This window comes from Dermacentor silvarum, chromosome 5 (genome assembly GCF_013339745.2).
Source record: "Dermacentor silvarum isolate Dsil-2018 chromosome 5, BIME_Dsil_1.4, whole genome shotgun sequence".
NCBI lineage: Eukaryota > Metazoa > Arthropoda > Arachnida > Ixodida > Ixodidae > Dermacentor > Dermacentor silvarum.
In genome coordinates, this window is record NC_051158.1 from 34,638,873 (window position 1) to 34,710,961 (window position 72,089).

Genomic DNA, 72,089 nt, shown 5'->3' on the forward strand with positions numbered 1-72,089 from the left:
CTCAAAGTCATGCAGCCCAGACATCGTAAAAAAAAAAAAAAGAAAGAAAAAAAACGTAACGCTCGACACGAAACGTATTCGCCACTCCCAGCTCACCGGTACAGCTAGAGACCACAACGAAGTGGCAGCAAGCACGCGGCCACGCCAACAAGCAACGCTGTGAAAATAAAGGGGCAACTTCGACTGAGTTCGGCGCAGCGCGATTTACGCGGCTGCGCCCTCCCGACTGAAAAGCGCCCGGAACTGACGCTACACAGTAAAAGTTTTTACACCCAAAAGGGTGTAAATAGGCTTGTCGCAGAGACGACACCCTAAGGGTGTAAGTTAGCACCTATTTTACAAGGTGCCTTTTCGGCACACCCTAAAACAAGGGTGCCCATGTAAAGAAACTGTAGGGTGTTGTGAAAACACCCCAACCGAAGGGTGGCAGCTACACCCTTCATTTATTTTTCCGTATTTAACACCCACTGTGGAGGGTGCCAGATGGGTGTACAGCCCCTGCACCAGATGTCAAATAGCTTGAACCGAACTTTAAAGTGGAACACTTTATAGATGAATGAGACCTATGGTATTTGCTTACAGTTGCCTGAACTTAAATGTTTTTTAAAGTTAAATTATAGTTAATCAATATATATGTATAATGCATGTGGAGATTTACAATATTATTCCATGCATGAGCCGTGCTTTGAAAAGTGCATGTTGTCTCATGCAGGAGTTCAATATGCATCATGGTCTCAGTCATCGGAGATGTATCACTTTTTTTTAAAATCTGCTCAAGCTATACAACTCAAACACAAGTTATACGTAACGTACACATGCACTATACACACACAAAAACATCACATTTAGCATCTCTTAGATCTCTGGCTAATATGTATTCTGCTTCACTCCATGGACATGCAAAAGAAGTCACTGCTGCATTTGTACAAAAATGCAAAGCTTAATTAAATGGTGAAGCACATATATGAGACCTATATGTAACGATTTGAAAAGAAAAAGTGAATGAACTTTATTGTATTTCATACAAGGAGCAATAAAATACAAACATTATTTGTAAAGTATCACTGCAGTTAACAATATAGTTTGCAACTGATCACAGTAATTCACATGGATCACAGTATATCTGTGGTATAATATACGTGTATACTGAGTACAAGTGAGAGAGTACGAGTGAGTAAAAGCAGAGCAGCCATTTGCAAAAAAAACTGTGTGGTAGCCTTCATACAAAAAAATTATAGTACATTAACAGAGATGACAAGTATATATCTGCGCTTCATCTGTGCATGTTTCACCTGAGTACACAATAAGATTTGTTCAACAGTAATATCACACAACTCTGTAAGGGTGTTTCTACAAACACATTGCTGATATGTAAAAACAGCCGTTCTGAAATGAAACAACGGTTCCTTGGAGACATGCCACCAGCAGTGTCGACCACGAGGTTATGGGTGATACATGGCAATTAGTTGCTAAATAACAAAAATAAAATACCTTTTATTTTTAGTTTGAGTGGACTCATTGTAATCAGGAAATTGATGCAAGCTCTCTGCACAACACATATAGACTTTAGAATCTAGAAAAAATGCAATTACCCACACAACTGTAGCACGATGAACTTTGGCTATCACAGCACACGAAACTGTACCCGAGGCTGCAATGAGTACAAAGACGCACCCTTCGAGGGGACGTTCTGCTCACATCACCGAACAGTGGGCAGCAATAGGGATTCGTGCAGTGTGCTGGTAGCCCGCTGCTGGGCGACGTAAGCAAAAAATTGCCTTGAGTTTCATCAGCATCTCAGTTTCAGTTTCGCGTGCTCAGACAGCCTAAATTCATCACGCCACAGTTCTGCGGGTAATTGTATTTTTCCAGATCCAAAAGTTCACGTCTTGTGCGGAGAGCTTGCTTTAATTTCCTAGTTACAATGAGTCTGCTGAAACTAAAAGTAAGATATATTAGATTGTTAATTAGCAACTAATTACCAGATATCACCCATCCACCCATGGTAGGCACCACTGACAGCATGTCTTCTAACGAGCCATCCTTGTACTTCAGAATGGCTATTTTTAAATATCACATAAATTCTTTGTAGAAACACCAGTATATGTAGTATATAAGCGACTAGCTTTCACTCGGATGAGGCATTGGCAACACATGTACAAAAAATAAACGAGCTAAAGATACTACAGCCTGCCAGCAGATTCATAAAAGTTAAGCAAAGGCTGCCGGTATTCATGACAATGTAACAGTACTTCAGCCTGATATTTGTTCCACGCAACATTTTTACAATCCAAAACTTGTAAAAACCTTGTAAAACCTTATAAAAATTGGATACTCTGTTGCGTTTTGACTAGTATGTCAGGCCTCAGCTGCTAAGTTATACATAATAAACATAAAACATAGTTCATAAAAGGACAGTCAAACCACAAAAACTTTCACTTGTATTGGGTAGGTTACACTATGCAACACATGCGCAAAATATAAAATATTGACCAAGCAGCATGTTACGAAAAGTTGAGCACTGGCTGCCAGTGTTGATGTGCCCTATAAGGGAATACAAACGTTAACAGTTGTATCATGCAGTACTTATAAGCTGGGACATTGTTCCCTGGCTGGCAAATAGGTTTCATAAACAAACTATGTTAAGGAAGAGCAAGCAAGCTATAATCTTTGTACAAGACTGCTGACAATTGTTTCACACACATTAATGTTAAGGCAGACCTAATAAGAACTAGACGTATTGTAATCTTCTTTTCAGCACATAGCAACACCCAGCAACGTTTTCGATAAATACGTGCAGACTACAGTACACCACGTTTGTTTTTCGCTGACCTACACTTGGGCACTATTACATTGTCTGTCAAGTCATCAGAACAAAAAAAGGTGCAGTCTTAGATAATGTGGTTGGCACAGAGGCAGCGGAAGAAGTTATTGGATCATGCTATTATCGTGATCAAAAAGAAAGAAAATGATACATTAAAAATTGCACAAAACAATTGCTTAAGCTATTGCACAAAATTGTCAGGCTAGCATTCATATGGTAATGTACATGAACCTCAGTGTCTCATTGCCTGCACAACTCTGTTCACAAACTTTGTAACAACCACTTGGCATTGTTACATTCAAACCAACAAACAATCGTTCCAGTACTGCACTGGTGTTGAAGTATTTAGGCCCATATACTATGTTCAATACAAAAAATGCACTCATGATTGCGATGAACCCTTCCTCCGCATTTTTGACCATGAACAGCCGCTCCTTGTCGACACAGAGGTGGAGAAACTCTGCCTGTTCCAGGTTGTGGCCAGAAAACACCACACAGGGGGTGAGTGGAACCCTCTCGTCCTGCAATGACAACAAAGAAAGCTTACTGATCATGAAAGTATATTAATGCTTTTGTGCAAGCACAATATAAAGGGGTTGCTATGCTTGTCATGGAGCGGCATATTTTCGAGAGATTTCGAGTGGTTTTGACGCCAAATAATGGCCGCCAAAAAAAGAAAACGTCGTGTCCTCACTGTGCGGCGTATAATTTCGAGAAGGCGACAGGCCGATTAACGGCCGTCAAAAACGTCGTGGCCCCACGGGGTGGCATCTCGTTTCGAGACATTGACACGCCAATTAACGGACCTAGAGGTGTGCGTCCGTGTGGCGCATGCAGTGCCGGGGCTCGACCTTGGAGAGAGGGCAATCTACCATCCTTCGTCCATGCTGAAAGGGGCACGGCCAAGACTTTTGGGAGGAGTCATGAATTAATTAGGTGAACTCTGCATACCGGCAGTTCCCCTACATAGGCAACTAGAGAAAGGAGAGGCTATTTAAGCGCACGTTTTGGTCCCAGCTAATTAGTCTAGAAGCTGAACCTATGTGCTACTGAGAAGCCATCAGGGGGCTAGTGCCGTCCAGTATCTCCTGGGCCGCCTGGCCACGTCGGAATTCCGAGGAACTAGTCGACGTACGAGACTACAAACCAACGTCTGCAACGAAGCTCACGGTAGATCGCCTTAAGTTAGCTCAACCTGCTTGAGAGAAGACGTCAAATCTAGACTTCCGGGAAATCCAGTCCAGCAATTGCAGCCACCTCAGCAAGATCGGCCTGCCAGCATTCTTCGGGAAAGCTTCGCGCGCCGACTTCACGGTTTATGGTCTTGCTGCTGCTGCCCGGCCACGCGTATGACATCGTTGGTTTCTTTTGAACATTATTTTAGTGAAATGCTCTTAGGTGTTATTCTTGTATGTTTGATCTGCGCCCTGTTTCATATGTATATGTATTGTTAATTGCTCATCACATTTCTCCGTCATCATTGTGTTTCAGGGGCGCTATAACGTAAAAAGATTCCAAACTGTTTTGATTCCAATTTCTGCAATCAGCCTCCACGATTGGTCAAAACATTTTCGAGCCACTCCTAACTTCGCCTGTCTGTCACGTGACGTCACGAAAACCGCGACAGCTCCCCATCCGATATAACAAGTACACACTGATTATGCATGATTAAACCGCACAAAAGAAAAATAATCATTCCTAATTCGACGCCTTTTCACCATTAGCCCTCTGCTATTATCCAATGTTTTCTGGATACGCCCACTTCGCCTATATGTCACGCGACCTCACAAAACTGCGAAAACTCACCACGTCAAAGTGACGTGTATGCGAAAAAAAAGCATTATTATGCCGAATAAAACTGAAAATTTCCCTTAATAGCCACAGACTGCCCCGTTCCGAAAGGAATAAAAAATGGCTGCCTGCGGATCACTCAGGCTCTCGCTACTCGTACCTGCCGGGGAGCATGTAATTATTTGCGCATGATAAACATTTTTGTGTACCAGTAAAACGTTACCGAGCCTTGTTGCCATGCATACAACATCGCTCTGCCAACTCTTCCTTGCTGAGGACCCCTTTTAGCGGCATTCTTATTCTTCCGTTGCACGCCGCCGCGATTTTCGACCAGCCACCGCAAGCTACGTAAGGCGAAGCGGACCAATCGGAGAAGCCGGCACCACCCTCTTCATGCGGTTATCTATTTTCACTGTGCTGGCTCGGCCCCATCGAAACCCTCTCCACTAGAGCGTGCTCCTCTTGTCAGCCAATTAGATAAGAAAAAACCGCTGAGTATAAGCAATGTTATTGGTTTTGAAAGCGAACAAAGGTGACCTATAAACGAGGAGAGTGCTTGATTGAGTTGTTCAGACAACGCCGCGGGTCACCGCCCGATGCTTGCGTCGGTGGTTACGCAAGTTTGACGTCAGGAGTTTGCAATCAAAACTGTTTGGAATCATTTTACGTTATAGCGCCCCAGGTGTGTTTGTATTATGTCTTTTTTGTTATTTTATTTCATTGATCGTGTATACTTATCTGGCGATAAATATCTGTTTTTTTTTGTTTACTCCCGACTCTGACTCTTTTCACTTGAGTACGGAACGACCAACCGGCTTGTATACCCCGTCGATTGACTTCGCGCCGACGATGAACGGGTGACAGCTATGACACTTATGCAAGCAAGTATAATGTCATGCAGCCTTAACTGCAAACAATGTAGGCTGTAGAGAAGCTTAACACAACCCGGCATTATTCGAATAACCTGTGTAATCCAAGCAAGGTCATTTGTGCCGCATAGATGCTCCTCACAACGAGTGCAAGACCAGTTCTAAATTGTTCGTATGTTCATCCTTACGTTTTGTATATTTACTTATGATTTAATTACTGTTTTTTATTATTTATACATGTCTTGTTGTTCTTCCTAATATGTACAGCACTTATTAATGATTGTATCGCCCCCCCCCCCCTATGTAATACACTCCCTGTGAGGGCCTTTACGGGTAGCATGAATAAATAAAAATGAATAAATAACTGGTGAAATTCGGTAGCATGTCAGTTCACATTTAAAAAAAAAGCATCTGGATCTTTATACAGTTGCCAAACTGTTTCTACGATTGAAGCCATTTGAGGAATTACAGCATTGTTTAGATCCGATTTCATTAACAAAAATGTGAAGGAACTTACGTCCTCATGTACAAATAGCGCTGGCACTGCTGGTTGTTCCTTCCCATTTGAAGCAATTATCCTCAGAGTTGCAACAGCAAGGAGGTCTGTAAACAGATGACAATTCGTGTTAGCTTCAATGGTCACACGGACATGTGCAATACAATAGACCGATCCCACCGACCAATCTGCGCATGCGCCGGTTTTCCGGAAGTAGCACTGACACCATCTTGGTTGTAGTCAACTAGTCAACCACACCACCGCAGTCCGCGCTCGTTGAGTACTGCGCACGAGCTTCCCAGACATATCTGCGACTCCACCTCTTTCCTTTCGGTTGTTACCCGCTTATAACGCGTTGAGTATCGTTATTTTTTCGAGCTTTGTATGTAGTACATGTTGATGTACGGTCGTTTTGAGTTACTATTTTTGCGCACGTGCATCTCGGTGACTGCAACGTTATGTTTGCTTAGCAACGGACATAATAGGATTTGTACACCTGTTGGAGACAGGTTTGAAATGCGGCGCCAAAGCCTTCGTTCCCTACTTACCTACATGGGTTTCGCGCACGACTTGCAGACTTCGGTAACAGCGATATCTAGAAGTTTAGAAGTTCTTAAGTAAGCTAGGCGGCGTCTTTAACATAAAAACGCCGATAGCCAATCATCACCAAATCATCGATAGCCAATCAATAGCTAATCGATAATTAATCAATATTCAATAAATTCCGGAAAATTCTGGGGATGACTTGGTAGTGCTTAGCCTAGCCCAAATACGTAGCCAATACCTTGCGATAGTCAATCGATAGCCAATCAATGGCTGATCGCTAATCGATCAATAATCAATAAATTCCGGAAAATGCTGGACATAACTTGGTAGTGCTTAGCCTAGCCCAAATACGTGGCTAATACCTTACGATGACCAATCAACAGCTAATCAATAATCGAGCAATAATCAATAAATTCCAGAAAATGCTGGGGATGACTTGGTAGTGCTTAGCCTAGCCCAATTACGTGGCCAATACCTTACGATAGCCAATCAATAGCTAATCGATAATTTATCAATAATCAATAAATTCCGGAAAATGCTGGGCATGGCTTGGTAGTGCTTAGCCTAGCCCAAATACGTGGCCAATAACTTGCGATAGCTAATCGATCAATAATCAATAAATTCCAGGAAATGCTGGAGATGACTTGGTAGTTCTTGGCCTAGCCCAAATACGTGGCTAGTACCTTGCGATAGCCAATCAATAGCTAATCGATAATCGACAAATAATCTATAAATTCCGGGAAATTAGAGTACACGGGTGTTTTCGCATTTTGCCCCGATCGAAATGCGGCCGCTATTCGTCCCCGTATTCTCACGGTGTGTATTACCAGTACCACCTATTAATCCGTTGGATCCACGTCTCTCGCCTCACACTCCCCTCACACTCCCTGTGAGGGCCTTTACCGGTAGCATGAATAAATAAAAATGAATAAATAGCTGGTGAAATTCGGTAGCATGTCAGTTCACATTTAAAAAAAAAGCATCTGGATCTTCATACCGTTGCCAAACTGTTTCTACGATTGAAGCCATTTGAGGAATTACAGCATTGTTTAGATCCGATTTCATTAACAAAAATGTGAAGGAACTTACGTCCTCATGTACAAATAGCGCTGGCAGTGCTGGTTGTTCCTTCCCATTTGAAGCAATTATCCTCAGAGTTGCAACAGCAAGGAGGTCTGTGAACAGATGATAATTCGTGTTAGCTTCAATGATCACACAGACATGTGCAATACAATTGCACAAAATTCTTGTTTTTTTACTTGTAAAACCTCTGTTTACCTTTGATTCAACAATATATTTGTTTTATAAAAGTGCTGAATATAGCAATGACAAAGCAAGAGGTTTTAATCGTCACAGAGAAAATTTCGATCGCGATCGAGGGGACCGCACTACCATGTAGATCAAACGTGGTAAATTCCTCGTTGGCGTAACCTATTCTCCGCGCACAGGCGCGGTATTTCGGACAGCCATTCCCGCGCCTGCGGGTCAGCCATGCCAGATTATACCTTTCTCACGCCTTACGGCGTTCTACCTTCAAAATACCATCACTGATTTTCCCGCGGGAGCAGTTTAGGCATTTTCGTTGAGTTAATATGTTTTGAAAAGTCACGGAGAGCATACGGAACGACCAACCGGCTTGTATACCCCGTCGATTGACTTCGCGCCGACGACGAACGGGTGACAGCTGTGACACTTATGCAAGCAAGTATAATGTCATGCAGCGTTAACTGCAAACAATTTAGGTTGCAGAGAAGCTTAACACATACGAAAAGGCTGGCATGAGCGAAAATACTGCTCCAAGACAGTAGCCCCGGTCTCCACTACGGCCCCTACTGCTCCCCCGGGAAAATCAGTGATGTTATTTTGAAGGTAGAGGCGCGAGAAAGCTATATAATCCGGCATGATTGATACAGCACGAGCGCCGCAGGCGTGAGTATGTCCATCCGACGTAACGCGCCCGTGCGAGAATAGGTGACGCCAACGAGTAATCTACCCCGAACGTAATCCTTTTCCCCATTCACGCGTCCTTTTTGACGCTGTTTACTGGCATTTTCTAAACAATATTTCTGATCGCGACGCCGGCTTACCACATACCACAAACAAACAAGATGACAACGGGCTTACCTCGTGAGCAAGTTACGAGCCCGTAGACTGTTGAACATCCGTTGAGGGAGTAGCGCTCAGCCAACACGGCTGAGCTCAGCGCTACCGTTGAGGGCAGGCTTTCCGCATCCAAGCATGCACATACGTGCACCTGAACACACGACTTCTTCGATGCCATTGCGTGCAGAGTTTTGTAGACGAAGTGAAACACATTCAGCACAAATATCCCCGCGCTATGACGGCACATCACGAGCACACACGCGCACGTCACACAGCGACAAATTCGGAACTTCGCCATTTTGAACATGCCGAGAGTCAACCAGCGTAACCATCCATCGCTTCTGTTCTTCGCTCCCGTTGCGTCAATCTCTGTTCCTTGAGGCCTTGCTCCACTCTTGAGTACAAATCAAGACATATTTACGGTGAACTAACAATCTGCACAACATAAAACGATAAAAGCCGACTGACTACACATTCGCAGCTACATCAACCGCTTGTTAGATCCTTCGAGACCGGAGGCGCAGCGCACGGTGCCACCTGGTGCCGTGCTCTGTGAGCACGGAGAACAAATCAGATTCGGTTTCGTTTTCCAGTTTATGCTGTAGTTGCTGGAACAGTAAAATTATTGCTCGAAAAATAATTTAACTCTGAAAGAGAATAGCGCTTCCTCTTCGACAAGGTAGTGCAGTTTGTTCAAAGAGATAGAAAAAGCAAGGAGAGGAAAGGCAAGCAGGTCAACCAGACAAGCGTCCGATTTCCTACTGGGGATGGCAAACCCCAGTGCCCCTGTGTTGCAATGCAGTGCACTGCAATCTGTCTAGTGTAGTGCAATTTGGGGTGGTTGGTGCATGTAATGAACGGGTAAATAATGAGTTGTGTCATAACTTTTTATAAATGTTAAAACGTATATTTTACGAGGACTGATATCCATAAAACTACTTTTTCATTAATATTTTGATAGGGCATATTGTTATTTCAATATTGAAGCGAGACAATATGTGAAGTTCAGCAATGCTGTCAGCGGCACCAGCCTCGCAAAATATACACCTGAATAGTGTCGCATAATGCACTGGTGTTCCACATATATGCACCTAAAAGCTTTTCTCGAAAAATAGAAAGGAGAACGTCATGCAAGCTCTTTTAGAAGGAATATCTTAAAAACTTGATTCGCTCACCAAGTTCGCATTTACTGGGCACATTTTGCGTACATGCTGACTTGAATTTTGTAATTACCGCATGCTCTTTAAATTGAAAATGAAAGCTAGCCGATTGCAATAAGTGCATATGGAGCTTAATACTTTACGATAGATACACTTAACATGAATTGCTTTGAATATTGTGTTACCGAATAAAGCGCCTTTATTATCACCAATGCTCTGGGCATGTTATATATAGCCTTTGTCGAAGACGCATGCGTACACATGTGTGTACGCATACATATTTGTCCGTCACTTACACCCTTCTTGACAATAAAGAAACACCCTTGGTGCCAATCGGAGGGTGCAAAAGATGCACGCACCCTACATATAGGGTGTAGTATTGTAAAATAATGACAAAAGGGTGTGAGAGGGTGTAAGCAAGGGTGTTAAAATTAAAATACACCCTTTTTACACCCTTTTGGGTGTAAAAACTTTTACTGTGTACGACGCTTTACCGTTGCCTATAGTCGGGTACAACTTTAGAAGACAGGAGGAGGCCCCGCCCAGTTGACCGAAGCGCAGCAGCCAATTCCTCCGCGACTAAAGAAATAGTCCCACTCAAAAAATGTGACTGCTTCTAAAACACGTATTTGTCGGTATAAATAAGATTTGTGTATCTTGACGAGTGGTTTGGTAAAACTCTCATGATGGAAATGCTACCGCACTTGCCGGATCGCGAGAGAAAAATAACTCCGTGCCTTCTACAACGCTGTGCGTCGTCTGCTACAGAGCAAGATCGACGGCACCGGGCGTAGCAGTCGCTGGCTTAATTGCATAAGATTCATATATACTTCTTGTGTGTTTGCACAACCTTATTTTTTTAATGTGTTGGGCTTATTTTTAATTAATATTTTTTTTCTTTTTTTCGCGGTTGCGAACCTGCGATCTCGTGAGTTCGCGAACGATCGCGCGCGGCATTCCGTGCCAGTTTTCCGCCATGGAGCCCAGCGAGGTGACATCGGAACGCGATCCTTTGTTGCCGAACGAGCCTTGTGTCGCCTCGATGACCACAGCACCAAGGAGCCTCGGCAAGAACAAGAGCGGCCACATCCTTAACAGCGATTCACGCAACATGATCTTCCACTGCTACACGTTTTGGCGTAACAGGCAGCCTGAACGCAGCGTGGAGGACACGAGCAAGTTTGTCGCCGACATGCTTGGTGTAAGCGAAAGGACTGTGTTCAGGGTGAGGCAGGAAGTTAAAGCTTCGCATTTTTCGGGTGGCAAACTGACGACGCCCTCGCGAAAGCGCCCACGCAATGCGGAGAAGAGGAGACGCAGCGCGAAGTTTGACAGCTTCACGTTGTGCGCGCTGAGATCATGTGTGCACGATTTCTTTCGCCGCAACGAGATACCGACGGTCGAGAAGGTAACTACCGAGTTCTCGGAGCGTATGGAACTACCATCACTAAAGCGGTGTACTGTGCGTCGCCTGCTTGCCGAGATCGGCTTCAAGCACGAAAAGAGAAGCCGCAACTCGCTGCTTATCGACCGGGATGACATCACCGATTGGCGGAATCGCTACCTCCGTGACGTGGAGCGCTACCGGGCGGAAGGCCGAAAGATCTTCTACCTGGACGAGACATGGGTGACGGCAGGACACACTCGGTCGATCGTGTGGACAGACACCGTGGTGCAGAAGCGCGGACGCCTGTTCGCTCGAGCAAATGGCCTGACGACGGGTCTAAAACAACCTTCTGGGAAAGGTCAGCGCCTGATCGTGACGCACATCGGCAGCGAGGATGGTTTCGTCGACGGCTGCTTGGATATATTCCGAGGCCAAAAGACAGGCGACTACCACGAGGAAATGGACGGCAATCGCTTTGAGGGCTGGTTCAATGACGTTCTGCAGAAGTTGCCAGCTGGTAGCGTCATTGTTTTAGACAATGCACCTTACCATAGCCGGCGAGAAGAGAAATTGCCGACGACAGCCTGGAAGAAGGAAAAGATACAGGAGTGGCTCACAAGCAAGAACATCACCTACGGTGAAAGGATGATAAAGAAGCAGCTGCTTGAGCTGGTGGCATCTGTAAAGTCACGCTTTCTGAGCTACATCGTAGACAACACAGCTGTAAAGGCCGGTTGCATTGTACTCAGGCTCCCGCCGTACCACTGCGAATTTAATCCCATTGAGCTTGTGTGGGCCAAGGTCAAAAATGGCATCGCTGCGGACAACAGAGACTTCAAGCTGTCCACGGTCGACGTCATCTTGAGGGAGAAAATCAAGCAGGTAACGGCGGAAGACTGGAGGAAGAGCATTCAGCATGTGATGGACTTGGAGGCAAAGTTCAGACTTGACACGTCTGGGAGTGAGCACATTCAACCCATCATCATCCAGCTGGGTGAAGATGACACTGAAGAAAGCGACTCCGACTGCGAGCTGTCTGGCATTGAGCCACTCGACGAAGCATAAACGCTTCTTATTAACAAAAGAACAGCCCTTATTAGGGCTACCAAAATTTTGCCGGTGGGTTCGCAACAGCCAACCATCCATTCCGTGACCTCTCAAATAAATAAGCAGTTCCATTTATGGCATATTGCTTATAATAGAAGCTCAATTCTGATAAGCAACGTCCTGCACACATTGTGCTCGATTTAAGAAGTGGCATAGAAACACATTTAAATGCTGGCATATCTGAATTGAAACACTATTGTTAACCCTGATTATCGTTGGCGGGCTCAAAATGCTCATTCGGGCAGCCATTCATGTGGTTGCATTGTTTATTTTGTTATCTGGCTCACACAAGTAATGCGATTAAGAGAACAAATATAAAACATCACTAGCTTAGAGAGGCCCAAAATGCTCATTCAGGCAGCCACCGTCGAGTTTGACGCGCCCCATAGTGAAATAGCAGATGTCAGAGCACGCTTTATGGTTATGTTAGCAGCCTGCACTAGAAATCGCAGTCATGCCATAGCGAGTGGTGGTGAAATAGCAGCAGACAACACGAAACTGAGACTGTCAGCAGCTTGAATGCCAAAGCACATTCATGTGGTTGCATTGTTTATTTTGTTATCTGGCTCACACAAGTAATGCGATTAAGAGAACAAATATAAAACATCATTAGCTTAGAGAGGCCCAAAATGCTCATTCAGGCAGCCACCGTCGAGTTTGACGTGCCCCATAGTGAAATAGCAGAAGTCAGAGCACGCTTTATGGTTATGTTAGAAGTCTGCACTGGAAATCGCAGTCATGCCATAGCGAGTGGTGGTGAAATAGCAGCAGACAACACCACACTGCCACTGTCAGCAGCTTGAATGCCAAAGCACATTCATGTGGTTGCATTGTTTATTTTGTTATCTGGCTCACACAAGTAATGCGATTAAGAGAACAAATATAAAACATCATTAGCTTAGAGAGGCCCGAAATGCTCATTCAGGCAGCCACCGTCGAGTTTGACGTGCCCCATAGTGAAATAGCAGAAGTCAGAGCACGCTTTATGGTTCTGTTAGCAGTCTGCACTGTAAATCACAGTCATGTCATAGCAAGTGGTGGTGAAATAGCAGCAGACAACACCACACTGCCACTGTCAGCAGCTTGAATGCCAAAGCACATTCATGTGGTTGCATTGTTTATTTTGTTATCTGGCTCACACAAGTAATGCGATTAAGAGAACAAATATAAAACATCATTAGCTTAGAGAGGCCCAAAATGCTCATTCAGGCAGCCACCGTCGAGTTTGACGTGCCCCATAGTGAAATAGCAGAAGTCAGAGCACGCTTTATGGTTCTGTTAGCAGTCTGCACTGTAAATCACAGTCATGTCATAGCGAGTGGTGGTGAAATAGCAGCAGACAACACCACACTGCCACTGTCAGCAGCTTGAATGCCAAAGCACATTCATGTGGTTGCATTGTTTATTTTGTTATCTGGCTCACACAAGTAATGCGATTAAGAGAACAAATATAAAACATCATTAGCTTAGAGAGGCCCAAAATGCTCATTCAGGCAGCCACCGTCGAGTTTGACGCGCCCCATAGTGAAATAGCAGCAGTCAGAGCACGCTTGATGGTTCTGTTAGCAGTCTGCACTGTAAATCACAGTCATGTCATAGCGAGTGGTGGTGAAATAGCAGCAGACAACACCACACTGCCACTGTCAGCAGCTTGAATGCCAAAGCACATTCATGTGCTTGCATTGTTTATTTTGTTATCTGGCTCACACAAGTAATGCGATTAAGAGAACAAATATAAAACATCATTAGCTTAGAGAGGCCCAAAATGCTCATTCAGGCAGCCACCGTCGAGTTTGACGTGCCCCATAGTGAAATAGCAGAAGTCAGAGCACGCTTTATGGTTCTGTTAGCAGTCTGCACTGTAAATCACAGTCATGTCATAGCAAGTGGTGGTGAAATAGCAGCAGACAACACCACACTGCCACTGTCAGCAGCTTGAATGCCAAAGCACATTCATGTGGTTGCATTGTTTATTTTGTTATCTGGCTCACACAAGTAATGCGATTAAGAGAACAAATATAAAACATCATTAGCTTAGAGAGGCCCAAAATGCTCATTCAGGCAGCCACCGTCGAGTTTGACGTGCCCCATAGTGAAATAGCAGAAGTCAGAGCACGCTTTATGGTTATGTTAGCAGTCTGCACTGGAAATCGCAGTCATGCCATAGCGAGTGGTGGTGAAATAGCAGCAGACAACACCACACTGCCACTGTCAGCAGCTTGAATGCCAAAGCACATTCATGTGGTTGCATTGTTTATTTTGTTATCTGGCTCACACAAGTAATGCGATTAAGAGAACAAATATAAAACATCATTAGCTTAGAGAGGCCCAAACTGCTCATTCAGGCAGCCACCGTCGAGTTTGACGCACCCCATAGTGAAATTAGTCTGAGCACGCTTTATGGCTCCGTTAGCAGTCTGCACTGAAAATTGAAGTGTTGTCATAGCCAATTTTCAATTTATTAATCTGACTCGAGCAAGTAATGCGAATGCAACCACAATTATTAATGTGATTAACTTTGCTAGCATTTTTTTGTCATATTTACGTACCGGAAAAAAGTTGAACGTGTTTTAGTGAGTCACTTTGTTCATTACAAGCCGTAGGCAAAGTGACGGACAGATTCAAACAGTGATAATGGGGAATAAATGGTGAAAGTTGCAAAAGCTCTCACAGCACTGCTTCGCTGGACTCCATTCACTAGAAAACTGCATTTGTAATAATGAAAGCGTCATGACAGGAAATGATACCACACTGCACAATGTTATATATGTGTACCACTACATGTGACGGGCAGCAAAACCATCTGTTTATAAAGACTGAATGCAACAACATAGCAAGGTGCTGTTTCACAATATGGCACCTTTTCATGTGCACTTCTGGTAAGCTACCGTATGCACTGATGCATAAACACATTAACAGGGGAAAGAGACGAAGTAACTGTGGAAGCCACGTGATGCTTTTAACATTTTGTATCTGTCAATGTTTCTGTTGTAACAGCTGATAGAACTTTCTTTGGTGCAAGTTGATTAATCACGTTGCAGCAACAGCACAAGAAGCAAGGTCAGAATAGGAGAAAACAAAGCAAGGTGGCAGACTGAGGAGGCAAGGTAGACAAGAGAGAATAGCTTTAATGACATCAAAGAGACCAGCCCGGCTATTCACAGGACTTGGTGCTTTGAATGAGACGAGTTAATGGAATTGTCGAAAGTCGTGGCTGCAGCATGCTTACAAGAACAAATGCAAAAATAAAAGGATAGAAATAGGAACAAATACATACACGCACGGAAGAACTCACATATTCACACACATGAACACAAACGCGAAAACTAAGATCTAAAATACAAAAAAGGGCAAAATAACAAATATACACAAACACACAAGAAAACACGCACACACATTTAACGCAGACACGAGTAGAACTATTAGGAGTCAGTTCACAAGCAGCTGTGCCTACTTTGTCGTACTTCTTTTTAATGTACATATTGGCTCTGTTGCCTTCACTGTCATGGGAATTTTTTAGTAGCGACATATCACGACAAATCGCAAAGCTGTGTTGTCGGAAAGCAAGTCGAGCGCTGACAGCACAACTTATGCGCGATTGTGTCACAGCAGGCTTTCTACAGCTGGCGCGTGCAGTGAGCGAAGAGTTCTAAGCCACACAGCGACGCGAATTCATGCCAAGCTCCCTTGCAACGGCACCAGTGTATCAGTCATAATTTTAAATTAGCATTCAGGCTGACATTAAGGAAACAAACACTGCTTCCAAACGCCTGACCGTTAACAATCCAATGGCATTCACTCAAGCTGCGCGTGTTAGTCACTGATTGTTAGCATTGGTGGAAAGCAATCAATCGACGGTGCTACACAACACTCGAACGACGCCGCTAGACGCTCGGCTATCTTATCACACTGCTGCCAACGATCGGTCGTTTGCACGCTGAGCTGGCAGCAACGAATCTTTGCGTTGGAGGTTGCTTTCACAAATCTTTTCTGTTTAGAAACTCGCAGGTTGGTTTCATCCGCGCACGCTTCTCATTTATCCTGATAATCGTTTTGCTCCATCACTTCACCACGTCCGACGAGAAACGCAGGGGCACAGTACACAAACACACCCGCCGCTCACAGTAGGTACCAGACTTTGGCGAACTCTCCTCGTCGTAACTTCACTTAGGAGCAAAACAAAACACCACGGAACAAACACGTACGATGTTTGTTTGCAGCGGTATGCCGCCGCGGGATCTTGTTTCCACACGAAGCGCAGGGCAGCGCCATCGATGTTCGCTGCAATCTTTCTTCGCCGGCTCAAGGCTCAGAACAAACGCACGCGGCACAAATTGTGCATCGTAAGCTCACAATAATATTTCCGGCATGACAGACCACCACAAACAATTCGAATTCACTCTGACGAAGGGAGACGCACAGAGCTGACGCGACTCGGCCCAGTTCGAAGCGAGGGCGGCCATGTTAGGCATGTTCTCCGTCGGTGGGGACACCGGCCGTCCGGCTCATGACGTCACCTAAAGTGCGCGCCTATTGGTGCCGGCTCGTGTCCATCCGCCTTTGAGGGTCAAATGCCGCTGTCTTCTAAAGTTGTATCCGACTATAGACAACCCGGCGCGCGGCAGGGTGGGAAGGCGGAAGCTGCTACGTCACCTCATTGGCTCTTGCTTCCAAAGATGCGTTGTCTCTGTTTTGTCTGTGTCCGCGTCTCGCGCTCTGGGAAATAATTTTAAACGTGTGATTGGTTTTATGTGCGGTCTAATCAGAGACGTGGTCCGTGCGTTGTGTATTAACCGTGCCCCACCTCAACTCAAAGCCTTGGCACGCGCTGGAAGATGGATCCACGGAGCAGATACGAGCAGTTGCAACGTGCCCGGTGTCGGCGGTCGGTATACTACTGTCAGTATGGAGAGTTTCAGGCAAGTGTCCGTTCATTTGGTGTTTCTTTATTTGATTACGTGTTATTGTTGGCTTTAGAAGTATCTCATTGTGATCCGATAGCATATTTCACTAATGTAAGCGCAAAAGCAGTTGCACGCAGTACTACGGCAAGATGGCTACCTCGATTGCCCCCGTGTGACTAGCAAGATTGCTACCTCGATTGCCCCCGTGTGACTAACGTTTCTGTGGCCACGTCGGGCGTGGTGCGCCTGTATAATCGCCGCTTTGTTTCTGAGCGCTTGAACTATCGTAAATGTGGTCTTCTTGCGAGTTCAGCGCGGCTTATAACATGGTCGTTCGTTTTGCGTCGAGTAGAAAAAAGTTGTCACAGTTTCACCTGAAAGGCGAAGCATCAATTGCGATAGCAAATTTGTAGAGAGCTATACGGAGTAAGGATAGTAGTTTTATCAGCTGTATAAATTTGGACATGCAGCAGCACCAGCAACGCGCAGAACTGTTGTCGACGCCGTCGGCGTTTTGCCCGCGTTCGCACAAAATGCGTGCGGCGTTGGTGACTGTTGCCGGAACCTCTGATATAAATAGGCACTTGGTGCCGCAGCTAAACGTCGCCTCCCTTCCCTCCCCCTACCCCCCCTCCCTCTACGGCCTTTCGCGCGTCGGAAGAAGGCACGTTTGCTCTACATATATGGTGATTGTAAAGGAGGAAAGAGACGCCTACTTCTGCAGCCCTTAAGGGAGCAAGGCGCAGAACGCACGTTTGTTCTCCGCCGTGGGTTCACTCCCCGTGAAAGCGCGCGTCCCTCGCGCCCTTTCACGCGCACATATAGCATTCGGCGCGCGGCGACGATTTCATCTCCATTGACCTCATACGGAACCTCACGGCGACGGCGACGGCGACGCCGACGGCAGAAATCTGCTTTTGAGTGTCCATATAATTGCTATCGCAATAAAAGAAGTGACGACTGGCTTCGCCTTTCGAAACTACCGGCGCAATATTGGCTCTCCCTCGCGCGCCCGCGTACTGCTGCTGCTTGCCGGACGCCTTCTTCAGCGTGTTTTGGGCTATCTTTCTCTCTCCGTTTGTGTGTGTGTGTGGTGTGTGTTAGCGCGCGCGTACCTGTTTTGTAAGCGCTTTACGTGTGCGTGCGTGCGTCCATGGGTTTTTTCTGAGCGTTGTGTACGTGCGTTCGTGCATGTTTTTTGAGTGTTTTGTATGTGTGCGTGCGCGCGCGCGCGTGCTTGTATGCGGGTCTCTATGTGCTTGCGCGTGCGTGCGTTCGTGCGTGTTTTGTGAGCGCTTTGTATGTGCGCGCGCGCCTGTTGTGTGAGTGCTTTGCATGTGTGCGTGCGCGCACGCGCGTTGCTGCTTTGCGAGCGTTTTGCTTGTGCGCGCGTGCTTGTATGTGGGTCTCTATGTGCTTGCGCGTGCGTGCGTTCGTGCGTGTTTTGTGAGTACTTAGCGTGTGTGCGTGCGCGCGCGCGTACGTGTTTTGTGAGCGCTTTGCGAGTGCGCATGCTTGTATGCGGGTCTCTATGTGCTTGCGCGCGTACGTGTTTTGTGAGTTTTCTGCGAGGGCGCGCGTGTTTGTGTGTGTGTGTGTGTGTGTGTGTGTGTGTGTGTGTGTGTGTGTGTGTGTGTGTGTGTGTGTGTGTGTGTGTGTGTGTGTGTGTGTGTGTGTGTGTGTATTGAATAAAGTCGGTAGTTTTACACGCAATAAACCTCTTCAAAATTGGTGCAGCGGCTGTCCCCGCCCTGAAAACCGAGTTTGGTGTCGAGCCACTCTGGAATATATGGAGGCGCCGGAGGACCAGTGGAAGGTGTAAGTTTCCTTCTTTTTCCCCCCTCTACCCTGATGAATCCACTTCCTTGATTGTTATTGTGAAATAAACGTTTCATCAACAGCATAAATACATGAATCAGAAATCCGGAAAGTGCGTTTCACGATTACACTAATTTCGATCGTGAAACGTGTACCTTGGGTTAGCCCACATTTCCTTGAAGTAGGCAACTGCTTATGAGGCTGCGGCGGGCGAAATGCTGCCGCCCTTTTCGCCCGCACAAAAAATGTTTTGCCTACAAATGCAAAAACGCCCGTGTCTCGTGCATTGGGGGTACGTTGAAAAACCCCTAGGGGTCAGGATCAATCCAGAGTCACCCGCTATCCCGTGCCCCTTAATCAAATTGTCGTTTTGACACGTAACACTCCCGAATTCAAGGAGACAACTGCTTAAATTGTGAATAGCTGGTTATTTGCGATATTCCGCATATATCAATTGGTTTAAGCAGCTTTTACTGAAGATATGAAGTGCTAAGATTTAGGTCTCTCTGGGGTGGTTCTCATGCCCTTCGAAAATTGTCCTCTATAGCCCAATTATAATTCGTAAAAATGGAATTTATAAGGCATGACCTCGGACTCGAGAATGTGTTTGATTGAGCTGTAGGTTTAATTGAGAAGGTTGCAGTGAGTCCAATAAATTTTTTAATGCTTTCTCAGTAGGAGTGTCAAAGTGTAAAAAAAGCGTATGTGTGTGTGTAAATTGTTGAAAGCGAATCATGTGGTGCAGGTGTGCGTGTGTGTGTGTAAGACTTCGCTCCTCGAAAGGGCAGGACTTGTGTAAAGTGACTTGTTGAACAACACTTTGCAAATGTGGTGAACATGGTTTAAATAATGGATTTGAGACCTGCAAGGAGTTGCGACATTCTAACGCATTCCTCTTGCATTTACCACGGATTTGCCACAGAATTGTACAACTCTCTGGTGCTGTTTGGCCAGAAAAGGCAAGGAAACAATAATTAATCAAATTTGCTTCATTGACACTATTTATAGCCAACATAGTAGCCCAAGTCACTAGTGTGATCGAGTATATATTTGCGATGTGGCACTAAGATTACTCATTACATTAAACTTAGCCGCTTTCATAGCTGGTAATAAACTTAGTGAGCACTAAAAGAAATATTAAACAATAGAAATACCGCTGGCACAGCACTGGCAACAGTGTATGAGCAGGCAAACGTATATGTGTGTGGAAATTTCAATGCAATGAACTTTCACTACAACATCTGTGGTATGAGGCTTTTTTTTCTCAGTAAGCTGTACCGAGTCCATACTTTTATTTTTCTCTTGCCAACCAAAATCACCTTTATTGCCAGTGATCTTGTCTCTCGTTCTGGTAGCATTTGTTTATGTGGAACTAAAAATGTCATTTCTTGCAGGTCATCCAGATGACAGCCTCACAATTCGCAGCCTTTGTGCTCTCCATCAGAAACCCATCAGGGGCAAGCCACTTATGTTTGCCTTCAGACAAGACAACATTGTAAGTAGATATAGGCGTGTAGTCAAATATTCTCAAACAAGTTTCCATTTAATACTGTGGGGCTCCTTTGATAGCCTTAGGTTCATATTTTGTGCAGTTGTGTGTATGCAGTTTTTAGATATTGCCAATGGCACAGTGCACATTGCAGATATAACGACTATGAAGTATATACTTGCAATTTCATCATTCCCTTTCATAATGAAGTTTTTCTTTTGTGCAAGGATATTCAGAGATTGGGGCATTTCAGCATCATATTCTGTATTGTGCATTCACTGCTCCATTTCAAGTTACCCTCCTACCAATTTATTTGCGGGAAAAGAGTATTTGTTTAACCTCTGCAATGCGATTCTTATTTGCTCATTGCGTCAAACTCCTCTACCTTTAATTATCACATAATTATCACAACCTCAAAATTTCGGCTGTTATTGTTTTGAAAACAGTATCAAAATCAAAATGTGCTAGATCGCTATCAAGACTGCAAGGGAATTGAAGAAATTGCAAGAAACCGTGGCTTCTTACGGTAGTTGAAAACCTCTTTTCAGCAAACCATGTGCCTATTTCGTTTACTGAGCTGCTCATGAAATTCGCAAGCATGTTAGATTTAACACAGTCGTTACAGGCGAAGAGAAAAAAAAGATTAACAGGAGCACTTTTCATGAGGATGCAATGCTTTTGGATATTCTCCAGGTGGCAAAATGTACATTTAGGAGAGAGAGTGACCTGGAATCGGAGAGGGTGGGGCAGGGAGCCAATTTGCAGCCATTGTGACTCATGCATGTAGTGGCAACTAAGGATGAGAAATAGTCGTGGCACTGCGGTATAGTAAATAGGTCAGCACTTACATAAACTCCCCCACAGTGAGGGGGAAACGTAGGATATGTTGTCCAATTAAGATGGTGCTTTTAGGAGACAGCAGGAAATTTTAGGCTCTAGTTGAGCAGCTACAATATGAAGGACCACGTAAATTGTAGGAAGCCAACATAAACTGAGTAGAAGGACATACGTCACTGTTCAGAGCATGAAGTAGAAATTCGGAGCATCAGGAAGGATTGTAAGTATAAATAAGGGAATAGTACTTGTCAGCGTATTGCCTAGCTAACAAGGGCAAAAAATAGTTGGCAGGACGTTCTATATTTTCCAGGCAAATGTGCTGAAACACTGATTCTTACTCAATCAGTAAAGAAATATACAACAATAAATAAAAATAACTACGTATACAGAAAAGGCCTTATAGACTGCAGTGGAGAGTTGGACATTGTTGAGCTAGATGCAAGTACTGCTTCGCTACTGTAATGCAGGGCAGGTGAGAATGCAGTTGGGGGTTTCGTCATTTTCGTCTGTTGTGCACTCTCTCTGTACAATAGTGCTCTTCGTCTCGGAGTGTATAAATGTTGCATTCAAAACAATTCTCATGCCTTGAGCACAGCAGTCTTATTGTGTCTTCTCCCATGAAGTCTTCTGCTGCAGTGCTTCTGAAGTGTAATGCACAACTACATTGCAGATTTTATATTGTGAGTTTTATATTGCGGTCACATCCATGCTCCTGGAGAAATGCCCATTGCTAAGAGATGTCGTTGGTAGAGTCTACATTTTATGCTCTTATTTTCCATAGTGAAAACGCTACTGTATATTCATTTTTGCTTCTACGCCATTTTGTATTCACGATGACTTAGTGATTGCAGTTTCTAAATTTGAAAACTGGAACTTTTGCCCAATTGAGCTGTGCCTTGTGTTCGGTCACAATAATTAGGGGTGTTGTTTTCAGAAGCTTGTTGTCTTATCAAATTCCCCGCAGTGTATAGGATCGTAATGAAATGTAGAGTCAACTCTCATGATTCTGTTATTTTGCTAATGCAGGAAGCAGGATTCCAGCACAGCCATCTCCTGCACTTATGGTCAAGATGTTCAGACAATGGAGTCCCTGTTCCTTGTGGTTAACCGTGAACAGTATTCTCGCTTTTATGAAAGCTAAAGGTGATTTCCTGCATAAATTAGAATTTTGCAGCTCAAATGTATACACTTTATTCTAATTTGAAGCAACTAATATATGCTGTTTAATACTTTTATACTGTTTGATACAATCATTTCTTGTTGGAAAATATTAAGCATGATGTTTAACATTTATTTATGCATTACTGGCTGATCCATGATGGCCTGTGTTTAAAAAATGTGAACTCACACATTTGAAGCTTCATTCAGTAACTAGAGTATGGCTGATTTAATAAACATTATTTGCTCAGTTATGTACAAGCCCTAATCTTCCATTATCGCGCCAAGTACAAATAATTTAGAAATTGGCAATGTATAATCCGCATGTGGCCAGTAGAGTACCTTAATGAACAGTGGTTTGTTTTTATAAGGCCGCCATTGATACGGAACTTCGCACCTAAACAGTAATAAATCTGGCATATTTAGGCTGTCTTGCAGTAGAAAAAAAAAACATTTTCAAGCAACAAATTTTATAACAGACCATGCATTACCTTCGCATTACAAAATTTAAGGAAACCAGAATTGTAATTGGAAAATCTGCTACACAGCATTTTTAGCTCAGAGAACTGTATTTACATTTGAAAAAAAAATGATTCAGGTGAAAAAATTTCTTGCTCAAGGAATCTTGTTGAGGAGCGAAAATTCATCTTGATGCTCCTGGATCAAACCTTATTTAAAGCAAGTTCATGTGTGAAACATACGGTGTTTCAGTATATCAAATATGTGTGCCAGTCAAGCTTTATATCAACTTTCCAAATCAGCTTTTCACAACGATTTGCCATGACATTGGTGTACAAAATAACAGGGTGTGTTTCTTCTCTGCTTGCTCTACTTCCCTAATTGACCTTTGCAATATATATATTTTTTCAAGGCCACCAAAACTAGAATTTTTGTACCTGAAATTTAATATTGAAAATTTATTCCTTTAGGTGGCACCAAACAGGCTGTTTTAGGGTTACCATATATACAGGTTGTTTCAGTTAACTTAAGCTAAACATTAAATAAATGCAAATGCTACATAGCTGGACAGAACCAAGGTAATGTTGTTCGCCGTCGCTTGGAGATACTCAGACTATTTTTTGTACTCGGCCTAATTCGATAATTAGACCTAATTATTTATTCAACTTCTTAATTATTATAATTAGATGAAAAGTGTCAATGAGTAAATTGTAGAGCAACATGAGAAACTCCCAATACAGCTTTCTGTTGCTCAATACGTGCAACATAAAATGGTTTTTCCGAGCGTGAAAGAAGCCCGTGAATATACGCAAAATTATCGTCCGACTGGCCGCTTGAGGCACTTTATGTGTATTCGCGGGCATCTTTCACGCTCGGAAAAACACTTTTGTGTTGCACGTATTGAGCAACAGAAAGCTGTATCGGGAGTTTCTCATGTTGCTCTGTACAATCTTCTAACTGACACTTGTCATTTAATTATAATAGTTGAGAAGTTGAATAAATAATTAAGTTTAATTAGGCGGAGTACAAAAAATAGTCTGAGTATCCCCAAGCGACGGCAAACAATATTACTTTAGTTCTGTCCACCTACGGAGCATTTGCATATTTTTAAAGTTTGTCCCAAGGTAAATGAAACACCCTGTATATAGGACAGATTTGATCAGTTATATTAAAAAAAACATTTTTGTAGGAAATGTAAATTTTGATGTACTTACAAATGTATTTGGTGATTGCACATTTTAGGTTATGTATGTATTATGTAGTTATGTATTCTAGCATGGAATAAATATATTTACTTTCCTTGAAAATGCAGTATCATATATGTCTTGCTGATTCGTATTACATTTTATATGGATATGTAAAGCGTAATAACCATTGATGTAGATATACACGCTCAGAAGTTATAGTTTGCTAGGTTGCATTTGTGCAGTGAAGACAGGTTTGGCCCTGAATTACTAATATTTATTGTCATCCACACGTATAAATGTTGTGTATGCCTATCGAAACTTCAAGCTTGGCTATCGGATGCCGTGCTTTGTAGCTGAACTTGAACCTTCTGGCACACACGAGTTATGCCTGGATCGCTCTATATAGTCATAATTCAAGGTATGTACAGCTGAGCCTGCCTTCCCTATACTGTAGAAATAAAGGGTGTACACCCTTTCAACACCTATGAAAATGGGTGTTAATGAGGACTAACACCCTAACACCCTTCATAATTTTTGCTGGACACCCTTCCTCTAGGGTGCTATAATAGCACCCCAACTGTAGGGTGTAGGAAACAGCACCCTTAGGGTGTCCGTCTGGTGACAAACTGATTTACACCCTTAAGGGTGTTAAAATGTTTAGTGTGCACCCACAACCAAACGAGAGCGTCAGGCGAAAACTGGGTGTGAGGGCGCCCGTCGTCATGACGAAATTTCTGTAGCGCTTGCTCTTGCGTTGTAAGGAAGCGAGCTAGTTGCCAACATTCTTCTGCAAAGCGGGAGGCTTCGGAAACCGGTGTACCCTGTGATAAGTCGGGACGGTAAGTAAGAATAGTGTCAATGGGAAATGACGGTTTTCGGCCATATAGAGAAAGAAGGGCGAAAAGCCCGTCGTTGCCTGGGGTGCCTGATTGTAGACGTACGTAAACCTAGGGAAGGATGAGGTCCCAGTTGGTGTGGTTGGAGGCGACATACATCGAAAGCATGTCGCCAAGAGATCGGTTAAAGCGCTCTGTCAACCCATTTGTTTGTGGGTGATAAACGGTGGTACAGCGATAAATAATGCGGCATTCAGTGAGAATTTCTTGAATGACATCGGCGAGAAAGATTCGGCCTCGGTGGCTCAGGAGTTCGCGGGGAGCGCCGCGACGTAGAACGAAGCGTTGAAGCAGGAAGGAGGCAACGTCACGAGCCGTCGCGGCTGGTAGAGTGCCGTTTCTGCATACCTCGTGAGGTGCTCTATAGCTACAATGACCCAGCCATTGCCAGAAGCTGTGTATGGCAGAGGCCCGTATAGGTCTATTCCAACCCGGTCAAAGGGTCGCGAAAGGCACGACAAAGGTTGCATTGGTCCAGAAGAGCGGCAAGGATCAGGCTCGCGGAGTTGACATTCCATGCAAGAGCGAATGTACTTTTGCACAAATGTGTACATACCGCGCCAATAAAACCTATGACGTAGTCTGATGTAAGTCTTGAAGAGACCAGCGTGTGCACACTGAGGGTCGGCGTAGAAAGCGGCGCATACATCAGTGCGGAGCTGCCGGGGTATTACAAGCAGCCATTTGCGGCCGTCTGAACTGTAGTTACGGCGATAGACGATTCCGTCCCGGATGGCGAAGTGGGAAGCTTGTCGGCGTAGCGCTCGGGATGGTGGGCGTTCAGGTGAATCAGATGTAATCTATCAAAGATGAAATCCAGGAGTCCTAGCGCTGCTCCAAAGCCATGTCGACAGAAGCGAATGGGGGTAGTGGGTCGCCTAGGACGGAGACACTGATAATGTCGGCGTGGACAGGCGAGCGCGAAAGAGCATCTGCATCGGCGTGTTTCTTGCCTGAGCGGTAGACAACCCGGATGTCATACTCTTGGAGCCTCAGTGCCCACCGGGCTATATATATAGGCGGCCGCAGGGATCCTTGAGGGACGATAACCAGCACAGTGCGTGGTGATCGGTAACGACATCGAAGGACCAGCCGTACAGGTATGGACGAAACTTTGTAATGGCCCAGATGATCGCTAGACATTATTTTTCCGTGACTGAATAATTCACTTCAGCTTTCGTGAGAGTGCGGCTCGCACAAGCAACAACATATTCTTGGTAGCCGGGCTTATGACAAGGAAGTCTGGCACGGCTGTGGACGACACGAAGGACGCCGACAGGAAGACAACAGCGTAGGTTTAGCCAGGCGCACCAGGAACAGCGTCGAGCCCGAGCCCCACTTCAGGAGCGCTGGCGATCCGGCTGCGGAGCTCTGCACGGCGCACTTCTTCCTTACAAATGGATCACAGAGCTGCCTTGAAAGGGCAGCACTCTCTTCAATTTATCCCTACATTGCACAGAGTGCAAAAGTCAAGTAGCACTGGATTACTTTGCTAGGAAAATATAACCAGATTAAGCAAAGTTTCCAACACAACCGACAAGGGTTTATCTTTCCAAAGGTGGTCGCGCCAGGTATAATGCGACAATTTCAAGAGCGATGTTAAGTATGTAATAGAGAAACGCATTCGTGATCCTTACCATCTGCTTTTACACGCACTTGCACTGACAGCTTGAGCGAAAAAAAAAAAAACGTACGAATCCCACTCACTGCGGGAATCGTCGTAAGCGATGCTTTCTATGCTTTTTGCTTTCACTGACGATAATTAGCGGTGATGTTGACGGTGAGTGTGTAATTTCTTGAGCGTTTAGTACAATGCGAGAGTGCTAAATTGATGTTAAACGTTACCTTGCGCGCACCACTGCTGTTTGTCTCCGTAGTACACGGAACACACAGGGAGGCGTGTTTGCTTGAGGCGTGTTTGTGCGCCATCGTTCATAAATCTCCGAGAGGGATGACCCTTATCATTGCCTCACATGGCACATCGCATCGTGGCAGAAGTGTCAAACTTTAATCGAATTATGGGGCTGTACGTGCCAAAACCGCGATCGGGTAGATTATGAGGCACGCCATAGTGGCGGACTCTGCATTACTTTTCGCACACTGGTGTTCTTTAACGCGTACCTAAATTCTAAGTGCACTAGTGTTTTTGTATATCGCTCGCGTCGAAATGCGGCTGCCACGGTCGCCAATGAACCCGCCACCTCGCGGAATGATATAGCCGCGAAGCTACCGCGGCGGCCAAAGAAGCGTTGATTTGACGTGCGACCGCTTCCGTATGTCCCCTAGAGTCTTACTGCAGCGCTTACCTGTCTACTAACGTGCAAGTCCAGAGGGGACGTAGGTACAACTGTAGACAGCAGGGGGGAGAGGAGGCAGAGAATGGGCAGAACCGACGGAGTCGCCAAACCAGTAAACAACTGCCTTGCCGCTCTCGCAGTTCCCGTACAGGGGGAGAGGGCGGTAGAGGCAAAATATGACGCGGGAAAGCTGACCGACCGTGGCAGCCCCATTTCGACGGGAGCGATATACAAAAAGCGCTACTGCAATTAGATTCAGGTACACGTTAAAAAAAGACACCAGGGTGTCAAAATTAATCCAGAGTCCGCCACTATGCTGCTTGGCGCCTGCATGCCGTCCGTCCGTTGTCCGCTTGACAGATTTGCACAGTGTTCTTTTTTTTTTTCAGAAATAGCAGAAGCGTACCGTACCGCAACCACTGTGTCCTTGTCCTCCCACGCCATTTTCCCCCTCTTCCGCCATATCTCCCTGTACGGGAAAAGCGAGAGCGGCAAGGCTGTTTTTCGCTCAGTTTGGCGACTCTGCCGTTTCTACCCATTCTCTGCCACCTCCTCTCTACAGTTGTACCGTACCGCAACACTCCTGAACAAGCTGTGAACATGAACAAGCTTCAACTAGCTCTCTCAAGCCGTGCACATCAAGTTTAAACCAATGTTGGTCCTGTTCGGCGAACGTTAGGGCTGGTGCCGTTGAGATTTTGCACCCGCTAGCGGCGGACCTGAATTGAAAAGTAAGCAGTCAGGACGAAGAAAACTGCTTTCATAGTTCAGTTCTGGCTTGAGCGATTTGAAATGAACTACTCGTCACTTCGCACGGCGCGTACACGCGTCACGCGGCGGCACAGCGCTTTGCCAACCAACACCTGTACGTCACCGTAGCCGTAGGGTTGCCGGTGGCAGGGGCTACGTAGATGGGTGGGACTGTACGTGTTGTTCATGGTGACGCATTTCTTAATTAAAGAGATGCACTGTTTACTTCCTCCGTCAAACGTGAAACAGGATACGGTTCATTCGGTACAGCTTCCTCTTTCTGGGGTTTTACGTGCCACAGCCAGTTCTGATTATGAGGCACGCCGTAGTGGAGGGCTCCGGATTAATTTTTTACCACCTGGGGTTCTTTAACGTGGACTTCAACGCCAGCACCCGGGTGGTTTCGCATTTCGCCTCCATCGGAATGCGGCTGCGGCGGCCGGGATTCGATCCCGCGATCTCGTGCTCAGCAGCGAAACGCCTTAAGCTGAGCACGAGATCGCGGGATCGAATCCCGGCGGCATATACAACCGCCCCGCTCAGTTATCAACGGTGACAGCGATGGCATCCGAGTTTTTCGCGAGAGCAACACTGCCTACAAATGAGCGATTATGCGAACAATTTTCTCAAATAATGCCTTATCACGCGCGCAAACTAAGTGTGCTGAAGTTAAAGAAAAGCGAGAATTAGTAATAAATTAACAGCCAGTAATATATATACCTGGATCGCAGGTGTCGTTGTTAAAGCAGCCCGGCCACTCATATTGATTCCTCAGGGTGAAACAACGAGGCTCATACACGCAGTTATACATGTTTTGTTACTTGGTAGCATTATTTCACATCAGCGATGTACCTTTCCCCGAATATTTGACGCCAACAGCGATCTGTGGCTGTATATCTCGATGTATACAAGTGCACCGGTCGCTTTGGTAAATCCGACGCGGATGGCTGCGCTCGAAGACTTCTTGAATATGTGAAATTTGTGAAGAACGTTTAAACAGAATACAAACAGCGAGGTGCAAGTACAGAAGTGAGGGGAAAAAACTCCAAGGCCAGTCGCGTCCGCAGACTAAACTCAGCGTGCCTTCATCCGCGGCACTCTTAGCACAACAGCGCACTCAGGCCTGCTCACCGATGCAGTGGTCGGCGAGTGCTGCACGGCTTCCAGGGAACTACATGCTGCCCCGGAATATCCATCAATAATTATTCGCGATACACAAAGCTCGCAACCGACGCGCACTCAACGTCGGCGCAGCTACACAAATCAACCGGCGAAAGCCCCGGCACCATTTCAAAACATTTCCATCCACGTGCGGCAGAGGGCAGCACATGGAAATGAAAACGGCAGATTTTTGCTTCGAATCGCACTAACACCCCAAATTATGTAGATCTTTCAAGCGTAATGTTCAACGTGTTCCAACGAAGAAAAATCCGGACAGTCGTTCTGGCTAGCAAACATATTTCTACTGACAGCGCCAGAAAAATGGCCCGAATCCTAGGGCGACTATCGTTGTCTGGAATGTTGGAACACAGTGGCAGCAGGGCGTGTTAAAAGGAAGTGCATTCGAGATTGTTGCTCTAGGCCACACTCACGTTTACGGGTTGGTCCTGTGTACGGTTTTTTGGTCGGCGCTGTGGTAGCTGCACAGAAGAAGAGCGGACACGGACAGTATAAGACATGGACATCGCAGACGCATTAAACAAGAAAGATTCACGGGTACATCCAGTCACCACAGCCACAGTCATCCGAAGAACAGCGCAGGATTTAGCTCTCTTCCACTCACTATTACAGCACTAAAAGAGGCTCAAATATGCGGCGCCTCATAATTACAGAAAATTAACAAGAAACCACGCTCCAAGCTGCAACGAACTCCACAACACGCAACGCTGCTACCATATGGCGCCGAGCCTAAACGCACTGTCTTGGTGAAACACGATCGACTACATGCCCGGAAAATATGACTCCCGTAAATGGACACCCGGCGGTGGATACCTGAATACACCCCCATACACTGTTTGACTGTCCAGGTACTGCACGCACTCAACCTAAACGTCACACCCGGCGGTGGATACCTCAGTACACCCCATAAACTGTTTGATTGTCTAGGCACTGCACACACTCCAACCTAGACGTAAGACACCACTGAGTGACCGAACACAAGCCAATGCGGCCGCGTTCGCGAGGTTTACCACGCCCCTTCGGTTCATCGTGCTAAAGTAACGGAGCAGTACTAAACAAGAGGTGACGTCATAGACGTCGCAGCCTCATCCCACTCACCCCTAGTGACCTAGGAAGGGGCTGAATTCTAACGTCCATCCATCGATCCATCAATTAATCAATCAATAAATCCACATACCCATTTAGTTACGTGTCTTGTCTTTGTTGAATCAAGCCCGTACGTTTCTGGCGAAATTCCTAATCTCCGCTCTCTCAATAATCATCTGCCGTCCTTGATTTCGTTGATCGTCGTTTAGACCATAAGCATGGGAGCGCTTAACGATCGGTTCAAGCGCACCAAATAGGCGTGACGCTAGTGCATTCGTAGAGCACTCAATGTTGGGTCATTGATGTCACTCACCCATCATGTGCTACACTCTACTGACAGACCGCAAATCAATGCGCAGGCACCCAGGGCAGTGTTCAGGGTCACTTCCAGAAGCCATGCGGCAGTGACAGTAGCAGACGGCGCACAAGCGCGAAGAGCGAGTGCAACAGCATATTTTACGGGCTTTCTCAAAGGCTTGGAACATTACGGCATGCAGAACTCATCTCACGATCACTCTCTACGGTAATGCGATTAGCATTCGGCTAATCGAGCAAGGTAGCGACGCATCGCACTTTTAAAACCATGTTATGTAAGCTCTGTAATGGTCATTCTGAGACTTCCGTTGCTTTGGCTATATGCGATATACTCCCGTATCGTCGCACTTCGCACATTGCACTCGCTTGCCAAGGTCGTCCATGAGCATGCCGACAAGACGACGACCGTATAACGCTGACGCAGTGACGACGATATATATTGACGAAGTAACGACCTCGATGGCAGGGGAAAAAAAAAGGTGGCACGACGCCAATGGCATGACCACAATGAGGTGATGACTTTCAAATGCTGACAGTGGTAAACGACGACAGTGTGTTACGTCATGACGATAACGGGATTACGACGAGTGTACAACGATGATGGCGTCACGAAGACGTCATCACGGGAACCGGATGACAATGCTGGAATGACGACGGTCACGACGACAACCGCAAGACGATGACGCTATGACAACGAATTCACCCGCCGCGGTGGCTCAGTTAGCTAAGGTGTTTCGCTGCTGAGCACGAGGTCGCGGGATCGAATCCCGGCCGCGGCGGCCGCATTTCGATGGAGGCGATATCCAAAAGCGCCCGTGTACTTGCGTTGTAGTGCAGGTTAAAGAAACCCTGGTGGTCAAACCTCTTAATCCGGAGCCCTCCACTACAGCGTTGCCTCATAATCGGAACTGGTTTTGGCAAGGAAAACCGCAGAAAGACGAAGACAACGAATTCATGACGACAAATGTATGACAAAAGTCAGATCACGAACCTGGAATGACGACGATAGAACGACCACGACATCATCACAACCACGACGCCGAAGCTGGTAGACAAATTGGGCATTTGGTCGGCGTAGGAGGATAGATAGATAGATAGATAGATAGATAGATAGATAGATAGATAGATAGATAGATAGATAGATAGATAGATAGATAGATAGATAGATAGATAGATAGATAGATAGATAGATAGATAGATAGATAGATAGATAGATAGATAGATAGATAGATAGATAGATAGATAGGCGAAATACGGTCGAAGTGGGCAAAAATACTAATCGCCTAAAAATCTCTTATGTAGCACGTATTGAGAAACGGATAGCTGGATCAGGACTTTTCCAGGGTTGTCGACAATTTTCTCATTCACAACTTAGTTCTGAACATAATGTTTGAGTCTTTAACTTGTAGTAACTAATTATGTAATTAGGCGAAATAGAAAAACCGTCTACCTTACCCCAAGCGACGGCAAACAACATTACCTTAGTTCCTTCCAGCTACTTGCATACTTAAATTTTGGGACAAGTTACGTGGCACTGCCCGTACTTGCACACACATTAATTTTATAATCGCGAAAGAAAATAGATGTAAAAATGGGAGATAAAGAAAAAAAAAGTCCCAGGTGTCCTTAGCTATCACGTAAGAGTCGCGAAGGCGAAATTCTTGTAAAGCCTACTGTAATTCACCTTAATCCTCCTTAATCCACCCCAACTGACCTTAAATCAGCCTAATCCACCACCATGAGCCTATATTTATGTCCACTGCATGACGAAGGTCTCTCCCTGCGATCTCCAATTACCCCTGCCTTGAGCTAGCAGATTCCAACTTCCACCTGCACCCGGCGCGCTCCGTTTTTCTGTACCTCACAACGCCACCTTGAAACAGAGATCTACGGATTTCGCCTTAAACAAATCCTGCTGGTCGTCGAATTCGTCCACTTAAGGTGCTCTCCATTAAGTGGGCATGTGTTCACTTACTTGCTATCACGATATTGTTTTTCTCCCTATTTTCTTTATCTCGTTTTATTCGCGGTTATAAAATGCACACGTGGGCACACATTACTCTTGGGAAATAAAAGACAGAAGTCAGCACTTCTATTCTTGTCTTGGTCCTGGTGTGCGCTGTAGTTTCTAGTAACGTGCGACGGAGGACGTCGGCGGGAGCGCACAGCCGGACCCACGTGCCGGGGAGGGCAGGCAACAACGCAACCCTAGCAGACAGCCGAAACTCGCACCAAGACGACGACGACGGCAGACCGCATGTGTAGCATACAATAACATGTGTCGTGTACGACGGAGAGTATAGGAGTACTAAGTTTGGATATACCGAAGCATACTTGAAAACGCTCCAATATTGTGAAGAAATTGAACCGGATATAGCGAATTATTCGCAAACCTTCGGGTAGATATCAACCAGCGGCAAAGCCGACACCTAGGGCTCAGGATGTGTTTGAAACTTCCCTTATAAGCTACACTGCCTTTGATGTTTAAATTCCTCGGATTAAGGTACATCTACGGAAGCATTCTTTGCTTCTAGGCGTGCCGATGTTTCATATCCGCTGCTACATTTGCAACAACAACAAAAAAAGCGTAGCTTGCACTGGAGGCGCAATGCTAAAGAGACAGCAGAGCTGATGGGCACCTAGCTGGTCCTGGCTTTTGGGCTATAGGCTAAGCGCTACCAAGTCACCCCCAGCATTTCCCGGAATTTATGGATCGGAAAGCTGGATCAGGACTTTTCCAAGGTTGTCGACAATTTTCTCATTCACAACTTTGTTCTGAACATAATGTTTGAGTCTTTGATTAACTTGTAGTAATGATCGATCATCGATTACCTTTTCATTGGCTATCGATTGGCTATCGCAAGGTATTGGCCACGTACTTGGGCTAGGGTAAGCACTACCAAGCCGTCCCCAGAATTTTTCAGAATTTATTTATTATTAATCAATTATCGATTAGCTATCGAAGACTGCCTAAGCCTAAGATGTCCCAACCATGCTTAGCCAGATTTAGCCAGGCTCAGCTTCGCCAGTTCACAGAGGCATGTGCTATTGCGCTAGGACCCTTCCTACACTGCCGCCAGGATTGGCCCACATTTTTTGTTTACGACAGACAGATTACGCCCGGCATAAACAGCGCCGCTGTTAAAAAATACGAAGGGAGGGACCGGGTTAAGCGCATTAACCAGCGGCCGTAGAAGACGCACTTGGTTCTGTAATCTTGGTGCTCATAGAAAGCTGGTCTTCGGGGCGGTCGATGTCCTCGCGAGTCTCGTCTGCAGCCACAGTGGTGGTTTTCTTTCGGGAGTGGGTACCGCTCGGCCCAGATGGCCCCGATGGCCCCGATGGCCCAGAGGAACCGTCTTCTCCGGAAGCGGCCGGATCTCCTTCGCCACTTTCGGCTGCGCACGTTAGACAACAGAGAGGACAAAGTTATGAGGATGGAGTATAAAAAAAGACCCTAAAACGTGTCAGGTACATTAGAATTTCGCGTGACAACTGTTACAGTGCGACTATCAGCGCTCGAAAACGTCACGTGCGTGTTTTCACAATGTCCTACAACAAGTGGATCATTGATACAGTTTTAAAGTAAATGAGAGGATGGGGCAGGAGACTCGTTAGGGTCGATGTGAAGGGATATCTTGATATATGTGGACTATTTATGGAATATGTGGAAATGGCTAACTTGCCTCTTTGGGGACGTTATGAGCGGTTTCCCCCAAGGTCTAGGGAAAACCTGAGGAGATGGGATCTTTTATAGTTGTTCTAGCTCGTTATTTGTGTTATAATTTATTATATTTTAGAAATTGTGTTATATTTAGATATAATGGGGACGGCGGATAGGGGAGGGGGAGAGGTGGGTCCATGATATGGGTGACGAGCCCCGAAAAGGTTAAAGTTGATAGGTTACTTATGTGTTTTCAATTTAAGTACTGACTACTCGTTTTTAGGTATTTTCACCCATTGTAGAATACAAAGCTTGCTGTAAGCTCTAAAATGTACTACGCACCTGCTAATTAGCGGTATCTTCAGTGAGCTAAACGGGGCAGGTTGTTTATGTTTCGACGATACAGGTAGCATGTTGGTGGCGTACTATATAAGGTTTAACTGTGTATCTTAATTACAGCCTTTGTCGAAAATACTTATACGAGCGCTCTCGAGCTCTACAAGCGCATATTGGGAACCACGTAGGAACTTTGAATGTCGTGGAAGAACTCGACGTGCCATAAAGGTGACGTGCGGAAAAATAGGGAGCAATTTAGCGGTTATGTAGGGGAGAAGCGTCAAAAGCATCTGTTCATAACAGCTTTCGACAAAGATTTATCGGGTACTTGCTAGAAAAAAAAGGCGTTTTGTGGCCTTCACCTGAAGTGTATCGGGAGCATTCGGTGTAACTGGACGACATGGTAGCGTCATTGTCACATAAGTTTAACTCTTTCAGCTTAATTATGTGCGCCGCAAATAATGACTAAATCCACATAGATACGTTTTTGTTTCTGACTCCGTGCATAATACTAGACGCCTAGTAGGTTACCTCGGTGTCCTCGGAGAACTGGAAACAACAGCGACTTTTCATTTTGTTTAAATACGGGGCCGTTGTGTCTTTTATGGATGCCAAGTTTAATGTGTGTGGACTTAGATTAATTACGACATTACACAAACATTTCATGCATGTTTCCCTAATGCGCTGCGAAAACGATACGTGACACTGAGTTTCATTTTGCCCGAAGTGGGTGCCTCTCATGAGTCATAAGCGGACAAAATTTCGAAGTACGCTTTCATTAAAGCGAACTGCAATTTTTAATGCAACTGCTCGAAAGTTACGGAACGGCTTCACTTTAAATTGGGCAGTGGTACTGGCAAGACTGCTCGAGTCTCGTGTAACTTTTTTTTTTTTATGCGGTAGCATTTTTAGGGTACTTCATGCATATTCCAGGGGCTTTGTATGCTTGTACGTCTGTATACACAGGGTGTTTCACGCAACATGAACCAAGGGCTTAAAAAGGTATTTACCAGCAGCTGAATGAAACCAACGACATATAGTTTGCCGTCATGTGGCGCTTCTCAGAGTATTTTTTTATATTCCGCTTAACTAGTTAATTAACTAAGATCAATTATGTATTTTTTTTAATATTCACATTAGGGCCAAGTGCGTTTCGTTACGTTGTAGAGGGGGATTCAGAAACGACCGCTCCAATCTTTTGTGGCAACGTACCTGCATACGTGATGATTTATTTTTATTTTTTGGCGTTTAAGGCAAGCCCGCGAAATATGAAATAAGATCACGTGACTTCGCTCATGCGCTATCGTATTGCAGCGCTCTCAACCGCGCTTCGAGCGAACGAACCGTGGCCCTCGTACACCTTGTATAACCGTTTTCCCCGCCTAAATGGGTCACTGGGTACTCCGTGGTCGAAATGGTTTGCGCTTCTGGCTACTTTGTCGATGTAACAGGGTTCGAAACCCACCGTCGGACCAACTTGGGTCAGTGTACTTGGCAATCTGTAGTACATGCGTGCCGCTCTTCAACGAGCCTCTTTTCACGCTGACATGGTTCACTGTAGACGCAGGACTCCATGGGTAGGCATCGCTGTTCGAAGAAACGGCGTGACGTCGAGCGTTGGATATGTGCCTCTCGGTTTGTGCTGGTCCTCAATGGACCTCTTTGACGCCAACTCGGGTAACTAGGTAGGTTCCACCGGGAATGTGCCGCTCAACGACGACGAGAAAGACCCCTTACATTTCTCGGATGCCGAGCGGAATCGAACCCACGTCACGAGGGTTCCTCAACAGCAACCCGGCGTGATTAGCAGGCTGCGCCACAACTGATTCAGTGCTGAACGCATTGCACTCGACAGCCATCCTGAGATGACTGCAGCCCCATGCGGTCACCCCTCGACCATGAAACCACTCGGTGACCCAGGTAAGTGCGAAAAGCTTCGATGCAAACATGCACGGACACATAGGTGTAAGCATTAATAGCCCCCGGAGAGTGCGCGAGGTACATTAAGTGTGCTAACACATTAAAACAATTTCACCCTTCGTGGGGTTAGTCGTGTCACGACCCGCGTCCAGCAAATTGTCAGGAATTTCTCACCTTTACCAGAGTTGACAAATGTACCGTCACCCGCAAAAGTTTATGGGATGCAGTATCTGCCAAGAAGCTGAATTCTCGCGAAGCGTGGTCACACAGCCTCAAATTAAATCTTCCCGCATGTATAGTCACCTTCGCCACCTACACAGCGATTCATTAAATTTGAAGTACCTTGCCTTCACAGTGGAGTAATTAACACTTGCAAGGGAAACCGTATCCCGTGAACGTTTGCGGTTGACTGTACGTACAGGTCCCTTTTACGAACACCCACAACTGTGCAGTGAATCCTTGTGCTCATTCGTCTTGCGTACATCTCCTGCATACCTTACACTTTTCTACGTTTCTTTTTTTTTTGTCGCTTTTATTCCCCTGGGAAATTTCTGACTAACCTCCTTGCCTATCACTATGTCTTTCTATTTTACGAGACGTCCGTACAGAAATTCGCGAGAAATTTTTGGCAACGCCGTTCTCCTTCCGTTCTCAGGCGACACACTCACCTGCTCCGACGTCACGTGAGAAAATCAAGATGGCGGCGGCGAACAGCACAAGCAGGACGAGTAGGCAGAACATGGTGATGAGCCAACTGCCTCCGCTGCTCTGCGCCGCACCGCTCGTGCCCCTGCACGTGACCGCGCATGGAGTTGACTCTTGCAGCTGACTTTCTATACGTATTGTGCAGCCGCGATGAAATAAACCGGGTGTTAAAAATTAAGCTTTACGGAATTTTTAAAAATCACTTGTGGCAGGTAGCATAATTCTTCTCTTTGAGCTGGGTTATTCGAACAGGCGGACATTAGTAGCACGAGACATCGAAGCGCATATTCAACTAATTAACACAAATTGCCTAATTCACTTCTTAGTTAATTACTTTACGACACATATTGCAATTTACGAATTGTAGCCGGCGACCTTGTGAGGCGCATCCACTTGGAATGAATTTCCGGGATGACACCAGTTTGGAGATATGCGCCGTCGCCGTCAAACTCGCCGTAAGAATGCACTGTTTTCCACTTACTCTTTTACCAAAATGCTGTTTTATACATTGAAGCACAAAATTAACTGGAACGCCTAAGTATTTCGTCCAACACTTTGCGCAATAATATCTCGAAACTCGTGTTCACCCTGGAAATTCATTTCGAGTAGATGCGTATTGCTAACTCACCGGCTACAATTCAGAAATTGCTATATGTGTCGTAAAGTAACTAACTAAGAAGTTCATTAGTCATTTTTCTTAATTAGTTGAATATGTGTTTCGATTTCTCGTGCTACTAATGTACGCCTCTTCGAATAACCCAGCTCAACGATAAGAGTTATGCTACCTGCCACATTAAAAATTCCGCAAAAGCTTAATTTTGAGCACCCGGTATAACGGTTCATGTTTTCTTGTGAAAAATACAATTTAATTATTGACTGCTGCAAGCGACAGCAGGGGCTAACTAATGCCTTACGATGTTTCTATGGCAAATCTGAGCTGCAGTTTTTCAGTTCTACGTTACATGCAAACGCGCCCAGGAAATTCGGGTTTTTCGCGGAACCATTTGTCCTTACAATTTTGATCATTCGTGCACGCAAGCTTGCGTTCATTTCTGTGCGGAATACCGGCACAAAACGAAAAAATGTGGTTGATCCCTCTTATATAGGAATCGGTATAGAACACGAAAGTGAAACGTGTCTTCACAGAAGTAGTGTAATGTTTATTGCACATTGATATATAATGTCTATTGGTGTTTTGTGGCTAAAGCGCCCTTAGGCGTTGATGCACCCACGCTGACGCCTGGTGGCACGTCTCCTCCATCACGACTACCAACGTCGATGACCATGAGCAACCGTCGTGCATATGGAAGCTGCACTACGCTGCACACGCTAGCACAACGCCAAAGACGTAGCACGTAACTGACACACTAATACAACGCGCAAGACAAAGCACGTAACTGAATCGTCACCGAGTCAAATCAGCGCGTACAGCGCGTCGTAATTGCAGCCTCCGCGATCAACTTCAGAAACATTTTCAGAGCTAATTGCGGAGGCCACGCTCCGCTGTGCTGAGTACGGTGAACGCCACCTAGGTGGCGTTGGTAGTGCTTCTTGATGCCAGCGTCCCTTCGATCGAATGCTGGCATCGAGGCGTCGTAGTGCTGAGACCACCGAAGCGTTCACTGTCGGTGCGCGTTAGTGTCATAATGCAGTACTTCTCTTTTCTGCTCGTAGGCGGCGGCACCGCCCCGAGCAAGAGCGCGGGTACACGGAGGAGTGTTAGATATATAAGGCGCGTCTGTGTAGCTCTCTGCAAATGCGTTTGTGGCGCAATGGGTTAAACGCTCGGCGATCTATCGTCGCGGACCGAGAGGTCGTGGGTTCGATTTCCTAATTTTGCATGTTTGTGGAACTTTTTCTTCTGGTTTCTTTCTTTGTATTATGTTCGTGTACATTGTAAGCTGACGTATTTCCGTGACGGAAATACGTCAGTGAAGTCTTGGTGGACCCCGGCATAAAACACTTTCGTGTTAAAAAAAATGAAAAGGCTATAGGGATGGCTTCAAACAAGCAAGGATAGCAAGAAACAAGCAGACAGTATTGGGTTGCTTCGGCTGGCGTGTGCCTAGACCGAAGGCGATAGCCTTACAGCCTCCCTCTTGCGACATAGTTCACTTTCCTTTTTTTTCCCCTTTTGAACCTGTGCCTGTATCTTTTATATTCCTGCGCATATATACATAGATCCATAACTAGCATTTGGCACAATATCTACGTGTCCAGTGCATTAGGAGCCCGTTAAAGATCCCCTGGTGATCAAAGTAAATCTGGAGTCCCATACTACGGCATGCCTCATAATCAAATCGTGGTTTTGACACCTAAACTCCCATAAGTCAATTCAATTCAAAGTATCTAGGCGTCAAATACTGGCGATACTGCATTACAACTGCGAAACCTTCGGCCAAGTATGATTGTTTGCCGATAGGTGTCAATCGCTACGCACTTATTCGTTGGCTCTGTTATAAGCGTTCTGTGCCCATTTCCTCAGGGTGCATGCCTGTGCTACATTGGTCGTTTCTTTCAACGTACATTTCCTTTGTCGCAAAGCGTGAGCGCAGCAGCGGAGCGCTGCTGCCGCGACCGTTCCATCTTCTTAAAGAGCACGCAGTGCTAAGGGACGATGGGTCACATTAGAACCCACCGCGACGTGATCAGGTTCCGAGCCGACTTTGGTAGCCTTTTAGTTTTGTTATGTTTCGCACCATTCTAGTTTCTTTCCTTTGTCCATGGCGCCTACAATATTATACTACCCTCGAGAAATCTACAGAGTGGGAAAAGGAGGAGGGGGTGTTCAATAATTCATGTACTACATCAGCTTTAGAAAGGATATTTTTTCGCAAGGCGATCACGTTATTCCTTATTATCGTCTCCTGAAAGCTTTAAATACTTTAACCTTTTGTTCCTGCAGTGCACCTCATCGAAAAAAAAAAATCCACGGCTACCTCGAATAGGGTGGCCGCCGACTTTCGGGCGTTATCATATTGGTCGCTGCAATAAAGTTTATTCACTCACTTTGATCACCAATCAGGTCATCACAGCTTCCCCGACGACTTCCGTCATTTGAAAACAGTCCTCTGTGGAGGGTTAGTTTCAAACCCGGGGATAAGAAAATTATCGGAGGAATTTAGGCGAGGTCAACGTTCTCGGATACCTTCTCGTGATCGATGACACGTGGATCAGATAAACTGACTGGCGTGAGCTGGCGCGCTGTCGTCATGCATCCAGCTTCTGTCAGTTTCCTTTTTATGAATATTCGCGCAACTGAGATTACGGAAAGGGCCAAATTACCAAATAATCGGTATTGCCTAATCTGCCTGTCTTCCAAAATGAAACTTGCGGGCTCGTCAGATGCAATATTGAACACCCCTCGTACGAGGATTTGTTTTCTTACTGTTCGATTCCTGTAGATTACGGCCTGTCATAAATGCACAGGAGCAATAATATAGTCATCTTTCGCCATGTATCCTTACTCTCCTATTAAATATCATGAGTTCTGCGTTACAGCAACCTCTAAGTATTCTTGACTATTCCGTGCATTTTCGTTAAGTCCATTTGTTTCGTTTAAAACACGATCACTGGGCATTCGTGTGCATTAAGAATTTCGCAAATATATTACACTTCAAGTGTACTTACTTGTCATCAGCTGTCACATACAAAAAAATGCAACCAAGTTTCCGGTGAGTCATGAGCTGGATGGTCCTCTACAATGTAATCAGATCGTCGTTAAGTGCGGCAGTCGTAGAGGGCAAGAAAAAAAAAAACTCGCTTAGAATTCCTATCATGCCCACATGACCCTCAACTTTTCGTGATAACTTATAGCATGATTTTTTGGGGATGGCTGTTTCCGTATTGCGTAAGTCGGGAAAGACCCAAAATTTCATGTAGTACAGTGGCATAATTTATCAAACGCAAAAAATGAATTCTGCCGAGGTAAGTAATCGCAACACACCGATTCAAAAGTTATTCTGTCCTAACATGAACATGCAAAGGGGACACAGAGCCCCACAGAGTACGGAAATATACTTACTTCCGCTGGGCTCCACTGAAACATGGCAAATGAAAACCCCATCATGAATGAAGAAAATAGACACCGAAGACAAGGAAAGCACGGGCTAAATTAACTCTCTTTACTAACTAAAGTGCAGAGCTAGTGATAAGGCTCCGCCGAAGGATCGACCAACTTTGCGAAATTTTCGATTATTCCTTTAATCGTGATGAGTTTTTGATTGCCATTATTCAGCTGGCGCTGCATAAGGAAAATCAGCCAGTCTTAATCGTCATGATGCCCACTTACCCAAAGGAAGAGCAAAGAAGAAAACGGGACAGATCTAGCCATAATGCTGCGACTTGTATGGCGCCTGTGGGTCTCTCAGGACAATAACCCCTCAAGGACACGCTTATTGTCTTCGCCCATTGTCGCAGAGGACGAGAGTACGCCATATAACGTGTTCTTTATTTTTTTTTTCTTTCTATCGCATCTCATGCCATCATATCTAGCCAAGCTAGAGCAATGAACTGTACATTTACATACAGCAGCCGTATGCTGTAAAATACCAGCGTACTTACTCTGGGAGCGTTCCATGGTATCTGAAAAAAAATAGAGAAAATCAAACTTATTAACGCGCATGAGGTACAACGTTTTAAATCTGATACAGCGATAAGGTTGAGGCTAAAGTATAGTTAAAATTTCTAAGTTCAGTAACCGGCAGGGAGCTACGTCCGATAACACGGCAAGAAAAATATTCATCAAGTTCTGTGCGAGTAATTTTTACTGTAATAATGAGAGCAGCCCCAGGACGACGCTACGTGTGTGCAACAACTACGGATAATATTTTCTCGGACGCTAACTTTCGGGGATCACCCGCCGTGGTAGCGTAGCAGCTAAGGCGTTGGGCTGCTAAGCCCGGGGGATCGAATGCCGGCCGCGGCGGCCACATTTCGATGGGGGCGACATGCAAAAACCCCCCGCGTGCCATCATGCATCGGGTGCATGTTACAGAAACCCTACGTGGTCCAAACCAATCCGGAGTCTCCCACTACGGCGTACCCTATAATCATCAGTTTTTGGCACTGAAAGACTAAGAATTTAATTTCTATTTTTTTTTTTGGGGGGGGGGGGGGATAGTTTCACCCTCGCGAGCCTTCGTACGACTAAGCGGGATGCGTGGGCTTCTGCGCGCGACGGCGCTCCAGGCAAAATACTGAGCGCGCTGTCTTGCCACCACTGCGTCAGGAACGCTGTCGCCCGTCGACACTAGCATGCGGTGCAAGCCCCGTGAAACCTCGCGAAAGTGAAACAATTTCCGAAAGTGATCGCCCGAGAATAGCGTCCCGTATGATGCGTACAACAAAAATGTGAACATAAATGTGTCAACGGCCAACTCGGTAAGCTCGGTACCGGGGGAAATCTTACGCGGACTCGGTTAAATAGATACTAAAGAGAGACACGTAGACAGTTTAGACTGGCAAAGTACTCTTTCAAAACTAGATTTATTAATACTGGGTTGATTATTCGAAAAGCGAAGGAAGGCCAAAGTTCAATGTGTGTGTGTGTGTGTGTGTGTGTGTGTGTGTGTGTGTGTGTGTGTGTGTGTGTGGTGTGTGTGTGTGTGTGTGTGTTGTGTGTGTGTGTGTGTGTGTGTGTGTGTGTGTGTGTGTGTGTGTGTGTGTGTGTGTGTGTGTGTGTGTGTGTGTGTGTGTGTGTGTGTGTGTGTGTGTGGTGTGTGTGTGTGTGTGTGTGTGTGTGTGTGGTGTGTGTGTGTGTGTGTGTGTGTGTGTGTGTGTGTGTGTGTGTGTGTGTGTGTGTGTGTGTGTGTGTGTGTGTGTGTGTGTGTGTGTGTGTGTGTGTGTGTGTGTGTGTGTGTGTGTGTGTGTGTGTGTGTGTGTGTGTGTGTGTGTGTGTGTGTGTGTGTGTGTGTGTGTGTGTGTGTGTGTGTGTGGTGTGTGTGTGTGTGTGTGTGTGTGTGTGTGTGTGTGTGTGTGTGTGTGTGTGTGTGGTGTGTGTGTGTGTGTGTGTGTGTGTGGTGTGTGTGTGTGTGTGTGTGTGTGTGTGTGTGTGTGTGTGTGTGTGTGTGTGTGTGTGTGTGTGTGTGTGTTTTGGATTTCGAGTCCAAGTTTTAGCACCGGTTCGTCATTTGACATCACAAATTTTAAAACGTTTTTTCGCACTTAGCCCTCGTTAGCTCAATGAAGGTTCGTAAAACGTGGGAACTTCAATCTTTGCCTGCTCTAGAGTGCAATGTAGTTCATTTTCACCTATAAACAATTAAAGCTTTTTTTTAATTATGGGGTTTAAGGTGCCAAAACGGCGATCTTATTATAAGGCACGCCGTAGCGGGGAACTCCGGAAATTTGGACCACCTGCGGTTCTTTAATCTGCCCCTAAATCTAAGCACACGGGTGTTTTCGCATTTCGCCCCCATCGAAATGCGGCCCGCCGTGGCAGGGATTCGATCCCGCGACCTCGTGCTTAGGCAGTCCAACACCATAGCCTCTAAGCAACCACGGCGGGTCGATAAACAATTAATTGGACCCTAACAGACGCCGTCGAAACCTATGACGTCACTGAGATTTTTTACAGGAACCTTAAGCGGACACTTAAGAGAAAGTAAGAAACAGTTTAAAGTGATAAAATATCCTTTAAAAGCCGATTCTACTAAGTTTCGCATTATATTTTCTATTGAAGAAAGAATGAAACTCAAGGTTTTATTTTTAAATCTCGCGCTGAAACCTCAGCTACGGTACGTCAGTGTGTCGTCACGGTCGCTGTGGGCGCCGCCTAAAGTTCACCAAACATCGTCGAGTTCAGTCTCTGGTAATTCGCAATGCATTGCAGCGGGCGTTTGCCCTGAAAAGCTAAACTGGGCACGAGCAGACGGCGTCGAAATGCATGGCTTGACGGCTTTGCTGGTGCGGGAACTTCCCGAGGGTGTCGCCACAGAGCCTCATACAATTACTAGAGGGCGTTTGTGGCTACGGTACCTGCAAGCAGGGCAGTTCAGCCGGCATGGAAATGCCCTTCTGGCTTGAAATGGCTTCGTGACTATGCAAAGTGATCATTCTTAAGAAGGTACTGCGTGTTATATATACCCAAATGAACGTCATTGAAACTGTCCGACGGCAGGATTCGGACATAGGACCTCTAGCAAAGAAGCCGACAATGAAACCGTTACGCCAGGGCCTCGATGGACAAGCGGATCTACTGCAATTAGTAGCTATTGTGCGCGCTTGCAGTATCTTATTAGCCTCTCCAATTAAAATAAGTATAAACTGCCTTGAAATTTGACCCAATTGAGGCCCAAATAAACCGTAATAAACGAAGCCACGAGAACGTCTCAATCCACAAGCACGAAGATCAGGCAAATCCATATATGTACTACGCATCATTCCCATGGTGGCTGACCGATCGTAGCGCCACAGTTCCCTCTAGTGATTACTGTATAGGAAACTGAAGGGTGTCGCCACCCGTATTTTGTTGTTGAGTCACTTTGGCTTTTATAAAGCTTCTCACGGTAAGCGTGACCTTGTTGGTATGTAAGCAAAAGGGTATTTTACCAAGTCTGCGTGATATTGCGTGCACAATAATGTATAAGTATGGGATATGTGTGTATCTATGCCGTATATGCAAAGCAGATGCTATACTATTCAACCGTCAAAGTTGCTAAAACCAGTCTTACATTATTGTTCACTGGATTATTGCTCAGAATTTTTTTTGTACAATTACAGCATGCAAACCACAAAAAAGGGACAGGAGGGCATGAAACATTGCATCCACAGCGCATGCCTTTTATCGCAACTCTTATCAGACTACTGGAAAGTTCGAAACCATATTGGTGCTCACAAGCTGGAAGTCATGTACTTTCAGTGGAGCGTAGTGGCACCTATGCGATGCCGCTTCCGGCCCTACAAGCCGTGTTCAAGCATTCATTTAAGGGTGCCGAGAAATTTTGTCACACCCGCGTATGGTTGCGTCCGCACAGTCTAAGAATTAACACCGCCCAAGGAGGAGCTCAAGCGCAAGGCCTTTCGAGAGAAAGCGCCCACTTTTCGCGGCATTTCTGGCTCTTCTCATCGTAAGAGTAGCTTTTATGGCATCCTGGAAGGGTAATTTACAAATGCAGGTGAAATCATTTTTTTCTTTACTGTCCCTTTAAACACATATGTGGCGGGAAATGTATCAAAGGCCCAGTTTGCACTAAAGATAGATAAAGGTTTTCCGTTATTCTTTAGGTTTCGTCCCCATGCCTTAGTACTGGCATTGTATATAAGGTATACTCTTCAATTTAAACGTACCGGTAAGCTGTTGCTCGTTATAACGCCGGCGACGCGCGCTACTGTTCAGGACGTGTTTTGGGGCTAGTTGTTTCTTCATCATCAAGTAATAGTGTCTGTCTCGTTACTCGTCGTTTGGTCCCGTGTATATTCTGGCGCTGTCTATTACTTGATGACGCTCCTGTTCGTTATAATTCATCTGCCTACTCCCTTATCACTATCACGGACCCCGGGCGACAACTAGACCTTGTTAAACGTGCTCTTTTTTTTCGCTGCTGGAAATGACTGACAGGCAATCACGAACTCTTGTTCCCGTGCCACGCTATCAGTATAACGGTCTGCAATGGACGACCATTTCGCGAAGCTTCGCTCACCGGCTGTACTAAGAACATATCTCAAGAGCAAACGCGGTGGGCGACGTCCGTTGATAACTTACCGCCCATGGTGGTGACAATCGGAGTGTAGGCAGATGGATGTCCGCTGGTCAACTGGAAACGACCCGAGTCGTCGCAGAGCTCTCAACCACCAAACGCTTCTAGGGAAGGTGACACTGGATGCCTCTGGCTACGCCAACGGGGTAGGCAGTGTACCGACTCACGTTGAGGTGCCGAGCGATCACCGTGAGTGCCACAGATGGTCTATAGCACGCCTTGCGAAGGGCCCGAAAGGAAGGCGCGGCTAAGCAACGTCTAAGACAGCGAAGCCTAGACTGAAACAGAGCGAGCAAGTAGCGAGAGCACGAGACCGTACCGGGCGCGGAGCGCGAGAGATGATAATGAAGACGTTATCCTTCGAAAATGGCACATACCCACTGAGAGAGGTAAAGACGAAGAACCATGTGGTATTACCAGCCACGAGAACGTCTCAATCCACAAGCACGAAGATCAGGCACGAAGATCAGGCACGAAACGTCACACTTAGTGCTTCCAAGAAGAAGCCTTGGCCACGGAGAAGAAGCCTTGGCCACGGACTGACCACGGCGTTCGTGCTGCGTGTTCGGCTCTGGGGGTTGCGGCCACAAATTGAGTAGTTACTGTCTCTTTTTTTGCTTGTTAACTGTTTTTGTAGCATATTTGTTATTTAATAAGTGCTTTTTGGCTAATCTGACCAGACAGATGCCATTTCGTCACCAGGGCCCGGGGCTTTCCCCTGGTCCGCCTCTATTCCCTCGCAGGATTTACCTGTGGACTTGTTTCTGCGTAACGGCGTCAAATCAGTTCCCGTGGCTATGGTCCCAACCAATGATGGCATCATACGGATGAAGAACCCGAAAGCGATTCAGGCGGAACTGCGATCGGCGACAGCCCATTTCCTGAATATTACAGAGGTCCGCCAGTTCGGCAGAGGAGGTATTCTTTGCTTTTCTCCAGACCAGCCCTGTGTACAAGACCTTCTCAAGTGTTCCACGTTTGCCTCCAATCCGGTAAGGGCATTCATCCCACCTCACTTGGCGTGTGTGATAGGGCTTGTGCGTGGCGTTGATGTCAACATGTCACCAACAGAAATATTAGAGTTGTTTTCACCAGCAGGTGCTATTTCAATTTATCGGTGTGGACGTGTCGTAGACAAAAACAAAATTCCTACTGAATCGGTCATTGTAACATTTGCAGGGACAGATAGGCCAACAGAAATCAAGGCATTGCCCCTAATCTATCGAGTGGAACCTTTATCCACTCGTCCTCTCCAATGTGTAAAGTGCTGGATACACAATGAAAGGACGTAGGTCTGCTCCAAGATGCCGAATTTGTGGTGAGGAACATAATTCCAGCGAATGCACCAACAAATAAGAAAAGTGCTGCCTCTGCAGTGAATGCCACTCTGCTGATTATTTGAATTGCTCAGCAAGGGCACGAGAACTACAGATTCTAGAAATCGTTGAGCGAAGACGTTGTTCTCGTCAAGAAGCCATAGCTGAAATGCAGGCTAGAACACAGGGGTACGCAGCTGTCACAGCCCGTCATACAATGTCCACGGAAGCGTCTCTTTCAATTTCAATTGCCGATGCTGTCGAAAGGGCAATGGAGAAGGCCATGGAGCGCCTAGCTGGAAACCTTTGTGAGTCCTTGTCACAAATCTTACCCAGATGGCGCAGATATTCGACACAACAGCACCTATCAGTATAACTTCGCAAACTGAGTGTTCACGACCATCAAATGAAGAGGTAGCTCCTAAACTCATGTCCCAAGATGATCAAATTGCTGGTCCATCTGTTGATGCAAACAAATATCACAGTGAAAGCATCAATGAGGAGGAACAAAGCTCAGAGGAAATGGACATGGACCCCCGATCGCTAAAACGTTCAAGATCCCCTTTGTCGAAAACAGCCACTACACTTATTCACTCAAAGACCAAAAAATACCTGAAAGAAAACCTTACAAAGAACGATTTCTTAAAAGACAACATTTTAAGCAAGGCAGTTACTGAGTCAATCCTTTCGTAACCATAGTATTCCTCAAAATTCTTCACTGGAATTGCCAATCCATTCACTCTTCCGTAACAGATTTATTGTATTTGGCATCGAAATTCTCCCCGGATATTATTGCACTACAAGAAACATGGCTTTCAACACATCAACCTTTTCATGTAAATAACTTCCGATCTTTCCCATTGGACCGTCCTTCGAAAGGCGGCGGCTTAGCCTTCTTCATTAGTAATAGAGTTAGTCTTAAGGTGAAGATTTCATACAAACATATGTCCCCTGAAAGTGAAATTTTTGCCTTAGATGTAACCTTACCGGGCTGCCTACCATTCTCTTTAGTAAATGTATACTTTCCTGCGGGTGTGCAAGAGACTCGATCTTTGGATTCCGCGTTGACGTCATGGTGCAAGGATAAAATCCTTGTGGGAGATTTCAACTCCCATCACACGTGTTGGGGTTTTCGAACAGAGCAATGTGGCAAACGCTTGTGGAATTGGTCAACAGATAATAGTATGACTTGTCTCAACACTAGAACTCCTACATTTGTTTGTAATCGATCGCGCTCAGCCTTAGATTTAAGTTTCATAAGTTCATCTCTCACTAGTTCATCTTGGGCAGCCTTGGACTGTGCCACCAACAGTGATCACTGTCCAATAATATTTGAAATTGCTTGCCCGTTAATACCATCGTGCTCTCAGATCCAAGTATTCGTGAACTACAATAAATTTTAAAATGATTTAAAAGCACATTTGGCCCACCATTCTGAAGAGCGCGAAGAATCCAAACCTATGAAAATTTGTGCTGTTATCAAACGATCATACAAAGAGGCTGAATTTATTATTGAGTCTGCCAAGAGAGCCTCTCATAGTCCTTGGTGGAATCCAGACTGTACACGAGACTACAGACGAAGAAAAGCAGCTTGGAAGCAACTACTCTATAACCAGTCCCCCAAAAATTGGGCTGATTACAAATTTTACGCCGCTATATTTAAACGCACAGTCCCTCAATCAAAAGACGATTATGATAGGAAACACTTTGATTTCCTTTCAAATCCCAAAAACAAAAAGCGCTGTTTAGATATATGCGAAATCGCAAAATTCTGCCACCACCAATTAATATTGATTATGTAACTCTATCATCTGATGAAATGACAAAATCCCTAGAACAGATTGCGAAAGGCCTTGAGCGTAGATTCATGTCATCTATGTCACAAAACTTGCAAAAACCAGCCCTAACGTCAGACTTTAATGAAGTTACTTTGCCTGAATTAGCTCAAGTAATTCGAAACTTACCCGTGTCAGCTCCAGGTCCTGATGGAATTACAGTGCATATGATAAAAATTTTATTCGAACTATCTCCTTCTGATCTCCTAAGCATTATAAACTATTCTCTAAACAACGCCTGGATACCATACGATTGGAAACTAGCTATAGTAATCCCGATACCTAAAAAACAAGGATTAGGTTACTCCATGGAAAATATCAGACCTATCTCTCTTACTTCTAATATGGTTAAACTCATAGAGAGGGTTCTACATTACAGAATTACTGTCTGGATGTCGGATAATTTAATATTAAATCCAAATCAAATAGGCTTCAGAGCTGACTGCTCTATATGGTGTGCCCATGCTGATTTAGAGAGCCGCATACAACTCGCTAGAAAAAGAAGACAATATGCCGCTTTAGTGACATTAGACATAGCTAAAGCATATGACTCCGTAGAACATACAGTTTTACTGAATGTACTACGAAATCATAATGTCCCAAATTATATAATTGCGTGGTTGGCAGAATTTTTGAGATCAAGAGAATTTTATTGCTTTAAGGATGGCTGCTTTTCGTCTAAGCTCAAACAGACTCGTGGTGTCCAACAAGGAGCAGTCCTATCTCGAATATTATTTAACATATTAATGAGTTCTATTCCAGCCAGTCAGGACGTGCAAGTTTACGTTTATGCAGACGATATTGCATTCTTCGCCGCCGACAACGACATATATTCTTTATACCAAAAATTGCAGAGATACTTGAGTATGCTTGAGGTATGGCTTCAATCAATTGGCATGTCATTAAACGTAAGTAAAAGCGCAATATTGGTGTTCCCACTTATGCATCCGGTTTCTATATCCATATTTTACAATCAAGAAAACATTCCGCAGGTTGAGTCTCTTAAATATTTAGGTATCATTTATGACGAAAAACTCAACTGGAGTCCACATATAGAAAACGTGGCATCTAAGGCTCAGCGTGCTTTAGGTTTACTACCCAGACTGAGCAACCGAAAATATGGGCTACGTAGGCAAGCCCTCTTAATGATATACAAAATGTACATGCGTCCAATATTGGAATTCGGCTGTGTACTGTTCTCGGGAAGCCCTGCTTATAAAACTAAGCCTCTGGTTCTATTGGAGCGTGAAGCCCTGCGCCTGCGCCTGGGACTCCCTAGGTTTGTAGCAAACAATGTTCTTTATCAGGAAGCGCGCCTACCAACATTGCCCTGCAGATTCCGCATCTTAACGATACAAACATTTCTCAAATTTTACAGTTCTCCAATTAGATGATCTGAATATGTATTTATAAACGATCCAAACTCCTTCTTTCTTGCTCATTGGCCACGTTTTCACACCCCACAGGTTATTTTTGTACAAAAGCAATTAGACAGTTTGAATATAAAAATTCTAGACGTTATTCCATCATATGATTCAAATCAGAATTTAAAGATTGAATTAGATGAAATTTTCCCACAGAACCCTAAGTTTCTTTCAGTCCGGTTATTAAATAATATGTTGCAAGATTACCTTGCACACATACACACAATTAACATAATAGCCACTGACGCTTCCGTGAATGACGAAAAGGCGGGCGTAGGCATTTTCTCGCTTTCGCTTGGCTGGTCATTCTCCTTCAGACTACCAGATTTCACTCCTGTATTTGAAGCTGAGCTCCTAGCAATGATTCTAGCTTTGCGGAAACTCCCTTTAAATGAATCCAGCGCGTTAATTCTAACAGATTCCCTTTCTGTCTGTACTGCGCTTACAGCTTCAACAAATTCACCGGCTCTAAAGACGTTTCTAACATTAGTTCCCCCCCAGATGAATCTTATAAAATTATTATGAGTACCAGGACACTGCGGATTACATTTATATGAAATGGCCGATTCATTAGCGAGAGCATCCCTGAATGGACCGATACTATCGGTCCTTCCAGTGGTGGCACAAATAACAGCGATCAGATATCGGAAATATGCAATTCGTAGAGATATTATGGAAACAATAACATCATGAACTGAATTTCAGCACCTAAAATTTCCATGGAAAATTCATTGGTGTCCATCAGGACAATCGGAAGTCATCCTTACAAAATTACGTTGCCGTGTCCCACCATTAAATTTATATTTACACAGGGCTGGTCTGGCGATATCGCCGCTGTGCCAATTCTGCCTAGAAATAGAAACCGTAGAACACTATTTTTTAATCTGTCGTCATTATAAATTACAAAGAAAAAGACTTTTGAAATACCGCTTGCTAAATTAGGGTTAAATTTAACATCAGAATCAGTACTCACTTTCGGTGCCTCGGTATTGGGCTTTAGCCACAGGGACGTATTTGATGCCGTTTGTGGTTTCATTCAATCAACAAAACGAATAAAATTTTAAATTCACACTTTTACAATTCTCTGAGATATTTCAGTTTCAATTTATGGCATTAGTATTATAAATTATGCAGTTCAGAAAAATTAATCTGTCTGTTATTCTGATTACTAAACTGCACATTAACTGTAGTTTCAGAATGCATATCTAAAAGTTCAGATGCTCAATTCTTGGCCAATCCCCCGAAGTGGGTACGAGCCATGTGCTGAGGACATCATCATCATTACCAGAACAGATAAGGAATACCATATACCATACCAGAACAACTAAGCGAATGTAAATGCAAAAGAAACTGATTATAAGTGAATAACACAATTCCTAATGTAGCCACCGACAATTCGCCGGAGAAAATGACAAACAAAATTTAATTGATCTCCTAGACTTGGAACGAAAGTTTTATGATGTATTTTAAAACGAAAGCCTGAAGTGACGCACAGCCATGTAAGCAGCGAGGAGTTCAGGGCCGAAAGTGCTGTAATTGCTTTCGGTGGAGGAGAGCTTGCGTGAAAAAGAAGCTAGCGGTTGCCACGATTAGTCAACGCACTGTTGCAATGCGGCTCCAACTGCCACATCTGTTGCGCCTGTCATGAGACAGAGCGGAGCATCAGGGCGAACAAGAAGGGTGACGTGTGCGAGCTGGGTCTTAATAGCCTCTAAAGAGCTGGACGCATTTTCAGACTATGTAATGGGACCAGAGTTGTTCTTGTTTCCCTGGAGCAGATCCGTAAGTGGACGAATCAGATGAGCACAGCGGGGGATAAAAGGCCGATAGAAATTAATCAGTCCCAGGAAATCACGTAGTTTACGTACGGAAGTGGGCTGAGGAAAATCGCGAATGACTTGCACTTTGTTAGGGAGCGCCCAGATGCCGTGGCGATCAACGTGGTGTCCAAGAAAGTCAAGATTAGGGACGCCGAACATACATTTGGCTTTGTTGACGATTAGGCCGTACTCGTCAAGGCGTTGTAAAAGCTGTCGAAGGTGTGAAAGGCGGTCGTCTTCATCGCGGCTAAAGATGAGAAGGTCATCGATATAGGCAAAGCAGAACGGAAGACCTCAGGTGGCTGTGTCCGCGAAACGCTGGAAAGTTGGAGCGGCGTTGCGCAGACCAAAGGTCAGCCGCAGGTATTCAAAGAGGCCAAAAGGCGTTATGACAGCAGTCTTGGGAATATCCGAGGGTTCGACAGGTATCTGATGATACGCCTTGACGAGGCGTATCTTTGAAAAGATAGTTGCTCCATACAGTGGTGCAGTGAAATCCGCGATGTTAGGCAGGGGATAGCGATCGGTAATAGCAGCGTTGTTCTGGGCGCGGTACTCACCGCAGCGCCGCCAGTCACCTGGGCACTTCTTTAACACCATGTGCAGAGGAAATGCCCGAGGACTTGATAATGGTCGCACAATGCCAAGCTCGAGCATATGTTCAAATTCGGCTCTGGCGATGTTGAGTCGATCGGGTGCGATGCGTCGTGAACGACTGTGGACAGGTGGTCCTGTGGTGATAATATGGTGCGTAACATCGTGCTTTACAGGACGCATGGAAATGGACGGGCGAAGCAACAAGCCACCGATGAAGATGGCTTGTTGGTTACAGTGCTGACGCCGGCTGTGAACGCTATACCTTGTACCGTTATGTGTGTCGTAGCATCGACAAGACGCTTGTGGGCCATGTCCACAAGGAGGTCAAACCGACGAAGAAAGTCTGCACCAAGAATCGGGTAAGCCACGTCCGCTACGAGGAAATCCCATCGGAACACACGCCGGAGTCCAATGTTCAATGTGAGGGCGCGTTCACCGTAAGTCACGATGTTGGCCTTGTTGGCGGCTTGCAGCGTAACTGCAGATCGGCGTTTCTTCAGAAAAAAGTTGTCGCAGTTTCGCCTGAAAGGCGAAGCATCAATTGCGATAGCAAATTTGTAGAGAGCTATACGGAGTAATGATAGTAGCTTTATCAGCTGTATAAACTTGGACATGCAGCAGCACCGGCAACACGCAGAACTGTTGTCGACGCCGTCGGCGTTTTGCCCGCGTTCGCACAAAATGCGTGCGGCGTTGGTGACTGTTGACGGAGCCTCTGATATAAATAGGCACTTGGTGCTGCAGCTAAACGTCCGCTCCCTTCCCTCCCCCCCCCCCCGCCACGGCCTTTCGTGCGTCAGAAGAAGGCGCGTTTGATCTACATATATGGTGTATGTAAAGGAGGAAAGAGACGCCTACTTCTGCAGCCCTTAAGGGAGCACGGCAAAGAACGCGCGTTTGTTCTCCGCCGTGCGTTCACTCCCCGTGAAAGCGCGCGTCCCTCGCGCCCTTTCACTCGCACATACAGCGTTCGGCGGCGCGCGGCGACGATTTCATCTCCATTGACGTCATACGGAACCTCACGGCGACGGCGACGACGACGGCGACGGCAGAAATCTGCTTTGGAGTGTCCATATAATTGCTATCGCAATAATACAGGCGAGGGTGGAACAACGCTGACTTCGGCTCCCGTGTCCCCTAGGAAACGGAGCCCAGACGCTTTGTCGAGAATGAAGAATAAGCGGCTGCTTGCTGGACCGCCACCACTCGCCGCTTCTAGTGGTGAGCCGGAGAGTTTCACGAGTAAGTGCAGGGAGACGAGCACTCTCGGGCGGCTGCGCCGAAAGTTCGGTGATACAAAGGTTTAATTTTAAACATTTGCTGGAGTGACAGCCCCCGCGGTTTCTTACCAGCACAGGCGAAGCCACAGTTTGCCTATACTTCTACTCTGAAAGAGGGCCGTGACAGCTGCAATATGCTCACAGATCACGTCCTTTTGGTCAGTTATTGCCAATGCTAGGCTAATTTGCAATTCAAAGTTCGACGTTTTAGCCTAAAAAGTTACCTTTGGCTGTGTATTAATATCCTGACGCGCCATAAAATTAAAAAGACGTTAAGGCTTTCTTCTGAAAGCAGTGACAGAAACAGAGACGTCCAACGATATCGGCACTGCTAAATTAACCATCTTAAAACAGCAGGGAGTGGGATGGAAGTGCTTCGTATATTCCCCGCTATTTCCTAACGTTATTGCTTGGCTATGGTAAGATGGCGGCGGTCCGAGTTCACTTTTGAGACGGCAGCTCCACTCCAGCAAGTTTTTTCTTTTTTTTTTACCTCCTTGGGTGATACCAGCACTCACCGGGACGCGGCAATCGAGATGAGAAACTCTGGCGTGACGGGAATCGAGGGCACGCTGATAGGATGGCAATCTGCGTGGATAGATGGTCTATCTGGCTGCAAAAGCCGTCGCGAAGTGCCTGCAGATGACGTGCCGAGAGACGAGAGGCGTCATTTGTTGCGGACGTCGTCGCGATCGAAGAAATGAGTGGGGAGGCAACGCCGATCACGGAGTCGGTAAGTTGCGCGAGATTCGCCAGAGATAAACCAGTTGCAGCGGCCAGCACCATGCGGACAGTGGAAGGCAGGCCCTGCAAGAACAGTTCGCGCAGTAGGTCTTGATCGAAAGAAGGAGCCTTATCCCCGAGGATCTGCTGAAGACGGCGCCACAGCTGTGAAGGATTGCGGTCGCCTAGTTCTTCAGCTGAGCGTACCTGCTGGAGTCATTGCCTTTCCGACGATGTAGTACGCTTGAGGAGCTCAGCCGACAAAATGTCATAAGGGCTTGTCTCGGGCGGAGTAATAATGAGGTCTCGGATTTCCGCGGCGATCTCTGGAGGAAGCGCAGACACAACTTGGTGAAATTTTGAAGTGTGCGATGTTATCCGGGCCGTCGCGAACTGGCTGTTGACTTGCGCTAGCCAGAAGGAGGGATCAGCTGGCCAGAAGTTCGGAAGGCGGAACGAGGAAGCCGAGACTGCCTGGGACGCTGTGGGGTCGGAGGCGCCAATGGTTTACATTTTCACCGTAGTCAGTACAAAGTCGCAAAGTTTCCAAAGTCCGGGCCACCAATATTGTAGATATAGCGTGCATGTGTTGCACGTGAAGTAGCTTAAGCACGAGTAATCACACATCTACAAACAGAAACTTATTTAGGCTGAAACGTTGCGAGGCGAGAAGGTGGCAAAGACTTCCGACGCTGCTCGTCGAGTGTCCAGTTCTCATGTGGTCAAAAACCTCCGAGCCTCGGCCAGAGGCACCGGCAACAGCCACGGACGCCGCGCGCGTTCGGTGCTAACGCGGGGGGGGGGGGGGGGGGGAACGCGGCCGGCGTCGACAACAGTCCTGCGCGTTGCTGGTACTGCTACACCCTATTACGCGGCTGGGTCGAAAGATGGTACCAGAAATGTCCGGTGACGCAAAGAGTAAGAATACGTCAAAAAGTGTTCGATATGACCCATGATGATTACAAGGCGCACTGTAGCGGAGGGCTCCGGGTCAATTTTTGACCACCTCGGATTCATTAACGTGCACTCAATGCACGGTACACGGTGATTTTTAAAGCGTTAGTATTCTTAGGGTAGTACACGCACTTTCCGTGAGGCAACTATCTATGTTTTCTATGTATGTATTTATGCTCATATCCAGTTATCTAAGTATGTTTGTATCTAGTCGTTTTCCCACCTACCTGGGTCACTCGGTTGTCTGTGGTGCAATGGGTAGCGCATCCGGCTGCTGTGCTGAGGGAACATGATTCGAAACCAACCGTCGAACCAACTTGGGTCACTGTACGTGGCAATGTATAGATATGTGCCGCCCTTCAACGAACCTCTTTTAGGCCGACATGGGTCATTGTAGACGCGCGACCGGGCAGGTACAGCTGTTCGGAGGAACGCTTCGACGCCGACTTGGAGAACTTTGTATGTACTACTCGCTCTGTGATGCTCTTCAATGAAACTCTTTGATGCCAACGTGGGTAGCTTAGATATTTGCCACTGGGAATGGCCGCTATACAATGAAAAAAGATCCCTTACGTCTCTCCTATGCTGAGAGGAATCGAACCCACGTCACAAGGGTTCAAGCGCAGCAACCCGACGCACTGGCATGCACCGGGTATGTGCCGCTTTACAATGAACGCCCTTCACGCCAACGCAAGCGAGCTGCGCCCATAATGCACTTCGTACGTGCCGCCCTTCAATGAACCTTACGCGTATTTAGGTCATTTATTGTGTGCCACTGAGTGGTGCGGAAAGCGAGGGAACAATTCTCAACGTTCGCAGGCGCCGGCGCGCCACGCTCGTCTTGGAGGACACGCACGGACTTCCGGGCAGTGCCACTAGATGGCGTAGCGTGTCCAGAAAGAAGCACGAAGAGAGCCTGGTTACCATATAACGCGTTTCTCAGCGGTCGCACGCACGGACGCGTCATGCATTTCGGAGGCCGCGCTAAGGAATCGCGGCGGCGGTGCCAGATGACGCCGAGTGTTCTGAAGGAAGCACGAAGGACGAATCCCGATGCAATACACGACTCCTGCCTTGCATTCGCTAACTTACTTGTATTCATTTGACCTGTATTCACCAATTTTTACTGCTATTATGTTCTATCCTCTGTACCCACCCCTCATGCAATGTCCCTCACGGGACCCTTGAGGTATAATAAATAAATAAATAAATAAATAAATAAATAAATAACTCGCTTCCACAGTAGCAATACGCTGTGCCGCTATATTGATTCAATGTTAGAGCATTACCGTCCACAGTCACCGCGAAATGGGTCCCGCCGAATTTTGGTTTCCAAACCCGTTTCAAACGCGATGTCAATATTCATCCATCATCCGCAGTGCCGCCTAGCCACCGCAGCGCAGCCTGAAAGCAACCACTCAACACATACAGCCACCCCCGTGACCTGGCTATACCCACATCATCATCATCAGCCTATCTTTTATGTCCACTGCAGGACGAAGGCCTCTCCCTGCGATCTCCAATTACCCCTGTCTTGCGTTAGCGTATTCCAACTTGCGCCTGCAAATTTCCTAACTTCATCATCCCATCTAGTTTTCTGCCGACCTCGACTGCGCTTCCCTTCTCTTGGTATCCATTCTGTAACCCTAATGGTCCACCGGTTATCCATCCTACGCATTACATGGCCTGCCCAGCTCCATTTCTTCCGCTTAATGTCAACTAGAATATCGGCTATCCCCGTTTGTTCTCTGATCCACACCGCTCTCTTCCTGTCTCTTAACGTTAGTCCTAAGATTTTTCGTTCCATCGCTCTTTGTGCGGTCCTTAACATGTTCTCGAGCTTCTTTGTTAACCTCCAAGTTTCTGCCCCATATGTTAGCACCGGTAGAATGCAATGATTGTACACTTTTCTTTTCAACGACAGTGGTAAGCTCCCAGTCAGGATTTGGTAATGCCTGCCGTATGCACTCCAACCCAATTTTATTCTTCTGTTAATTTCTTTCCGTGATCAGGGTCCCCTGTGAGTAATTGACCTAGATAAACGTACTCCTTTACAGACTCTAGAGGCTGACTGGCGATCCTGAATTCTTGTTCCCTTGCCAGGCTATTGAACATTATTTTTGTCTTCTGCATATTCATCTTCAACCCAATTCTTACTTTCTCGATTAAGGTCCTCAATCATTTGTTGTAATTCGTCTCCATTGTTGCTGAATAGGACAATGTCATCTGCAAACCGAAGGTTGCTGAGATATTCACCGTTGATCCTCACTCCTAAGCCTTCCCAGTCTAAGAGCTTGAATACTTCTAAGCATGCAGTGAATAGCATTGGAGAGATTCTCTCCTTGCCTGACCCCTTTCTTGATAGGTAACTTTATACTTTTCTTGTGTAGAACCAAGGTAGCTGTGGAATCCTTGTAGATGTTTGCTAAGATATTGACGTATGCCTCCTGTACTCCTTGATTCCGCAATGCCTCTATGACTGCTGGTATCTCTACTGAATCAAATGCTTTTTCATAATCTATGAAAGCCATGTAGAGAGGTTGATTGTATTCCGCAGATTTCTCGATTACCTGATTTATGACATGGATATGATCCATCGTAGAATAACCCTTCCTGAAGCCAGCCTGTTCTCTTGGTTGGCTGAAGTCAAGTGTTGTCCCGATTCTATTGGAAATTATCTTGGTGAATAGTTCATACAATACTGAAAGCAAGCTAATGGGTCTATAATTCTTCAGTTCTTTAACGTCTCCCTTCTTATGGATTAGAATAATGTTGGCGTTCTTCCAGCTCTCTGGTACACATGAAGTTGTGAGGCATTGCGTATAAAGGGCCGCAAGCTTTTCAACCATAATATCTCCTCCATCTTTGATTAAATCTACTGTTATTCCATCTTCTCCAGCCGCTTTTCCCCTGGTCATGTCTTTCAAGGCCCTTCTAACTTCATCGCTAGTTATAGGAGCTTCTGTATCCGGTTCATCACTATTTCGAATGAAAGTAGCTTGGCTGTTTTGGGAACTGTACAGGTCAGTATAGAATTCTTCCGCTGCTTTTACTATGTCATCAAAATTGCTGATAATATTACCATGCTTATCTTTCAGTGCATACATCTTGCTTTGTCCTATGCCAAGCTTTCTTCTTACTGATTTAATGCTGCGTCCATATTTTACGGCTTCCTCAATCTTTCCCACGTTATAATTTCGAATATCCCTTACTTTTTTCTGGTTGATTAGTTTTGACAGTTCAGCGAATTCTATCTGATCTCTTGAGTTGGACATTTTCATCTTCTGTCGTTTCTTTATTAGGTCCTTTGTTTCTTGGGAGAGCTTACCTACTGGTTGCCTTGGTGCCCTACCTCCCACTTCAATTGCTGCTTCTGAGATCAACCTAGTTACGGTTTCATTCATTACCTCTATGTTGTCTGTATCTTCCTTTTCCAAAGCTGCATATTTGTTTGCAAGCACCAGCCTGAATTGGTCTGCTTTTACCCTTACTGCCTCTAGGTTGGCCTGTTTCCTCTTGACTAATTTCACTCTCTCTCTCTTCAAATTGAGAGAAATCCTAGACCTCACTAACCTATGGTCACTGCACTTAACCTTACCTAACACTTCTACATCATGCACTATGCTTGGATCGGCAGAGAGTATGAAATCTATTTCATTCCTTGTTTCTCCATTAGGGCTTTTCCAGGTCCACTTCCTGTTGCTGCGCTTCCTGAAGAAGGTATTCATTATTCGGAGCCTATTCCTTTCTGCTAATTCTACTAACATCTCTCCGCTTGCATTCCTAGAATCGATGCCATAGTTGCCAATTGCTTGCTCACCAACCTGCTTTTTTTCCCACTTTTGCATTGAAGTCGCCCATGACTACAGTATACCGAGTTTGCACCTTTTTCATTGCTAGTTCAACATCTTCATATATACCCATATACGCGGACGAAATTATCTTCAAGCAGTCAGACTCTTAAATGAAAGTGCATTTCCTTTTGGTCCCTTACTCCGATTGTTGAATTTCGATTCCTAGCCTACAAGCGAGGCAACGGACCCAGATATGACGTCAGTCCTATATGATGCGCAAAGATAGCGGTACGTCATCGCACGTCGACACTCCAGCATGACGTGCGTTATGGTGATGACAATGCCCATGATGCACGACCATAATGACGACGTGCACGATGGAGATGGTACCTTACACATGATCGTATGATGCCCACTGTATGCGTTATGTTGCCATCCCCACGTCACCGTTCACTTTTCCCTATGCTCTGTCGACTCCAGCCCGCCCAAGCGGACAAATGACTGCACAAGCTCTTGTTGATACCGGAGCTGCTGTCTCTGTGCTCAGTGGTAAACTATGTGGCAAGTTAAGAAAGATTACCACTCCGCTTTCTCTCGTCTCCCTGCGTACGGCAACCGCGCACCACGTCCAGGCTTATGTGTCCTGCACGGCTTGGCTTGTCATTCAGGATGTTTTGTATGTCATTGAACTTGTCTTTTCACCATGCTCACACGACGTCATTCTGTGCTGGGACTTCCTTTCTACAGATCATGCCGTTGTTGACTGCGCGCGTGCAGAACTTGCATTATCGCCGATGTGTTATGCCCCATCTGAGCCGTGTTTCTTTCCTTCTCCCCGAGTATAGTCATCGCTGCGGTCACTGAGCCGGCCCCCGTAAGGGGTGCCCAGGCCCCTTCAGGACATTTAATAAAGTTAGTTCTCTGTCTCTCACTGACATACCCCCTTTATTTCCGCTCTCGTGCCTCTCCCTTGCAACTTTACTGCCTATTCTACTGCTGTTTTCGCACCCTCTGAAGCCTTTGCCTTTCGCATAATCTTGCTCCTTCCTTTTGCCGTTCTCACAACTGAAAACTTTTGCGGAGCCATTTATGTTACGAATTGGTTATCTTCATCAGCAACTTTATTCCGTGGTGAATATCAAGGTCGACTTGAGGACATTGACTCCGTTTGTCCCCATCAACTCCCTGATGACATAACCAAACTAACTGTCGCCAGCATTACTCCTGCTACTTCAGCTGCTTCGTCATCTTCAGATGTCTTCAACTCATCCATTGATTCACAAACGTCCTTTAACCAGCGCACCCAACTCTTGGAGCTCCCTCAACCATTTTCCAACTTCTTTTGACCATCAGCAACCTTCTTTGGACCACACATCCGCAATCGTTCAACACATCGACACCGGAACCCATGCACCTCTGCGCCAGCGCCCATTACCAGTCTCGCACCCAGGACGCCGTGTCATAGAGGACCAGGTGAATATGCTTCACCGTGGCGTGATACAGACCTCACACAACCCTTGGGCGTCCCCAGCTGTACTGGCGAAGAAAAAAGATGGTAGCATCAGGTGGACTATCGGCGCCTAAATAAAATCACACACAAAGATGTTTATCCCGTGCCCCGAATCGACGACACCCTCGACTGCCTGCAAGCAGCAGAGTTTTTCTCGTCCTTGGATCTTCGATCGGGGTATTGGCAAGTACCTATAGATGAAGTTGACCGCCCGAAGACTCCATTTTTTTACTCCCGATGGGTTATACTAGTTTAACGTGATGCCATTTCGCCTTCTTTACGACTGTGAGCCGCCGGCCTTCATGGACACTATCCTGCCATACCGCCCTGATGCCTCCGAAACCATTACACTATCTGAAGTAGCCACCTATGCTGACGAATGCCGCGAGCTCGCGAGCTCACTTACCTCGCAAGTCCAGGCCAGCCAGAAAGACTGTCACGACTGTAGCTCCTCTTCGCCGTCATATTCGCCGGCTACATGGGTGTGGCTCCGCGCTCCCATCTCCGCTCCCGGCCTTTGCTCAAAGCTGCTGCCTAAATATGACGGTCCTTACCGGGTTCAACATCAGGCGTCCCCTGTTAACTATGCCATTGAGCCCCTCCAGCCGTATACGTACCAACGGCGCCGCGGCCGCGAAACGGTTCACGTCGAACGGCTGAAACGGCACTACAACCCGCCAGCATCACCATTGCGTTAGGTGGCCAAGGTGGCTCCTTTTTCACCGGAGAGTGATTGTAGTGACATATACGAACATCAGCAGAAGACGCAAAAAAAGACTGTTGTATGTGCTCGCGCTCGCCCAGCTTGGTCGCTGATCAGAGTGCTTTCGTTTCCATTGATCTCTGCGATAAATCGTGACTACACCTAAACGTGTGCTTTCATTAACACTCGCTAAATCTCACTATAAGCACAGTTTTCACAGGAAAGACCGCAAATGATAAGACATTAAACATAGCGAAACATCGAACTGTTGCTGAAAACGGTAGAATACACGGCGTTCACACCCATCCGAAGTTGCGAGTAATATATCAAACCAAATAGCGCCCTCCACTGGAGAGCGTGTGCTACTGGCGCCGATCTTTCACGTCGTGTCCCAAGTGGCAACCACAAGCGCCTGCGGATCCGGTGGCAACGTTCAGTCACACACTACGTCATCCAGCAGCAGGTAGCGCCTCACGTGAGACCAGCACTCGCTGTTGAGGTCGTCCAGCTGTGTGCGTTCGTCCTCGCACGGCTGACACGTGACCCGCTGCTTGACGACGCCGGTCAGTCGCATGAAGTCGTCCAGACCTTCGATGCCCCGAAACCGTCTCCGCACCATGCGAGCTGCCTCGTCCTCGCCTACGGACAGCACTTCGGCAAGCTCTGCCACCAGCGCCGTGTGACGGGAAACTCGGTCCAAAGCAGCGGCGCAGGGCCTGTCGGGAGAGAAACGGAATTTTATTCAGCCTTATAGGCAGTATTCGCTGCCTGGTAACAGTTGTTCTGGCGGCAATAAAATGGTGTTCTGAATAGGCAGCATAGCAAGTTTTAACTGTAAAATGCACCACTTTATTTTTTTAAAAAACGGTGCTGAAGCCGCCTTCTCCAGTCAATGATTTTTTTTTTCTTTTAGTTGATGTAAGGCAAACGCAAAAGCAACCAAGGCAGTATATGTGCGTAGATCTCCTTTATGTTACCATAAAGGCGCAGACTTAGGAAAATGAACCTGCTGCTTCAACTCCTACCAGATACGCACATAGGACACAGAAGATTGTTAAAAATCACCGCCCTAGCACTACGCACGGATCGTTAACCAGCGCAGATGAAACGTGCGGCCCCGGTGTTTATCACTGGGTTAATCCCAACCGTATATTAAAGTATTTCTCAATTATTGGCAACGTCTTTGTGTTTCTTAATGAAGTCGCACAAACGTTCGGCTGCGACGAAGAGAACGACGTCACTGACGGTATGCCCGTAGCCCGCCGTTATCGCTTGCGTTCGATGTCTCGAGGTTGCTCAGCGGCGTGGTTAGCAGTATTCGCCTGCCATTGCCGCTTGCGATTTTTCAAAATGAAATTGTTTCAAAATCAAATCTGTCCGTCATGGTAAGACAATAAATGGCTCATGCCCCCTTAAGCAATGGATTATACCCCCGTAAACTCGCCCTCCCCATTACAACGACAGAAGTCGATGACGACGAACGCGGCAACAGTGGCACGAGCGCGTTTGCGCGGTTGCGCCGAGAGAGAGAGAAAACTTTATTGTGTCCATGATGGGGTCTGGGGGCGGCGGGGGTTGGGAGACTAACCCCCAGGCCTCCCCTTCCTCAGACGGCGGCCAGCCCTTGCTTTCTGGCGGCGTCTTCGGCCATCCGGACGGCCCAGAGCTACTCTTCTGGGTCCAAGCTGAGCAGCAAAGTCTCCCACTGCTCGGCTGTAGTTATGATGTGTGTAGTGTTAGTGCGGTGAGTGTTGGTGGGTGTAGCTTTCGGAGTGGGGAGTATGCATCGGGGTAAATTCGGTGGTATAGCACGGGGTTTGGGAAAGTTCGCGTCTGAAGTTGTCGCCAAGTGGTGGATTGTGATTTATTCAGTGTTTTGTGTGCTGGTGGGTAGCGTAATCGCTCTCTGCAGTAGTGGAGGAGGATTTCTCCGAATGTAACCATGCGGTCGCGCGCGTGTCCGCGGTGCAGAACTAAGGGCTCATCAGGACCGGAAGACGCAGGAGACGGATGATGCGCCTGGTGTGCGAGAGCTCGGGCGGCATCGTGGGCGGCTTCGTTTCCAGCCAGACCCGAATGACCAGGGGCCCAGATGATCTGTACGCGGCGTTGCCTTGAGACGGGAGTGTCGGAGAGTATTTTCTGTGCTTGGGGTGCTATGAGTCCTCTTGTGTAGTTGCGAATGGCCGTTTTTGAATCGCTGATGATGTAGTGTGCATTGGTAGAGGCACAAGCCAAGGCGATGGTTGTTTCCTCTCTTTCTTCGGGTTGAGTGGTGAGTATTGATACGGCCGCGGCGAGGCGGTACTGCGAGCCCGCGACTACGGCGACCGCCATGGCGTTCTGGTGGGGGTATTCCGCGGTGTCCACGTAGGCTACATCTGCGGCTTGGTCGTAGCGCTTTTGTAGATGTTTAGCTCTGTCTGCACGTCGCTCCTGATTGTGTTCTGGGTGCATATTACGAGGTATGGGCGATATAACTAACTGAGCGCGAATGTTTGGAGGGACGGGTACTTTTGGTCCGAATTGGGTGGTGTAGGTTATGCCTAGGGTGCGCAGAATGTGCCTGCCCGTGGTGGAGTTGGCGAGTCGTTCATATTGGGTTATACGCTGAGCTTCAATAAGCTCGTCTATGGTATTGTGAAGGCCGAGGGCATCCAGTTTCTCGTTAGATGTGGAAATTGGAAGCTGTAGGGCTTGCTTATAGGCCCTCTTAATTATGATGTTGAGTTTGAGCTGGTCAGTCGCATTGAGGTGAAGGTACGGGGCGACGTAGGTGATCCTGCTAAGGGCGTAGGTGGTTACCAGACGAATCAGGTTGTTTTCTTTCATGCCGTGATGTCGATTTGCGATGCGTGCTATGAGGCGAGTGGTTTGGTGTACATGACTATCTAATTGCTTGAGCATCTCCGTGTTTCTGCCGTTTTGTTGGTTAACCTCCCTGCCTTCTGCCTTTCTCTTGCTTCCCTGCCGTTTTGTTGTATGCGTAAGCCAAGGATACGGATGCTAGGCACTGTAGGTATGAGTTGCTGATGCACGTGGAGTTGTATCTCGGGGGGATGAGGGTCTGGGCGTCGACTTCCCCACGTAGGCTTGTATATAGAAGGAGCTCCGATTTCTGTGGGGAGCAACCAAGGCCGCGTGGTTCTACGTATGCAACAACCTCGTTGATGGCTTGCTGCAGCGTGTCTTGGATGTCGCTGCCCCCGGTGACCCACAGGGTAATGTCTGCGTAGAGGCTATGCTTGAGGTTGGGGATGCTAGCTAATGCAGGCGGTAATCCGAGCAAGGCCACGTTAAACAGAAAAGGGGACAGAACCGCCCCGAGGAGCTCCAACTAGGCAGCTGTGGAAGAAGACGACGACGCTCGAGCAATTGCTGACGATTATAGTTTTTGTCGTACAGGCGATAGACGGATGAATCGGCTAGCCACATACACCTTGTCGGCCACATGTCCACCTTCTCTGTCAATCGTTGAACAGCATCCTGCTTCTCAGCGCTGTAAACGTGACAGCAGAATCGTTTCAGCATGGAAGCCGCTCACACTGATAAAGCGTAATCAGAATTGTGGGAAATACAATTCCCCACGAGTCTTGCCAACATTCATCTAATCTGCTTCTGGCACGTGCGATGGCCGGTCTTGCCACCTAGGTCCATGTTCAACGTCCTCCACGTCGCAGAGGAATAATGAAGACACTCGCCTTCTTTCTTTTCCGAGCTTCAAAAATGCCTTTTCTTGTATTTATTTGAATTGTATGGTATCGTATGTAGGCGCGTACCGCTTTAGCTCCTACAAATACCGCATTAAACCCATTAAAAATCATAGATCCCGACATGGTGGCTTATCGGCTACGGCGCTGCGCCGCTAAGCACGAATTCGCGGAATATGCATGATGTATATCATTTTCGTGTCATACTGTTATGCTTTTTTTGTTTTATTTTTTTTTACAACTGAATTATGCAATTCACTTTCGTCTCCTATGTTATTTTTTACTGAAGTCACAGGAAATTTATTCTACAGATTCTTAATCATCTGTATTTAACTACTGTTTAATGCGCATATTTCTTTTGTATTCCGGGCTACTTATCCGGATTAATTTGATTTAAGCTACATGTCATACATCATGTGATCTGTATACTGCTTATGTGACATTTAATTTGATATGAACATGTGTGAAGTATTTCGTATTGTCATTTGTACCGCTGACGCTGAGTGTCAACAGGAGCGGGAGCCCTTTGTCAGGCCTTTGTAGCCTTTTGCTCCTGCTCCTTGTTTCTGTAATGGAAGCAAAAATAAACTTCAAACTTCAAACTTCAAGGTATCCATACCTTGCATCGATACCTTGTGTCGCCAACGGAGAGAATATGAACGACAGAGGGACAGAGAATAAGAGCGACAGGAAAAGTGGAGCGAAGGCACCGGTGGTCAACACGGCTGCTTCTTGGGAGCCTCGGCTTTAGTCCCGTATCGCGCAAAAACTGCAGCACGAACCGCGTTTCAGCATATCTCCAGCTGCAGTAAGGACAGAAAATAGAGATCCGCGATAATGGCCTCGCGTTCATGTTCGTCAAACAAGACTGAAATGCCGGCCCTTCCATGCTTGTACGTAGGCTGCCAGGTCAACGCAAAATGTGAGCAGATGCTTCGAAGCGTACCGGATCCAAATCTGGTCAGACTGCTAGTCTTGTAAAGGCACAGAAAAAAAAATAGGACCGCACACTTTGGCGATCTCGCAGAACCCATTTCCACAGATTTTTTGGAACAGTTACACTGAGCATTTTAATTGACTATTTATTAACTACGCAATTGAAGGGGTTACGCTCATGTAACGCGTTAGAGCGCTCCAGTTAAGCAACATTTAGCTAAGGCCATCTTTGCCCTGCACACTTTAAACTTCGCATGCACATCAGCTATACTGTTTCCCCTCAATTTTATCCGAATTTCATCTCGGAAGCGTCGATTTCTCACAGGACAGCGTTCAAGATTCGGCGCCGTAATTCTCCCACACACACTGAACTACGCCTACTCAACGCCTATAACCATCCTCCTAGAGACAGAGGGAGAGCGAAAGCAAGGAGAAAGGCAGCGAGGTCAACTAGACGAGCGTCCGGTTTGTTACCCTACACTGCGGGAAGGGAAAGGGAGAATAAAAAGAGGGAGAGGGAGCACTGTGTCTGCACACTACACTGGGTGCAGCAAAGCTCCGTGAAACCAAAGTCCCAAGCAAGTGCCCCACAGATACATTGGGCAGCCGTCATTCTGCCATCTCAAGCCAGTCTTGGAGCTTCCCGTATACAGCTGGTGACGCGCGTTGAAGTCACCTGGCAACAACCAGGGGCCAGCGGTCGTTCGCAGTACGTTGCAGTACGCCGCAGTATATTGTTGGAGCAAACCGACACCTTTTTCACTTCTTCGCGAACAGGACGCTGCGGGTGAGCCAGGGTGCTTACTCAAGACTTGCAACCATTGAATTGAGAGAATCCAGCACTTGGACTACACTTCGCCCTTACGGAGTTTTCAGCTTGTTCAAGAGCATAATTTCACAATACGCAGAGGAGGTGACTGGTTTAGCTCATCGAGGTCACCCACGCGCCTTGCATAACCCATTATCATAGAGAAAAGATGCAAGGTTAGGCAAATATTTGCGACGGTTAAACTGTCTCCACGCTTCAAGTCTCACGTTTTGCACATTTCCAACGAATGTGAACTGGGTATCATGTATCGAGTCGGAAATCGGTAAATATTGAGGCTAACAGCAGTGTAACGCTGTCGGATACTTGTTAAAATTTGGTTCCCTAAATGCTCTAATTTATCTGCGCACATATAAAATTGCATTTGGATTGCCTATGATGTTCGCGCCTTTTTGTTTTAGCATATCTGTTCTCGGTACGAATTATATTCACCCAGGAAGGCGTTCGAGCTAAATTCCTCACCGCTCGTAAAAAAAAAGGCCTTCCCGAGTGTCTGCACATACGTAATATATACCTAATACCGTATGTTCAAAATTAAGCGCTACGCATTTTTTAATGGCCTGTGGCAGGTAGCATAATTCGTATCGTTGAGCTGGGGTATTCGATGAGACGGACATTAGTAGCAAGACAAATCGAAAGACATCTTCAAAGAATTAAGAAAAATTGACTAATGAACTTCTTAATTGCTATACGACACATATTGCAAGTACGAATTTAAGCCGGTTAGTTTGCAAGACGCATCCACTTGAAATGAATTACCAGGATGACACCAATTTCGAGCTATTTTCCAAAGTGTAGGACGAAATACATGGGCGTTCTAGTTTCTTTTGTGCTGCAATGTATAAAACAGCATTTCGGTAAAAAATTTGGTGGAACAGTGCAATTTTACGGCTAGTTTGATGGTGTGTATCTGCAAACTGGTGTCATTCTGGAAATTCATTACGAGTGGATACGCCTGACAATTCGTAAATGGCAATATGTGTCGTAAAGTAATTAACTAAGAAGTTAATTACTCATTTTTGTTCATTATTTGAATATGCGTTTTGATTTGTCGTGCTACTAATGTCCGCCTCTTCGAATAACCCAGCTCAACGATAACAATTATGCTACCTGCTACAGACGATTTTTAAAAATTCCGTACAGCTTAATTTTGAACACTCTGTACATCCGCACTACAACAACCACACATGGAGCTTTCCCCGAATAAGGCATGAACGTTGGAAGAAACAAAGGGTTGAGTAATAATTTAGAAAAATCGGAATTATTCGAAGAACGTTAAAGTAATGTCTTACATTACACATAACTTGTCCCCAATTTCAACAAATATGAAAAACAGTGTGACCAATAGTTCTCTCTTCACATTTGGAAACCGCGGATATCGCCTTTATAACAAAAAAGCTGGCAGATTCCACGCCCTGTGGGAATCGATGTTATGCGAAGCAGTGTGCGGTGAGCCTACCATGTTAGCGAAACAAGCATGAGAGCACCAAAATGTAGGCGGCTCTTTCATAACCTACATGACACGCATGGCATGACATTCATGACATGAGTCCTCAGGAGTCCCTTTAACTACAGCTAAGAGACCTTAAGGCGAAAGCCTTAGTCATGCTCATGACTATGACTTCGCCCATCAACCTTTAGCCTTCTCCTTCACTTCGTACCCATGCGAACCCATACCATTGGTTTTTGTGTAAATTTTTTTAGCTGAGTCATTCTCATTTTTACTGAGTCATGCTCATGACTGATTTCTACCATCATCCTTTAGTGTTTCCTTCACTTAGTGCCCACGTCAGAGCCCATTCCAGCGGTTTTTCAGTGTTAATCTTTTTTCGCTGAGTCATTGTCATTTTTGCTGAGACATGCTCATGACTATTACTTCTATCAGCATTATTTAGTGTTTCCTTCACTTAGTACCCGCGTCCGAACCCATTTCAGTGGTTTTTGAGTGTTAATCGTCTTCGCTGCGTCATTGTCATGACCTACATGACACGCACGTCATGACATTTAAGTCATGGTCATACTATGTCAATTTTGGTATCTGCCAAGTTAACCAAACGACCATGAGAGCACCAAGACGTAGGCGGCTGTTTCATGACCTACATAACACACATATGACATTAGTGACCCGGGGCCAGCTCCTAATTTGAATCTAAAAAAAACGCTGCCGTGAATTTTTTTCGCCGGATTCTGCGATGTTACGACAGTTCCCCCAATTATTGCCGAACATACGGGACATCACAGTTTCTCCCAACACAGGGCAAGTGTCCCTCTTGTTATTGAGGCTAGCTTACAATTAAGCTTCTTTTGACTGACTCGAGAGGCGTTAAACTGACATACAAAAAGCGAGTTTCAATTAAAACACATTGGCCAATCTGTCTTTAAAACTCAGTAAGAAAATTCGTTGGGCTGTTGTTAGCCTCCGCTCACTGACACCGTAACACGCAGGTTTAAATATTGCAAACAAGGAAGCCACATTGAGGGTTACATGGCCGCGGTAGTTAACAGCAAGCCGCTATTGAATCGCGCAGGCGCGCAGGAAACAAATTACTGAGAACTAGCCTCTGTAATGACATCGTTCGGAGGTAGCTTGCCTGCTGACCCTGCAACGTGAAGAATCTGGGCAAAGGGCATAATTAACTTGTAGGGATTCTCACACGTAACTTCTACCTGCAAGAGAAGCCCAATCACTTGAATGGTATCGAACCACTGGCAGCGCTTCTCTTTGTCACAGATGGTAATGGGCGATGAACTCTTGTCCCACCCCGAAAAAAAAATATCGCCATATTCCAGAACTTGGTACTCTCGAGGTCACGGAGCTCGGTATGTAAGGCGACTAGGAGAGCGTACGGCTTTATCTCCTGTGTCAGACTGGAATCTCCTACCACGAAGTATATGTAGGTATAGGCAACATGGGTGTCGTTGAAGACGAATGTAGGGACAGACAGAATGAGAAAATTAGTCTCTCTCGGGATTCCAAGCCGTGCCCTCAATTACTTTCGCGCTCCCGGTGGACGTCCAATTGTCCTAGTGTGAACAGCTGCATACTCGTGGGCGAGTTCTTTGTCCTCCAATACTCATAAGCAAGAGGGGCTTAATTTAGGCTATAGTAGTTGGAACATATATAGTTCAAGCATTCCCTAGCGCTCCAAAGACGTAACTTGAAAAGAAAGACAAAGTATTGAACAAAGACAGATTAAATGCGCTTGCACATGTCTATTATTTACCAGTCGCGTCTGTGCAAAGCTAAAAAATCGTTAAGACCTAACAATTCTGAAGATGAATGAAGGAACGGCGTCGTCCTTACCTGTCACACCGTGCGTGATTCAGGAACTGCGCTGCTCGGGCGACGAAGCCCGAGTTTCGCCGTGAGGTGTCGCGAACGGCGAACCAGTCCGCCGCCAAATTATGGCTTCTCCAATTGTGCTTGGTGACACTGCACAGCGCATAGTTGTTCGAGATATCGGCGCGTAGACCGCGAAGGAATGCGTGGAATGCGAGTGGATGAAATAACATCAAGCTGAGCTTCCGTATAGTCAGGCTTCGCATTACCGCGTCACCGAGGAGTGCGACATTCTGGCACCTCCCCTCAAGAATGCCAACGCCGAAATCCGTGATGCTCCTGTTGAGCAGAAGCGATTTCGAAAGTTCTGGCCACCACTCGACTAATTCAGGCGCAAAGACTCGCATGTTCAACTCCACGCACAACTTTCTGAGCGTCGACGTCATTGCTATGTACTCAGAAATAGCAGGAAATATTGTACAGTCCCAGCTCGCTAGTGTCAGGCTTAACTCTCTCAAACGGGAAAACGTGGACAGCTGTTCCATAAGTGGCAAAATTCTGCCTGTTGTCCTGTCACATATCTCTACCCGAAGTTCGCAAAAAGTCTTACAATCAGCAACAGCCAATTCGTCGGTGATGTCTGGAGCCTTAAATAAAACTTTATCTTCACAGCCACTTTCTTGAAGGGCTTTGATGACGCCAGGCAAAAGACGGTATTCTTCTTCTTTTTCAACATCGACGGTCACCATCTTGAGGCTTGTGTGCTCTGACAAAACACGGAAGAAAGGCCCCCAGTCTTCAGCACTCCAGATGCTGAAATTCACGGTCATGTATTGTAAGGTTGTGTTACGCGCAATGGCCTCTTGAAAGGCAGTGGTGTCAGGTGGCATTCCAAGGCTTAATATGAACCACATAGGAGTGTTCCGCACGTAGGGGCCCGCTAACAGCCGAAAGCTTCGCAAAACTCTGTTTTCGGCAAGCATATTCGATGCAAGCTCAGCGGTCTCAAAATCCATAGTGACATTCTCGGCTTGCAAGCTCAAGACTGACTGGTTCTTCAGCATACCTTTGAAAATCCATCCCCAGGAATCGTCGGCGCAGCAATCACAGTTAGAGACAACTCTCAAATGTTGTAGCTGGGCGTCACCGGTCAAAAATTCAACGAACAAAGTGGGGCTAGCGCTTATTACCGCTGCGCTTAACGACAAATCACGCAGTGTCGAGTTCGTTTTCAGTACTGTCAAGAACCTCTTCGCTATCGTACTTTCTACGTGTTCTACGGAGCACCAGTTGAGTAGGGTCAACGTTGTCGTGTTTCGAAGAATATCAGAAACAATGTGCAGACACCAAGCAGAGCAATGCGGGAACTCAACTTCCTCCAGGCATTTCAAAGACGAAA

General features: G+C 46.0%; 2 protein-coding genes and 1 long non-coding RNA gene across 3 annotated transcripts in view; 1 reads left to right on the plus strand and 2 right to left on the minus strand.

The window, feature by feature from the left end:
* The first annotated feature begins 18,846 nt into the window (after positions 1-18,846).
* Positions 18,847-22,700, plus strand: LOC125945334 (uncharacterized). Its single transcript, XR_007466822.1, has 3 exons — positions 18,847-19,005; positions 20,400-20,500; positions 22,358-22,700. It is a non-coding gene; the product is annotated as an uncharacterized LOC125945334 (long non-coding RNA).
* Positions 22,701-33,835: 11,135 nt separating this feature from the next.
* LOC125945673 (merozoite surface protein 1-like) lies at positions 33,836-40,008 on the minus strand. Its single transcript, XM_049667897.1, has 3 exons — positions 39,983-40,008; positions 37,247-37,368; positions 33,836-34,056 (listed from the first exon to the last, which is right to left on the minus strand). Exons 1-3 carry the CDS (start codon positions 40,006-40,008, stop codon positions 33,836-33,838), a joined length of 369 nt encoding a protein of 122 aa, XP_049523854.1.
* A 21,867-nt stretch (positions 40,009-61,875) lies between these two features.
* Positions 61,876-72,089, minus strand: part of LOC119454059 (uncharacterized) — a 29,802-nt gene continuing 19,588 nt past the window's right edge. The window contains exons 2-3 of the mRNA XM_049667688.1: positions 70,715-72,089; positions 61,876-62,654 (exon numbers count right to left, since the gene is read on the minus strand). The exon at positions 70,715-72,089 is cut by the window's right edge and continues 525 nt beyond it. Of these exons, the coding sequence (XP_049523645.1) occupies positions 62,372-62,654; positions 70,715-72,089 (1,658 nt within the window). The 3' untranslated portion in view covers positions 61,876-62,371. The remainder of the gene's footprint in view (positions 62,655-70,714) is intronic.

Coding starts and splice junctions, on each gene's coding strand:
- LOC125945673 (XM_049667897.1), bottom strand. CDS start 40,008: ATGGACAAAGGAAAGAAACTAGAATG. Junction 37,369..39,982: donor AAAGGAAAGAAACTAGAATG/GTGCGAAACATA, acceptor GGTCACGTGCAG/GGGCACGAGCGGTGCGGCGC. Junction 34,057..37,246: donor CTCACGTGACGTCGGAGCAG/GTGAGTGTGTCG, acceptor TAACGTGCGCAG/CCGAAAGTGGCGAAGGAGAT.